Source organism: Hibiscus syriacus, unplaced genomic scaffold (genome assembly GCF_006381635.1).
Source record: "Hibiscus syriacus cultivar Baekdansim isolate YM2019G1 unplaced genomic scaffold, ASM638163v2 tig00112285_pilon, whole genome shotgun sequence".
NCBI lineage: Eukaryota > Viridiplantae > Streptophyta > Magnoliopsida > Malvales > Malvaceae > Hibiscus > Hibiscus syriacus.
In genome coordinates, this window is record NW_024063293.1 from 4,395,880 (window position 1) to 4,453,177 (window position 57,298).

General features: G+C 35.3%; 4 protein-coding genes, 2 non-coding genes and 1 pseudogene across 6 annotated transcripts; 1 reads left to right on the top strand and 6 right to left on the bottom strand.

Moving 5' to 3' along the window:
* Positions 1-29,190: 29,190 nt before the first annotated feature.
* On the bottom strand, positions 29,191-30,787 carry LOC120177376 (annotated as a pseudogene).
* A 1,941-nt stretch (positions 30,788-32,728) lies between these two features.
* Positions 32,729-35,635, bottom strand: LOC120177248 (pectinesterase-like). Its single transcript, XM_039183465.1, has 3 exons — positions 34,803-35,635; positions 33,746-34,059; positions 32,729-33,669 (listed from the first exon to the last, which is right to left on the bottom strand). Exons 1-3 carry the CDS (start codon positions 35,594-35,596, stop codon positions 32,921-32,923), a joined length of 1,857 nt encoding a protein of 618 aa, XP_039039396.1. The 5' UTR covers positions 35,597-35,635; the 3' UTR covers positions 32,729-32,920.
* Positions 35,636-37,289: 1,654 nt separating this feature from the next.
* LOC120177383 lies at positions 37,290-37,391 on the bottom strand. Its single transcript, XR_005521405.1, has one exon. It is a non-coding gene; the product is annotated as a small nucleolar RNA Z103 (small nucleolar RNA).
* A 71-nt stretch (positions 37,392-37,462) lies between these two features.
* LOC120177384 lies at positions 37,463-37,564 on the bottom strand. Its single transcript, XR_005521406.1, has one exon. It is a non-coding gene; the product is annotated as a small nucleolar RNA Z103 (small nucleolar RNA).
* A 1,211-nt stretch (positions 37,565-38,775) lies between these two features.
* LOC120177377 lies at positions 38,776-39,992 on the top strand. The gene is made up of 2 exons (XM_039183553.1): positions 38,776-39,097; positions 39,179-39,992. The coding sequence occupies exons 1-2, from the start codon at positions 38,985-38,987 to the stop codon at positions 39,990-39,992; spliced, it is 927 nt and encodes a 308-aa protein (XP_039039484.1). The 5' UTR covers positions 38,776-38,984.
* Positions 39,993-40,232: 240 nt separating this feature from the next.
* LOC120177186 (glyceraldehyde-3-phosphate dehydrogenase GAPCP1, chloroplastic-like) lies at positions 40,233-44,549 on the bottom strand. Its single transcript, XM_039183409.1, has 14 exons — positions 44,386-44,549; positions 43,830-43,906; positions 43,672-43,739; positions 43,493-43,531; positions 42,789-42,889; positions 42,542-42,654; positions 42,261-42,360; positions 42,010-42,156; positions 41,696-41,756; positions 41,517-41,614; positions 41,272-41,414; positions 41,038-41,121; positions 40,738-40,827; positions 40,233-40,607 (listed from the first exon to the last, which is right to left on the bottom strand). Exons 1-14 carry the CDS (start codon positions 44,485-44,487, stop codon positions 40,550-40,552), a joined length of 1,281 nt encoding a protein of 426 aa, XP_039039340.1. The 5' UTR covers positions 44,488-44,549; the 3' UTR covers positions 40,233-40,549.
* Positions 44,550-49,315: 4,766 nt separating this feature from the next.
* LOC120177378 (pectinesterase inhibitor-like) lies at positions 49,316-49,861 on the bottom strand. Its single transcript, XM_039183555.1, has one exon. The coding sequence runs from the start codon at positions 49,859-49,861 to the stop codon at positions 49,316-49,318; it is 546 nt and encodes a 181-aa protein (XP_039039486.1).
* Positions 49,862-57,298: the final 7,437 nt, after the last annotated feature.

Consider the following 57,298-nt stretch of genomic DNA (forward strand, 5'->3'; position numbering starts at 1 on the left):
ATGATAAATTTACTGGTAATTTCAATATATATAGATTAACCATTTCACTGAGATTGCATTCAATACTGCTAAACTGTTTAGTCTTTAACCCTGTGAAGTTAGTATTTGTCTTTGTTTTGTCTTTTGTTGAAGAAATGCAATTCATTCAAGTTTCAATTTGCAGAAGAATAATTATTGAAACTTAATTCGCAACACGAAAATGAAAATCGCAACACCAAATCGCAACGCGAAAATCGCAATGCGATTTTAGTTTCGCGTTGCGAATTTAAGTTTCAGAAACTACTCTTATTCTGCAAATTGAAACTTGAATGAATTGCATTACTTCAACCAAAAAACAAAGACAAATACTAACTTCACAGTGTTGCTAATTTAAGTTTCAAGAATAAACTACTACTATTTATGTTGTCCTTGAACCTGCACTAAACCTATATGTTGTTCTTTTAAATGTTTATATAAGTGCTTACTTCTGGAATGTTATCTGATGCATTTTGTGAACTATGATGGAATAATGACTTGGGTGAATACCGTGCTAGTTTGAAACATATTGGCTCTGTTTTCACTGTTTAATATCATGTCTATTATAGTGTATAACTTGTAGTTTCTGGTATATCTAACTTGGTATGTTTATTGTTTTTGTAGAAAAAATTTTCGGCTCAATTGACCTTAAGGAATAAATTAAGCCTAACCACTAAAATTGCGTCGACGCTTACACCTCTACAAAGAAAATTGTTTGAGGATACTTGCTTCGGGACATGGCTGAAAGTACAACATCCGAGTGGAGATGCTATGTTGACACATTTGTTTCTTCAGACCATGACTAACGATCTACCCAAGAGGATACAACGTGGTGATGAAGAGATATGGTTTCATTTTCCTCTGACGTATACTTGTTTTGGGCGGGAGGAGTTTTGCTTAATCACTGGTCTACGCTTCGGACACGATGAAGTAACCCGGTACACTAGTCATATCTCCCACCCATCATGGTTATATCGGGTTTTTCTTAAGCTGTCAAAGTCGAAGCCGAGTTTACACGTCGATGACTTGAAGAGATTATTTGTTAAAGATGGTTTTACTCGGATGGATGACCTTGATGTTGTCCGAGTATGCCATTTATTACTTTTGCATGTCGACTTTTTAGGCAAAGAGGGCAGACAACCTATTTCTGAGGACCTAATATTATTGGTAGAGGACCTAAATGCATGGAACATGTTTCCGTGGGGTTCATATCTATGGAAAGTTACATGGAAGAAGTTGTCGTCTGCCTTTGAGGACCGAAAAAGTTTGCGGGGCGATGGTTCTAAATACACTTTGGCAAGCTTTATTTGGGCCTTTAAGGTTAGAATTTCTATATAATGTTTCCAAATTTATAATTAATTATTTAATAATTACTGATGTTTTTGTATTATATTGTTTGTAGATTTGGATATTTGAGGCTTTTCCCAGCATGCAGACATATGCGATAAAAAATTCAAATGATATTTCTAGGGCTATTACCTGGAAGAGGATCCGCATGTTGGATTGGGAAGAGTATATTAGTTATAATACTGATATAGATCTATGTGTGATTATGTAGATACTAAAAGTAAGCTTATTCCGGAACGATCAAAGGATTAGAATCGAATCAAAGCAAAGCTAAGGTGAGTGCATACTATATGTATATTATAATGGAATAAGACTTGTGATAAGTCTAATCCCTATGTTGATTTTTATAATACAGTAGTTGTGAACATGCATACATGATAATTATTGTGATACATGCATAAGATATATATATATATATGTTCATGTGATATGACCTGTGATATGAGAACATAATATGAAGTGATATGAGATACATGATCACAAGAGACATGATATGAGTACATGAACATATGAAATATAAGAATAATGCCCATAGTATACGAAATGAGAATTATAGGTGTAATTGGCATGCCAAGAGTCGAGGGTATAATAGTCCTTCGGGACGTAGTCCTTCGGGACGTAGTCCTTCGGGATGTAGGAGTCCTACGGGATGAATAATGAACTAAGGTTCGGTGCCCCATGAGGGAATAGATACGAGCTGTGGTGACAGCATTAGTGCACAACCTCAATGCACTCATATACCTCTAATCTCAATAATATACATGGTCTATGCAATTGAAATACCGATTTACAGTGAAAGTGATACAATAAGGTAAGTTTCGTATGTGCATTATATGTTATCGTGCGATAGATACATGCATATTGAAATGTCATGATCCAATTGTAAGTATGAACATTCATAAGTTTATTGTTGCATATTCATTTATTGCCTCACTAAGTCTATGACTTAGCGTGTAAGTTATTTACACGTAGGTACCAAGAATCAGGAAAAGTGGAAATAGAAGTAGCACAGACAACAATACTACTAAGAGATCATATCAGAAGTAATTGACAAAGTATGTACTTGGTTATGTATAGAGTGTTGGCATGTAATAAGTGTTAATTACGAATACTCTGATCGATTTTGTATTTTATGGTCTTATGTAAATTAAAGTATTTCGTTTTAATGAAAGTTTTAAAAATTCCCGGAATTTTCTATAAGAGTCAAGGTTTTGAAAAGTCAATGTGACACCTCAGACTTGTATTCGGGTCGGATATAAGTTAAGGGTGTTACATTTAATGGTATCAGAGCTACGGTTTAGTCGATTCTCGGCATAAACCGAAGTCTAGAGTATCTTATAAGGTATACATGCCAACAAAATAGTGGAAACTTCTGATCTGATGGAATAGTAAGTATGTTGTTTTGCTAATAGAACTATATGGTTGTATTTTTATAGATGTCCGGATAAAGTAGATCTAGAAATGAAGCGGGAGACGATAGACCCGCTGAAAGCAGTAATTCACCTGCCCTGGCCAGGCAGAGTGAAGAACAGACATCCTCTGGAATGCCTGTCAATGATCAAGATATATTCTTTAGAACGTTAGACGCGGTATTGACGCGTTTCCAACCTCCTGTTACTTCAACTCCAAAAATGAATGTTGCGAAAGAGTTGAAGGGATTAGGAGCTCTAGAGTTTAAAGGGGAAGCCAATGAAGGTCCTGTTACTACGGACCTTTGGCTTAATGACATGAAAGTCATGCTTACGGGACTTCATTGTTCCGATGCTGAGAAACTGGATGGAGTAATTTCCTTGTTGAGAGGACAAGCAAGGATCTGGTGGACCAATGTTACATTGAGGATATCTAATGCCCGAGTAACTTGGTCATTATTTTTAGAAGAATTCAAGCATAAGTACATTGGAGATCAATTTGTTCGTCAAATGAAGCAAGAGTTCATGAATTTGAAGCAATGGAATCACACTGTATATGAGTACGAGTGTGAATTCAATAAATTGAGCCGCTTTGCTGCCGAGCTAATTCTTACTGAAAAGGATGCTTGTGAGTGGTTCGTAGAGGGTTTACGTCCTCGATTAAAGGAAATGTTGATTGTCTTGAATTTATCATCGTTTCAAGAAGTAGTTAACCGTGCCAAGGCTCTGGAAAGAGCTCAGAATGAGAAGTTTGAAAATTCAATAGCTCAGACAGTCAAAAGAACGGGTGTTTCTTCGAGTTCTGCACCATCAAAAAGGGATAAAGATGCTGGTTTTCGACCCCAGGTTGGATCAGAATCAGTGTCATCCTCCGCTAGAGGATCAAATCAAATGAGAGGTAGACAAACTCAGTCAGTGGAATCTGGAGCTGGGAGAACTACTCAGAGTCAAGCCAGACAATGCCCGCATTGTGGAAAGAATCATTTAGGGGTATGTCGAATGATTTCTGGAGTCTGCTTTAGATGTGGAGACGCCGGACATTTCATTCGAGATTGTCCAATGTCAACCAGTGAATCTGTACAGCCAGAGAGGTATGTTTCTGTAGCCCAGAGGGGAAGAGGTAGAGGCAGAGGAAGAAGTCAGTCAGAGTCCTCTGCTCAACAGGAGATACACTCCACTGCTCGAGTGTACAACCTCAAGACCAATGAGGATTTTGATGACCCAGATATTATAACAGGTACCTTTCTATTGTTTGACAAAGGTGTTATTGTATTGATTGATCCGGGATCTACATATTCATATATTACTAGTATGTTAGTAAGAGAATTGAACATTCCTTTAGAAACTACTAGTAATGAAGTAATAGTGACGAAACCACTAGGGCACAGTGCTCAGGTAAATATGGTGAGCCGAGGGTGTCCCATACGGATTCAGGGAATTGAATTTCCTGTTAATCTGATGGAATTACCTTTTGACGAATTCGAAGTGTTACTGGGGATGGATTGGTTATATCGTTATTACGCTAATGTCGATTGTAGATTGAAAAGAGTGATGTTGAGAAGTTCTGAAAGAATAGAAGTTATTGTATTTAGTGAAAGATAGAATCCATTAGCAAGTGTGATTTCAGTGATGACTGCAAAGAAGTTACTACTACAGGGATGTCAAGGGTTTATTGCTAATGTACTGGATGTTAGAACCAAGGAGAAAGGGATTGAAGAGATTCCTATAGTCAGAGAGTTTCTCGATGTATTTCCTGCAGAGTTGCCAGGTTTACCTCCTGACATAGAGGTAAAATTCCATATTGAGATAATATCAGGAACAACGCCCATTGTAATGGCACCATACAGAATGGCTCCAAAGGAATTACAAGAATTAAAGATTCAATTAAAGGAGTTATTGGACAAAGGGTTTATTAGACCAAGTGTATCACCTTGGGGAGCTCCAGTTCTATTTGTTAAGAAGAAAGATGGATCAATGCGTCTTTGTATCGATTACAGACAACTCAATAAAGTGACCATCAAGAACAAGTATCCACTTCCCCGAATCGACGATTTATTTGATCAATTAAAGGAAGCTTCAGTGTTCTCAAAAATTGATCTACGTTCGGGTTATCATCAATTAAAGATTCCAGAAAAAGACATTTCGAAAACGACGTTTAGAACAAGATATGGTCATTATGAATTTATCGTGATGCCGTTTGGAGTCACGAATGCACCAGCTACTTTTATGGATTTAATGAACAGAATTTTCCAACCGTATTTGAATCAGTTTGTTGTGGTGTTTATTGATGATATTTTAATATATTCAAAGTCAGAAGAAGAGCATAGTTCACACTTACAGATTGTTTTACAGATTTTACGAGACAAGAAGCTTTATGCTAAATTCTCTAAATGTGAATTCTGGTTGAATGAAGTGGCATTCCTTGGACATGTAATTTCTGCAGAAGGAGTTCGAGTGGATCCCCAAAAGATTAAAGCTATTCTGGAGTGGAAAGTTCCAAAGAATGTATCGGAAGTTAGAAGTTTTCTGGGGTTAGCTGGTTATTATCGAAGGTTTGTTAAAAACTTTTCGATTATAGCATTACCCATGACTAAACTGTTGAAAAAGGAAGTAAAATTTGTTTGGACTCAAGAATGTCAAGAGAGTTTTGAAAAGTTAAAGAAGATTCTTACAGAATCTCCAGTGTTAGTTCAACCCGAGTCTGGAAAGAACTTTATAGTGTATAGTGATGCGTCTCACAGTGGTTTGGGATGCGTATTAATGCAAGAAGGCAAAGTGGTAGCCTATGCTTCGAGACAACTAAAACCGTACGAGAAAAATTATCCAACACACGACCTAGAGATGGCAGCAGTAATGTTTGCTTTAAAGATCTGGCGTCACTACTTGTATGGTGAAAAGTGCTACTTGTATACGGATCATAAGAGCTTAAAATACTTGATGACTCAGAAAGAGTTGAATTTAAGACAAAGAAGATGGGTGGAATTTCTCAAGGATTATGATGTGGTGATTGATTTCCATCCTGGAAAGGCAAATGTGGTAGCTGATGCCTTGAGTCGAAAGACGTTTGCAGCTTTGCAAACTCTTGATGCTAGATTATCGTTAAGAGAAGATGGTGCAATTTATGCAGAATTGACAGTCAAGCCCGTTTGGCTAAATCGAATTAAAGATGAAAAGTGTTTAAAGATGAAAAGTGTTTAAAGAGGATACAACATATAAAGAATGGAGAGGGTACAGATTATGAGATTAAGTCTGATGAGAACTTGTATTATCAAGAAAGATTAGTAATTCCGGATGATGATGAATTAAAGAATGATTTGTTAACGGAAGCTCATTGTAGTCCATTGACAATGCATCCGGGAGGAAACAAAATGTATATGGATCTTAAGAGTCGATATTGGTGGTCGGGAATGAAGAAAGACATTTCGAAATTTGTATCAAAGTGTTTGACTTGTCAACAAGTCAAAGCTGAACATCAAGTTCCGTCAGGATTGTTACAACCAATTTCAATTCCTCAATGGAAATGGGAAAACATAACGATGGATTTTGTGACGGGTTTGCCTTTAACTCTGAACAAAAAGGATTCAATCTGGGTAATCGTAGATAGATTGACTAAGTCAGCCCATTTTATTCCAGTACGAATTGATTTCTCCATGGATAGGTATATTGAATTGTATATTAGAGAGATTATACGGTTGCATGGTGTACCTATTTCTATAGTTTCTGATCGGGATCCTAGATTCACATCACGATTTTGGAAGTCATTACATAGAGCATTGGGAACTTGGTTAAACTTCAGTACAGCGTTTCATCCTCAAACCGATGGTCAATCCGAGAAAACTATTCAAATTCTGGAGGATATGCTAAGATCTTGTGTTATTGAATACAAAGGATCGTGGGAAAGGTATTTACCACTTGATGAATTTGCGTACAACAATAGTTATCAGTCAAGCATCAAAATGGCTCCCTATGAAGCTCTATACGGAAGAAGATGTCGTACGCCCTTGAACTGGTATGAACTTAAGGATCGAGAAGTTATTGGTCCTGAGTTGATTCAGAATACAGAAGAGAAAGTTCAAGTAATTCAAAATAATCTGAAAGCTGCAGCTGATAGATAGAAATCGTATACTGATTTAAAAAGGAAAGAAATTGAATTTCAAGTCGGAGATAAAGTGTTCTTGAAAGTGTCTCCGTGGAATAAAATATTGAGGTTTGGACGTAAAGGAAAGTTGAGTCCTTGGTTCATTGGACCTTATGAGATTACTAAGAGGGTAGGATCAGTAGCATATTAGTTATTTTTGCCACCTAAAATGGAAAAGATACACAATGTTTTTCATGTCTCAATGCTTAGGAAATATAGATCTGATCCATCTCACATTGTGACTCCTGAAGAAATTGAAGACCGACCAGATTTAACTTATGAGGAAGAACCTGTTCAAATATTAGCTCACGAAGTTAAACAACTAAGGAACAAGACTATTCCATTGGTTAAGGTCTTGTGGAGGAATCACAAAGTAGAGGAAGCAACATGGGAACGTGAAGAGGACATGAGGATTAAGTACCCCTACCTCTTTGCATAATGAAAATTCGAGGATGAATTTTCTTAAGGGGGAGAGTTGTAACATCCTCAATACCGGGTTAGTGACTAAATTGGAAAGTTTTAGATTTTGGTGATTAAAATAGAATGAATGAATGGTATAAAGATTTATATGTAAATGATTGTGCAGGATTGAATTGAAAGGAAGAAGGAATGGAAGGGCAAAAGAGCCATTTGCAAGGAAAATTAATTAAAGAAGGGATAAGGATATATATGAGTACAAGTGGGATGAAAAGAAGAGAACACCAAAGCCTTCCAGAGTTATCTTCTTCTTCTTTCTTCCTTGTACGTGTGAACCAAAGCAAAGGTAAGAATTCTGATTATTGAGTTTCTTGTTAAATTTAATATTGGGTTTTGATTATTAGATGATAACTAAGCTTAAGGAAAGCTTAAGTTATCTTAACATCAAAGGATGATTGAGTTAGGAGAGATTTAAGATTTGAAGTTCTTAAATGAAATCTTGGAATAGAGTTCATAACTAGAATTGAAAGTTATATTTGACTTGTCATCAATCTAGTTAAGATATACGAAGTGTTAAAAACGGAATTCAAACATGTTGATTTATTAATGTAATTCTTGAATTACATATGAAGGATAGGATTTGAAGGTTTAAGATGAAATAAATGAGTATAAATTGGTTTAAGGATGTGTACTAGAGTTAAGAATGAAAAAGGGGATTAAACATGAAGGATTTAATCCAAATGAATGAACTTTCGGGTTCAAAAAGAGGATTCTGGGCAGAGTGCACCGATGCACATTCATGGTGCATCGATACATCAAGGTTAAAACCCAGAAATTGTATGAATGTGCATCGATGCATTGGTAGTACATCGATGCACTCTTTTAAAATAAAAACATCGAATGCAATTGGTGCATCGATGCATAAGGAGTGCATCGATGCATCCCAGCAATAATACTACATCGAATACCTTTTATGCACCGATGCATCAGTAGTGCATCGATGAATACCTTCATTAAAAGATGAAATTGACTTTTCTCTTAGTCTAAAGAGTGAACCATTAGAGTATATTAGTTATAATACTGATATAGATCCATGTGTGATTATGTAGATACTAAAAGTAAGCTTATTCCGGAACGATCAAAGGATTAGAATCGAATCAAAGCAAAGCTAAGGTGAGTGCATACTATATGTATATTATAATGGAATAAGACTTGTGATAAGTCTAATCCCTATGTTGATTTTTATAATACAGTAGTTGTGAACAAGCATACATGATAATTATTGTGATGCATGCATAAGATATATATATGTTCATGTGATATGATATGTGATATGACCTGTGATATGAGAACATGATATGAAGTGATATGAGATACATGATTACAAGAGAAATGATATGAGTACATGAACATATGAAATATAAGAATAATGCCCATAGTATACGATATGAGAATTATAGGTGTAATTGGCATGCCAAGAGTCGAGGGTATAATAGTCCTTCGGGACGTAGTCCTTCGGGACGTAGTCCTTCGGGATGTAGGAGTCCTACGGGATGAATACTGAACTAAGGTTCGGTCCCCCATGAGGGAATAGATACGAGCTGTGGTGACAGCATTAGTGCACAACCTCAATGCACTCATATACCTCTAATATCAATAATATACATGGGCTATGCAATTGAAATACCGATTTACAGTGAAAGTGATACAAGAAGGTAAGTTTCGTATGTGCATTATATGTTATCGTGCGATAGATACATGTATATTGAAATGTCATGATCCAATTATAAGTATGAACATTCATAAGTTTATTGTTGCATATTCATTTATTGCCTCACTAAGTATATGACTTAGCGTGTAAGTGATTTACACGTAGGTACCAAGAATCAGGAAAAGTGGAAATAGAAGTAGCACGGACAACAATACTACTAAGAGATTAGTTCAGAAGTAATTGACAAAGTATGTACTTGGTTATCTATAGAGTGTTGGCATGTAATAAGTGTTAATTACGAATACTCTGATCGATTTTGTATTTTATGGTCTTATGTAAATTAAAGTATTTCGTTTTAATGAAAGTTTTAAAAATTCTCGGGATTTTCTATAAGAGTCAAGGTTTTGAAAAGTCAATGTGACACCTCAGACTTGTATTCGGGTCGGATATGAGTTAAGGGTGTTACAGAGAATTTTTGAAATTTGGTGATAAAAGTAAAATAGTTTAATAGTTTAATGACTTATTGGAAATATAGTTGAAGGTTGTTTGGTAATTATTGAATGAATTAAAGGGAAAATTGGTCATTTGATAAGAAAGATATTTTTTCCCCTTTTATAAGAATAAATCACGTGGGGGAAAAGAAAGAGTTATCTGGGAAACTCTCTTCTTCTTCTTCCTCCCGTATCTTCAAGCTCAAAGGTAAGTTTGTGATTTCTTGATTATTTGTTGATTTAAAGGTTGGGTTATGATCACTAGATGATAATTAAGCTTAAGGAAAGTTTAATTTGTTCTTAAACAACAAGATGAAAGATATATGAGAGATTAAAGATTTTGAGTTCTTGAATGAAATCTTGGAATAGAGTTCATTACTCATATTGGAAGACAAATTTGACTTGTCATCCACTTGATTAAGGGATATGAAGTGATAGAATTGAATTTAGAACAAGTAGAAAATTTAGTATGATTCTTGGATTTCATATGGAAGATAGAATTTTGAGTTTAAAAAAGTGATTATAGAGTAGAAGTGAGTTTAAGTATGTATATGAAAGTTAGGAATATTAAAGGAGGTGAAAGATGAAGAATTAAGTTGAAAGAGAGTGAATTCGTGTTTAAAATGTAAATTTTGGGTTGTGTGCATCGATGCATCTTCAATGTGCATCGATGCACTCTCAAATAAATGAACATCGAATGCAATCAGTGCATCGATGCATAAGGAGCGCATCGATGCACCTGCTTAAAATACAAACATTGAATAGAATTTATACACCAATGAATGGATAGTGCATCGATGCACCTGTCAAGGGATGCATCGATGCATGGTGTAGTGCATCGATGCATGCCTTCATTAAAAGATAAAAATAGCTTTCTTATTAGCCTAAGGAATTATAGTTTAGAATATATCAATTAGTATACTGATATGTATCAATGTATTAATATGTATATTTAGAACGTGATCTCGTTCTGGAATAATTGAAGGATTAGAATCGAGTTATGCAAGGCTAAGGTGAGTACATATTAGAAGCATGGTACAATGGAATAAGACCTGTGATAAGTCTAATTTCTATGTTGATTTTCATAGCACAATAGTTATGAACATGCATACATGATAATTATTATGATACATGCATAAAGTATAGATGTTCATATGATTTGATCAATGATATATGTGAAAAGACCCAAATATACATGTGATATGATAAGTGTTGAAACATTTTGATATTTCGATATAACAAATTAAGTTAAATGGATTTTAAGATTTTCCAAATGATTTTCTAAGTATATTCGATATAACTATTCGAATATCAAAACATTACTCCAAATATTTCAAAAATCATTTTTAATCCTTACTTAAGTGTAAAATTAAGTTTTAATCATAAAACAATTTCAAAATAATTTTACAAAGTATTTCGAACCAATTCAAAGCCAAAAATTCCAGATTGCTCAGAGGGAACCAATTCCCCCCCATAGGAGGAACCGATTCCCCCTTAATGGTTTGGCTCCGAGATTTCCAGAATGCTCGGAGGGAACCGATTCCCCCATAGGAGGAACCGATTCCCCCCTAAACAGTTTTGTTCCGAGAATTCCAGTATGCTCGGAGGGAACCGATCCCCCCCCAAGGGGGTACCGATTCCCCCCTTGTACAACGGTCGAAATATTTGAATTTTACACTTAGGAACCGATTCCCTTCAAGGGGGAACCGATTCCCCCCACGCTCCAAGTTGTTTTATTAAATGTTTTCACACTAAAACGGCTATAATATCTTCTCTAATCATCCCCAACGTTCAGATGTGATCCAAGGTGTATTTAAGCAAGCTTAGAAGCCATTTATCAATGATAAGAAACATCAAGCAACTAGAATCAAGAGAGAATCAAAGAGAAAGCATCAAACCTCAAGTTTGAGCATTTCAATCCTATTTTCATTCAATATTCATTTTGCTTTCAAGAACACTTTTTGTGCTCAATTGTATTCATCTTTGAGTGTTCTTTTCTTTGTTCTAGAATTGTGCAAACATCTTACCTTGCGAGGTTTTCTTGTAAGTTTGTAAATTTGTAATCTTCTCTTTGAGAAAAGAGTGTTCTCAAGAGTTGGGGTATACTCTTGAGGGAATTGTAAGGTTATCTCTTTGGCCTCAAAAGAAAGAACAAATTAGTGAATTTGTTGGAAAATCCTTAGTGTGGATAGCTAAGGTAGTGGACGTAGACTTTGTTTGAGAAAGTCGAACCACTGTAAATCGTTGTGCAATTACTTTCAATTTTCTGCAAAAGCTTCCACAAAATTTTTATTGCCAATTCACCCCCCTCTTGGCCAATTTCGTCATTCGATTAACTCAACAATTGGCATCAGAGCCTAACTCATTTGAAGGTTTAATCGCCTCTTGAGTCGATCCGGGAAGAGTTACATCGATTACCAAGTCATCAATGGCCTCCACTTCAAATTACGACTCCGGTCTCGATTCGATGCCCGTCAACAAGCCTCCTTTCTTCAATGGAGCTAACTACGCCTATTGGAAGAATAGAATGATGTACTTCATTCAAGCAAGTGACATGGGAGCATGGAATGCCGTAGAAGAAGGATACATTAAGCCTATCACTCATCCAAGGTTGTGGAGTGAAGGAGATACAAAAATGTTCCAGCTCAACTCCAAAGCCATCCATATTATCTTTTGTGCTCTTGGACCAGATGAATACGGAAGAGTTTCATCGTGTACAACCGCCAAAGAAATATGGAACAAGCTTCAAGTCACACATGAAGGTACCGATGAGGTAAAGAAATCAAAAATTAGTATTCTAACGCATAGCTATGAAAATTTCAGGATGAAACCAAATGAAGACATCAAAGTTATGACAGATAGATTTTCAACGATTGTCAATGGTCTCAAATCATATGGAGAGATCATCTCAAATGAAAAGCTTGTGAGGAAGTTAGTCTACTCCCTCCCAAAATCATGGCAATCAAAGAAGACGGCAATCATCGAGTCTAAGGACCTATCGTCCTTAACTCTTGAAGAACTTATCGGTTCACTCCTCACTCATGAGATGATGCTTGAAGATGAGGTGGACCTTGATAAAGTTGAAGAGACACCAAAGGAGAATGAGAAGAAGAAAAACATTGGAGTTGCTCTCAAATCCACAAAAGATGAGAGTGATTCTAATGATGATGATGATGACGAGGAAATGACATTGTTTGCCAAACGGTTCAGAAAAATGATGAGACCTTACCGAGGAAGAAAATTCAAACGAAATGAAGGCCTCAAAGATGAACCAAAAGAGAAGGACCCGATCATTTGCTATGAATGCAAAAAACCAGGGCATGTCAAATATGATTGCCCACAATTGAATAAGAAGGGTCAATCAAAGAATAAGCACAAGGCTCATGTGGCTACATGGAGCGATAAAGAAGGTTCCGATGAAGAAGAACAAGAAGTAGCAAACTTGTGCTTAATGGCATTTGGGGAAGATTCTAAGGTAACCTCTAACTCATCTGATTTTGATGATTTATCTTATGATGAGCTATTAGAGGAATATAATGGGTTGGCTTCGGATTATGAGAAATTATTTTTAAAATATAAAAATGATGTTTCAAAGTTGAAAAATGAAAATAAACTCATATCCAAAACCAACAATGATCTTGAAAGTAAAATCAAAGATTTACAAATCAAACTAGAAGAGTTTGAAAAGAAAAATTTAGATTTGCAAAATTTACTTTCAAAGGTCAATGATGATCATCAAAAGAAAATTGATGATCTTAAAACTTTTTCTTTGATAAAGTTGGAACAAAACATTTTGAAAAAGGAGAAAATTCAAAATCCAACTTTGTTAGAAAAGATTTTAGAAACTACAATCATAGAAATCCTCAACGAACCTTAAATGGTAAAATCTTTAGAAGTATATGGGTTCCTAAAGGACTCATTACTACTAAAGATAAAGATATCCTACACAAATGGATACCTAAGGGAACTAGGATTTTGGAAACTAATGAATATGGACCCAAAAGAATTTGGGTACCAAAAATCAAAATTAATCTATGTTTGTAGGGAAAGGAGCATTGCTACAAGGCACTGGAAACAAATTCAATTCATGGTACCTTGATAGTGGATGCTCAAGACACATGACCGGAGACAAAAGCCGGTTCATAGAGCTTAACGTCAAAAATGGAGGAGAAGTGACTTTTGGTGATAATTCAAAAGGTCACATTGAAGGTATTGGTACAATAGGTAATACCTCTTCCATACAAATTAAAAATGTTTTATATGTGAATGGATTAAAGCATAATCTATTGAGTATTAGTCAATTATGCGATAAGGGATTCAATGTCTTGTTTGAAATTAATGGTTGTAAAGTTATTGACATTGCATCTAATCGGATTATGCTTGTTGGTCATAGAATAGGAAACATTTACATGGTGCATTTAGATTCTATTGATATGACTAATTTGTGCCTAGTTGCTAAGGATGAACATGATAGTTGGTTATGGCATAGGAGACTAGGACATGCTAGTATGAGTGTTTTGCAACGGTTAATTCAAGGTGATTTAGTTCGAGGGTTGCCTAAGCTTAAATTTGATAATGATAAAATCTGTGATGCTTGTGCTAAAGGAAAACAAAAGCGCGTTTCTTTTAAATCCATTAATGACGTATCAACTAGTAGAGTATTACAATTGATCCATGTAGATCTTTTGGGCCAACTAGGACTACTAGCTTGGGTGGAAAACAATATGCATTGTCTTGGTAGATGACTATTCTAGATATACTTGGGTTCTATTTTTAAGTACTAAAGATGAAGCATTAGAACAGTTCATCACATTTTCAAAATAATCCAAAATGAAAAAGGTTACTCTATAACTAGTGTTAGGAGTGATCATGGCACTGAATTTGAAAATCTTGGATTTATTGATTTTTGTAATTCTAATGGTATTAGCCACAATTTTTCAGCACCTAGAACCCCTCAACAAAATGGAGTTGTTGAGAGGAAAAATCGAACTTTAGAAGAAATGGCTAGAACCATGCTTTGTGAAAATAATTTGCCAAAATATTTTTGGGCGGAAGCCACAAATACTGCTTGTTATGTTGTAAATCGAGTAATGATTAGGTCGATTTTAAAGAAAACTCCATATGAAATTCTCAAAAATAAAAAGCCTAACATTAGTTATTTTCATCCTTTTGGATGTAAATGTTTTGTTTTAAACAACGGTAAAGAAAACCTTGGAAAATTTGATGCTAAAAGTGATGAAGGAATTTTTCTGGGTTATTCCTTAAATTCTAAAGCTTATCGAGTATTTAATAAAAGAACTTTAGTTGTAGAAGAGTCTATACATGTTGTTTTCGATGATAATCCCCTTCCGAGGAAGGATTCTTGTGTGAATGATGATGTAGGTGTTATAAATTCAAATGACGCTAGACATAAAGTTGGAGAACCATCATCAAAGGAAGAAACGAAAAATGAGGAAACTCATGATCCTCTTGAGAATCCAACCATTGAAGAAAGGGAAGTATCTTATCCAAGAGAGTACAACTATGTCAAGGGTGGTGAGATTATAGGTGATCCATCCAAAGGGGTAACAACTCGATCTTCTCTTAGAAATATTTGTGATTATGTTGCATTTATTTCATGCATAGAGCCTAAGAATATTAAAGAAGCATTAAATGATGAACATTGGATTATGGCTATGCAAGAAGAATTAAATCAATTTGAGAGAAGTAAAGTATGGACATTAGTTGAAAGGCCTTGTAATAAATCTACTGTAGGTACTAGATGGGTGTTTAGGAATAAGCTTGATGAAAGTGTAATATAGTGAGAACAAGGCTAGACTTGTTGCTCAAGGGTATACTCAAGAAGAGGGCATAGACTACGATGAAACATACGCTCCCGTAGCTAGGATGGAAGCAATTAGAATGTTATTAGCATTTGCATGTTTTCATGAATTTAAATTATATCAAATGGATGTTAAAAGTGCATTTTTAAATGGTTTTATAAAAGAAGAAGTGTATGTGGAACAACCTCCAGGTTTTGAAGATTCAATTTTTTCGAATTATGTTTTTAAATTGACAAAAGCTCTTTATGGTTTAAAACAAGCTCCTAGAGCTTGGTATGAAAGATTGTCAAACTTTTTAATTGAAAAAGGGTTTTCAAAAGGAAAGGTTGACACTACATTATTTTTAAAGCATAAAGGTAAAGATTTATTAGTAGTACAAATTTATGTTGATGATATAATATTGGTTCTACTAATGATGTTCTTTGCCAAGAATTTTCTAAGCTAATGCAAAGTGAGTTCGAGATGAGCATGATGGGGGAGCTCTCATATTTCTTGGGGCTCCAAATCAAGCAAAGAAAAGATGGCATCTTCATCAATCAAGCTAAGTACGTCAAAGATATGCTCAAGAAATTTGGACTGGAAAATGGGAAACCTTATAACACTCCAATGAGCTCTTCAACAAAGCTTGACTTAGATGAAGGAGGTAAATGTGTAGATGTTAAATTATATAGGTCAATGATTGGCTCTTTGCTTTATCTAACTGCAAGTAGACCGGACATTATGTTTAGTGTTTGCTTATGTGCTAGATTTCAATCATGTCCTAAGGAATCACATTTACTAGCTATTAAGAGAATCTTTAGATACCTTAAGGATACTCCTAGTTTAGGACTTTGGTATCCTAGAGACTCTAGCTTTAGCTTGCATGCTTTTTCTGATGCGGATTATGGAGGATGCAAATTAGATAGGAAAAGCACCTCCGGTACTTGCCAATTCCTTGGAAATATGCTGATTTCTTGGTTTTCAAAGAAACAAAATTGTGTTGCATTATCTACCACTGAAGCCGAATACATTTCAGCTGGTAGTTGTTGTGCACAAGTTTTATGGATGAAACAACAACTTTTTGATTATGGAATTGAAGTAGGTACCATTCCTATCAAGTGTGACAATACTAGTGCTATTTGTCTCACTAAAAATCCCATCCAACACTCTAGAACTAAGCACATTGAAATAAGACATCACTTCATTAGAGACCATGTCACTAAGGAAGATGTAGTTCTAGAATTTGTTGATACTTTGCACCAATTAGCGGATATCTTTACAAAACCCTTAGACAAGGAAAGATTTTGGACACTTAGGAGAGAATTAGGTTGACCAACCTATCTTCACTTAGTGTTTAAAATAATTTTAGCACTTTTAATAATCTTGAAAAATGCTTATAATAATAATTTTGATTGCATTCTTGCTATTAGTTAGGGGGAGTTTGTGATTCTTAGTGAAAATTAATTTTATGTTCAAAAATCGATTAAAGATTAATTAAATTGTTTGAACATAATTAATTTCTGATATATGAGTTGTCAATACCACTAGAAAAGATTAATTTAGCATTTTGTGCTTAAAAATCGGATTTTAGCATTTTGGTGCAGAGGGAATCGATCCCCCCCTGAGGGAACCGATTCCCCCTTTGAATGGGAACCGATTCCCCCCACAGGGGAATCGATACCCCCCTGGGGTTCTGTTAAAATCGGGCAGAACACCCAAACACGCAAAAACCCTCATTTCCTCTCTTCTTTCGCCGTTCCTCTCCTCTAGATAACCCAAATCTCCATTTTTGTCTCAAATCAACTATATTAATCGGAATTTGCTTCAAATATCATCTTCTAAACCTGTTGAAATCATTAAAATCGTGCAAACAACATTTAAATCCCCTCAATCTTCATCTTTCAAGGTAATTTTTCTAAACTCTCTATTTCATTATTTTTGAACATAGGATTAGTTGTAATTAGTTCTAGGTTGAAATAGTAATCGGGCATTGATTGTTTAGTGATTAGAAACTAGATGTTACAACTAATTTCATCAAAAACACAAGAATTTTCCAAAAATTATTAATTTTCGAAATATAAAAAAAATTTGTGTTTTGATTAAATTATGTTGTTGTTATAAAAACTATACATATATTATTTCTCAAAACCATATTTTTCAAAAGTTTTTCAAAAACTTTGCCCATTAGGATTGATTTAGAGAACCTTGAAATATTGAGGACTCAATTGAGTTTGGGATTAATTGAATTGCATACATTTGTTTTAAAATTGCAGGTTATTCGATATATTCCGATTTCCTTCACCATGTCCAATCCTAAACGTCCTAGGTCTTCATCTAGTCGTTCTAGTCGTCAACCAAATCCTCCTCCAAATCCTCCTTCTATTCCAATTTCTAATCCCAATCCCTCTGATCCTAACTTGACTATTCAAAATTCGTGTTTCAATCATCCTGGGTCTAGAAATCACGATTTTGGTATTATCAATATTTCGATTCTTACAAAATCCGGGAAGAACGTATTCCTTCTCGTCAAGCTATGTTAGCTATCGATTTTAAATATCTTCCCATTTTACAAGAATGGAAATTTGATAAACTATTTGATCTTGAACCCATCGTTTACCATCAACTTGTTCGTATATTCTACTCTAATGCCGTTTGTGTTAAAAATCAAGATGAAACCGAAACCATAGGAATTCGTTCCTACCTCCTAGGACAATTCTTATATATTGACCCGGCATATATAGCCAATACATTTGGATTAGATAATGATGGTATTTCGAATGAAAAACAAATTTTAGGTTCTCGTTATAAAAGAAGAGATAGTGCGAGTGTCTTAGACCTACATGAGCGTTTTCTTTATCTAATGATTTCTTGGTGGTTTCGACCATCCGGAGGTCGTTATTCTACTCTTAGAGCTTTGGATCTTTGGTGGTTACATTGTTTCGAAAACCGTATTAAAATTAACCTACCTCAGATTATTTTTGCTGAAATTGTTGAAACCGTAAATCTTGTTCCTAACAAGAAACTCTGTTCATCTCTAGTTTACGGTTGCTTTTTGAGTAATATGTTTTCCAAAGCTGGGCTTAGAGTCGGTCTAGATGCCGTTTTTCCTCTTAAGAAACAAATCAATCTTCTTTCCTTAACGAGAGCTGGATGAGTAAAGAACAAAGAAACCGGTGAATGGGTTCGATCTTCTACACATACTCCGGGAGCTAGTTCTTCACAAGCTCCACCTGAAACTGACGAAGATCCCGAGCTTGAGCAATTAATGCAAGATATCGATGAAGCCGAAGATGAGCCTGATCAGCTCGAAGAGCAGGCCGAGGAGCAAGCACAACAAACGCATCAAATGCCTCCATATTTTCAATCCTTTATGGAGACATTCGAATTCTGATACGCTACCATGGACTCGCGCTTTTCCTCTATAGAGTCTTATTTATCCACAATGGGAGCTCAACAATTAGAGATTCTTCAGGAGATGCGTGCAAACAATGAATCAACCAACGCTCGTATCAATGAACTCACTCACGAAATGGCCGTTATGCGAGCCCGTTTTCCTCCTCCCGATCCGGGTGTTTGATTATGTGTTTAGTTTAAACCTTTATTGTTTCAACATTATATTTTGGATTGTTTGATTTTGTGGATTGTTGGATTTTGGATTTATGGATGTTGTGAACTTATATGTGTTTTATTCATTATTGCATCATCATTAGCAATATGACCAATTTTGCCATATCACATTATTTATGAATATTGATTTATGAAACTAATGGTTAACCTCTCTTTTGATTGTGATCTTAGCAGCTTAAGCTTATAATTAATAAATCAATTGGCTAAATGTTTTCAAAACCTTGTTTTACAATGTCTTTTTGATTTAACAAAAAGGGGGAGAAGAATAGGTGTTAAATGTTTTACATGATAAATTGAAGAAGTGTTAAAGTAAGGGGGAGTAATTTCAAAACTTAATTTCAAAAATCTTAAAATTACTAAAATGTTTTGTTATATCAAAAAGGGGGAGATTGTTGAAACATTTTGATATTTCGATATAACAAATTAAGTTAAATGGATTTTAAGATTTTCCAAATGATTTTCTAAGTATATTCGATATAACTATTCGAATATCAAAACATTACTCCAAATATTTCAAAAATCATTTTTAATCCTTACTTAAGTGTAAAATTAAGTTTTAATCATAAAACAATTTCAAAATAATTTTACAAAGTATTTCGAACCAATTCAAAGCCAAAAATTCTAGATTGCTCAGAGGGAACTGATTCCCCCCCATAGGAGGAACCGATTCCCCCTTAATGGTTTGGCTCCGAGATTTCCAGAATGCTCGGAGGGAACCGATTCCCCCATAGGAGGAACCGATTCCCCCCTAAACAGTTTTGTTCCGAGAATTCCAGTATGCTCGGAGGGAACCGATCCCCCCCAAGGGGGTACCGATTCCCCCTTGTACAACGGTCGAAATATTTGAATTTTACACTTAGGAACCGATTCCCTTCAAGGGGGAACCGATTCCCCCCACGCTCCAAGCTGTTTTATTAAATGTTTTCACACTAAAACGGCTATAATATCTTCTCTAATCATCCCCAACGTTCAGATGTGATCCAAGGTGTATTTAAGCAAGCTTAGAAGCCATTGATCAATGATAAGAAACATCAAGCAACTAGAATCAAGAGAGAATCAAAGAGAAAGCATCAAACCTCAAGTTTGAGCATTTCAAGCCTATTTTCATTCAATATTCATTTTGCTTTCAAGAACACTTTTTGTGCTCAATTGTATTCATCTTTGAGTGTTCTTTTCTTTGTTCTAGAATTGTGCAAACATCTTACCTTGCGAGGTTTTCTTGTAAGTTTGCAAATTTGTAATCTTCTCTTTGAGAAAAGAGTGTTCTCAAGAGTTGGGGTATACTCTTGAGGGAATTGTAAGGTTATCTATTTGGCCTCAAAAGAAAGAACAAATTAGTGAATTTGTTGGAAAATCCTTAGTGTGGATAGCTAAGGTAGTGGACGTAGACTTTGTTTGAGAAAGTCGAACCACTGTAAATCGCTGTGCAATTACTTTCAATTTTCTGCAAAAGCTTCCACAAAATTTTTATTGCCAATTCACCCCCCTCTTGGCCAATTTCGTCATTCGATTAACTCAACAATAAGTGATATGAACTATGTGATCACAAGAGAAATGACATGAACACATGAAATATAAGAATAATGTCCATGGTATACGATATGAGAGCTACAGGTATAGTTGGCATGCCAAGAGTCGAGGGTTTTACGTGGTCCTTCGGGACATATATGTATCCTTTGGACCATTTATAGTGTCTTTTGAGATAGATCTGATCCACTGGAATATGTATATGGTTCTTAAAGAGTGGTCCTTCGGGACAAATACATTACATAGGTCATTCGGGACAAATTTCATAGCCCCTACTGGGACCCATACGAGCTGTGGTGATAGCATAGTGCACAACCTCAATGTACTCGAATATCTTGAGTTCTCAAAAATGTACATGGGCCTATAAAAAAGGTTATCAAAGGTAATTATATTTTTATAGTTATATGTTATCATATTATTATTGTTTACATTGAATTGTATACGACAGGATTGAATGGATAGATTGCATGTTCATATTCATACTGAATGCATTATTGTTATATTTATATATCTCACTAAGTCTATGACTTAGCGTGTAAGTGATTTACACGTAGGTACCAAGAATTAGGAAGAGTGGAAATAGGGTTGCAAGAACAGCAGCACTGCTAGAAGATCATATCAGAAGTAACGGATAAAGTATGTATTTTGTCATGTATATGGTTGGCATGTAAGAAAAGTGTCTGTTACAAATGATTTGATCAATTTTGTCTTGTTTTGGTTAACTTGTGTAAAGTAACAATGTTATTTTAATGAAAGTTTTAAATTTCCTTGATTTTTCGTCAACAGTCAAAGTTTGAAAAGTCAATGTGACACCTCGGACTCGTATCCGGGTCAGGTACGGGTTGAGGGTGTTACATTTAACGGTATCAGAGCTACGGTTTAGTCGATTCTTGGCATAAACCGGAGTCTAGAGTGTCTTATAAAGTATTCATGCCAACAAAATAGTGAAAACTTCTGATATGATATAATAGTAAGTATGTTGTTTTGCTAATAGAACGATATGGTTATGTTCTTATAGATGTCGGGACATGGTAGCTCTAGAAGTGAAGCGGGAGATGATAGGCCCGCTGAAAGTAGTAATTCACATGCCCTGGCCAGGCAAGGTGAAAAATAGGCACCTTCTGGAGTGCGTGTAACTGATCAAGATGTGTTTTTTTAGAACATTAGATGCAGTATTGACACGTTTCCAACCTCCTGCTACTTCAACTCCGAGAATGAATGTTGCAAAGGAGTTGAAGGGTTTAGGAGCTCCAGAGTTTAAAGGCGAAGCTGAGGAAGTTCCTGTTGTTGCGGACCTTTGGATTAATGATGTAAAAGTTATGTTAGATGGTCTCTACTGTTCTAATGTAGAGAAGTTAGATGGAGTGATCTCCTTGCTTCATGGGCAAGCGAGAGTCTGGTGGACAAACGTCACTCTGAGAATGACAAATGATGAAGTACCTGGTCCTTGTTCTTAAAAGAGTTCAAAAATAAATATACATGAGACCAGTTTATCAGGCAAATGAAACAAGAATTTTTGAACTTGAAGCAATTGGACCACACTGTATATGAGTATGAGTGCGAATTTAATAAATTAAGTCACTTTACAGCAGAGTTAGTACCTACAGAGAAAGATGCTTGCGAGTGGTTTGTTGAGGGCTTACGCCTAAGTTTAAAAGAGATGCTGACAGTGTTGAACTTATCCTCATTTCAAGAGGTAGTAAATCGTGCTAAAGCCTTAGAGAGAGCTCAAAATGAAAGGTTTGGGAATCAAAGAACCCAACCATCTAAAAGAACTGGGGCTTCATCAAGTTTTGCACCACCTAAGAGAAGTAGAGATTTTGATTTCCGATCTCAAGCACAATCAGAGTCGATGGCATTTGTTGCAAGGGAATCAAATCATATGAGAACTAGACAGACTCCATCTATAAGGTCTGGTGATGGACGAGCACAACAGAGTCAAATTAGACAATGTGAAATTTGTGGAAGAAGCCATAGCGAAACGTGTAGGGTAGTTACTGGAGCTTGTTTCCGATGTGGTAAAGTGGGACATTTCATAAGAGATTGTCCATTGGGGACAGGAGAACCAGTACAGTCGGAGCGATCTACTTCGATGTCTCAAAGGAGAAGAGGTAGAGGAAGAGGTAGAAGTCAACCTGAATCCTCTACTCAACAGGAAATACGCTCCACTTCTTGAGTGTATAATATGAATACTAATGAAGATTTTGATGATCCAAAGATTATAACATGTACTTTTTTATTATGTAATAGATATGTTATGATATTGATTGATTTGGACTTGCATATTTATATATTAGTAGAGTATTAATATGAGAATTGAGAATTCAATTAGAAGTTATTTATAGTGATGTGGAAGTGACAAATTTATTAGGGTACAATGTTGGGATAAATAAGATATGTTGAGAATGTTCCATTAGAATTTAGAGAATTCAATTCCCTGTTAAATTGATGGAATTACTATTCAAATGATTTGAAGTAAGATTGGAACTTTAGAATTAGAGGATCTTTATCGTTCTGAAATAAAGTAGTTTTTTTACTTCAGTGACAAGATAAGGTAGAAGGAATGGGTGTTATTAGGGGAATATTAAAAGAATAAGGGATGTATACTATTATTTTGGGAGAATTGGAAAATATGTGCATCAGTAATCAGTTTAAAAGACAAAGGTAAATGGAATGTTTGAATGCAAACCAAGGAAATTGTATTATGGATAAGTGAGAATGAAGGTTTGATAAGTTAAGGAAATGGAGGATGAATTATTTTTGATTGGGAAGAATGTATAGTATATGAATGGTTTGATGGTGGGGTATGTTTTATTGGAAGAAAGGAGTTGAATAATAAAGTGGTATGATAGTGATTTATAAAGGAGTAATTGATAGGGAAATAAAATGAAAAGGGTGTAAAGTGTGAATTATAAGTGGATATTAAAGTAAGGAAAGGGTAGACGGTGTTATGAAAAGATTGTTTGATTATGTAAAATGTATGTTTAATCAAATTTGAAGAAGAGTTAAGGTTGTGTTTTGGTCAAATGATGATGAAATAAGAGTTTGAGTTATTGTTATAAGGTAATTATAGATTAATGAAGAAATAGATTGATTTAGGATATAAAGTGATGAGAATGGAGGCAAAAGTAAGTCATTGGTTGGAAATTTATTTTCAACGGTCAAAAGTAGGTGTATAACCAAAGAAGAGAAAAGATCGAAATGGATTGAGTTACTTGGAAATTGAAGGCAAATCATTAGTTGCAATTGCGTAAGGAATAAAGTGGAGACGGTAGCACGAGAACATTAAAAGATATATTCTTATTAATATGTTCAGTGAAAATTCGAGGACGAATTTTCTTTAAAGGATGGGAGATTTGTAACATCCCGAAATCCGAGTCAGTGACTAAAATGAGAATTTTTGAAATTTGGTGATAAAAGTAAAATAGTTTAATAGTTTAATGACTTATTGGAAATATAGTTGAAGGTTGTTTGGTAATTATTGAATGAATTAAAGGGCAAATTGGTTATTTGATAAGAAATATATTTTCCCCTTTTATAAGAATGAATCACGTGGGGGGAAAGAAAGAGTTTTCTGGGAAACTCTCTTCTTCTTCTTTCTCTCATATCTTCAAGCTCAAAGGTAAGTTTGTGATTTCTTGATTATTTGTTGATTTAAAGGTTGGGTTATGATCACTAGATGATAATTAAGCTTAAGGAAAGTTTAATTTGTTCTTAAACAACAAGATGAAAGATATATGAGAGATTAAAGATTTTGAGTTCTTGAATGAAATCTTGAAATAAAGTTCATTACTCATATTGGAAGACAAATTTGATTTTTCATCCACTTAATTAAGGGATATGAAGTGATAGAATTGAATTTAGAACAAGTAGAAAATTTAGTATGATTCTTGGATTTCATATGGAAGATAGTATTTTGAGTTTAAAGAAGTGATTATGGAGTAGAAGTGAGTTTAAGTATGTATATGAAAGTTAGGAATATTAAAGGAGGTGAAAGATGAAGAATTAAGTTGAAAGAGAGTGAATTCGTGTTTAAAATGTAAATTATGGGTTGTGTGCATCGATGCATCTTTAATGTGCATCGATGCACTCTCAAATAAATGAACATCGAATGCAATCAGTGCATCGATGCATAAGGAGCGCATCGATGCACCTGCTTAAAATACAAACATCGAATAGAATTTATACACCGATGAATGTATAGTGCATCGATGTACCTGTCAAGGGATGCATTGATGCATGGTGTAGTGTATTGATGCATGCCTTCATTAAAAGATAAAAATAGCTTTCTTATTAGCCTAAGGAATTATAGTTTAGAATATATCAATTAGTATAATGATATGTATCAATGTATTAATATGTATATTTAGAACGTGATCTCGTTCCGGAATAATTGAAGGATTAGAATCGAGTCAAGCATGGCTAAGGTGAGTACATATTAGAAGTATGGTACAATGGAATAAGACTTGTGATAAGTCTAATTCCTATGTTGATTTTCATAGCACAATAGTTATGAACATGCATATATGATAATTATTATGATACATGCATAAAGTATATATGTTCATATGATTTGATAAATGATATATGTGAAAAGACCCAAATGCACATGTGATATGATAAGTGATATGAGCTATGTGATCACAAGAGAAATGACATGAACACATGAAATATAAGAATAATGCCCATGGTATACGATATGAGAGCTACAGGTATAGTTGGCATGCCAAGAGTCGAGGGTTCTACGTGGTCCTTCGGGGCATATATGTATCCTTTGGAACATTTACAGTGTCTTTTGAGACAGATCTGATCTACTGGAATATGTATATGGTTCTTAAGGGGTGGTCTTTTGGGACAAATACAGTACATAAGTCCTTCGGGACAAATTTCATAGCCCTTAGTGGGACCCATACGAGCTGTGGTGACAACATAGTGCACAACCTCAATGTACTCGAATACCTTGAGTTCTCAAAAATGTACATGGGCCTATAAAAAAGGTTATCAAAGGTAATTACATTGTTATAGTTATATGTTATTATATTATTATTGTTTACATTGAATTGTATACGATAGGATTGAATGGATAGATTGCATGTTCATATTCATACTGAATGCATTATTGTTATATTTATATGTCTCACTAAGTCTATGACTTAGCGTGTAAGTGATTTACATGTAGGTACCAAGAATCAGGAAGAGTGGAAATAGGGTTGCAAGAACAGTAGCACTGCTAGAAGATCAGATCAGAAGTAACGGATAAAGTATGTATTTTGTCGTGTATATGGTTGGCATGTAAGAAAAGTGCATGTTACAAATGCTCTGATCAGTTTTGTCTTGTTTTGGTTAACTTGTGTAAAGTAACAATGTTATTTTAATGAAAGTTTTAAATTTCCTTGATTTTTCGTCAATAGTCAAAGTTTGAAAAGTCAATGTGACACCTCGGACTCGTATCCGGGTCGGGTACGGGTTAAGAGTGTTACAGGGGTATAGTTGGCATGCCAAGAGTCGAGGGTCTACGTGGTCCTTCGGGACATATAGGTATCCTATGGAACATCTATGAGGTCTTTTGCGACACATATTTGGTCCTTAGCATATGTATATGATTCTTAAGGAATTTTCTATGTGGTCCTTCGGGACGTATATGTATTCTTTGGAGCATGTATGAGGTCTTTTGAGACACTTACTTGATCCTTGGTATATGTATATGGTTCTTAAGAAATTTATATGTGCTCCTTATGGACAATCTTATATGGCACTACGGTGCAAATTCTACGCGGCACTATGGTGCAAATTCTACGCGGTACTTCAGTGCAATTATACGAGCTGTGGTAACAGCATTAGTGCACAACCTCTATACACTCACATACCTATAGTTCTCACATATGTCCATGGGCTAATCAGGAGATAATAACAAATATATGTTTGTGATATGATAAATGTTGTAGAAATGATATGATGTTGTGTGTGTGTGTATATTGTTTGATTCAAGGGTTTAAGTATAAAAGTATGTGATTAAAAGATAAACTGTTGATGATGTTTTATGTGTATGTAGATATATTTTGTTAAGTAATCTGATATGATTTTGTATGCTATGATGAAATAAGGTGATTTAGTATAGCATGATAGAATGAGACATGCATGCATTGTTAAATGTTATTAAGTGCATTATAATTTTTATTTGCCTCACTAAGTCATCGACTTAGCGTGTGAGTGTTTCACACGTAGGTTCCGGAAAGCTAGAAGAAAAGCTAAGAGAGCAAGACAGGTCAGCATCTCCCTTACAAATTTCAGATTAGAAAATAGATGATTTAAATGATTTTGGTTATTTTGAATATAATTGGCATGTACTAAAGGATTGAGTTAATATGCTCTGATTAATTTTAATTATTGTGGTCAAGTTATGTAAATAAACTGCTTTTACTTTAATTAAAGTTTTAAATTTTCTTTGAATTTTGTCAAGAGTCAAAGTTTGAAAAGTCAATGTGACACCTCGGACTCGTATCAGAGTCGGGTACGGGTTGGGGGTATTACAGGAAATGATAGTATGAACAAAGCAACTTCAATAGTTAAGTAATGATTGTTATTTTTTAAGTTCCAGATTCGAGTATGAAGTTTGCAAGGGTGTATAAACGCTTATTGTATGAAGTTTGCAAGGGTGTATGAATGCTTATTTTTAAATGAATGAACATTTTTCAAGCATGTATTACCTTGTAATCACCGAAATTAATCTAAAGATATATAATAAAAAATTGATAGTGACAAGAACATTTATTTACATTCAACTTCCACCAAAATCCTTGTGCGTCATTAATATTTTTAAAAAATTAATATTAATTTGAATAAAAGGTATAATTTTACTATATATGATTTCAAATAATACATTGAAAGAGTATTATTATATTTCACTAATTTAACAACACATTAAATACTTCCTTCTTGGTTTTTTTTCCTTTGGTTATTTAATAGAGTTTGATTTGATTGTCTCTTCAGTTGACGTTATTTTGTTGGTCTATTTTTATTTTCGATTAGTTATCTTTTATTATAGTTGATCGTAAGTACCAAAGATAAATTACAATTAAGTTATAATAAAATTTAATTTATAATTGTGTTATCATTATTATATATATTTATGTTCGTATCGATGGTGTTTATCTTTTATAGGTGACAGTACTGTCTATTATTTTTCTTAAGTTGTTTTGTTGAGTTTTAATCCTCATATTGTATGATCTTATATATATTTATCAAATCTCTGCGTTCATTGCGGCTATGAATATTCAAAACTGTTTACCGCGTGGAATTGACCAAAAACACACAAATATCATATGATTTATTTGATTTTTGGAGATGAAGGTAACCCAATAAATACCCCCTTTTCTCTTTCAAAACATCAGATCAAAGCTGGCATTGGGAAGTAAATTTTCTCAGCAGCCAAACATGGGTTGTAAGATAAACCTTATGCTTTATGTACTTGTTCTACTCTTATCAATTTCGCTGCTCTTGCCTCCCTCTTCATGCAGAAACCCAAACTTCGGTAAGTTCTGCTAAAACCATGTGAGTTACTTGCATATACCAATCTATATAAAAACCTTTTATTTTTATAGGAAAGAAGGTGAAGGAGCAGATTGAGAGAAATCTAATAGATGTAAAACCAACACCAAAGCATGGTGGTGCTGGTCATTAAACATCTCCTAATAGCAATTTTACTGGCGCGATCAGAACCCAGGATCATAATTAATTCTCAGCGAGTCTAATAATTACTGTATTTATAGCAAAATCATCTTCTTCTCATATATTTTTTCTTTGTATCACATTTTAATTGGCTTTTTAATATAATTATATAATATAATATGTAAAAATTATTAGTTCTATATGTGGCATCTTAAATCTAGCAGCGAAAATTTAATCAAATTCGAAATATTATATTAGTCATCAAAGTGGCCATACACAAACATCAATTTTATTGCATGCAACTAATTGTATAAGAACTCTATATTTTCTCTGGTATCATCCTAGAAGTTCAAAAATAAAGAAATTTACAAGAGTAACATATATAATATGAATGAACTCCTGTACGTAAAAAATAGTATCAAAGTTCAATTAAGTAATCGAGACATAACAAATAAGTCTTAAACATTACACAGTCATGCAACAATTTAGACATAGTATTCATCTGATCAATTTATGGTAATACATGGCATTACTTGTATACAAAGATTATGATCGAAGCAAAATATTTATTTGTATTTCATTAAGTTTAGCTTGATCGGTTTATTAGCAATCTATGAATGTTCGGATCTCAATTTCTCATCATGTGTCGATACGGTATTCAGTCGGAACACATAATCTTAATAATAAATACCCCTTCGTCTCTTCAAGAATGAAGTCATTAAATAACTCGTATATAATAGCAATAAACCTTACGGCAAATCAGTAATTCAGTCAATATTGAAATACCATTCCTGAGACTGATATTTATAATTTAGCCTATAATTAACCCACCGATGAACATTTGACTCCCCGGGGTATTCAAAAATTAAAAAATGATTCCTAATAAAACCAGCAAAAGAAAATATAAGGCAGATTAAAAAAAACAAAAAATCCATTTGGTGTACGAGAAACCAAGGTATGGCTTTTCGATCGAGCTCGTTGGAATTTCGTATTTGCGTAGAATGGCAACATCCCCGGAAACTGCTCAGTTCATGGCGCATCAGGTTGTTCCGATCTTCTGTGGCTGTTGAACATAGATGCAACAAAGTTAATGATACATTTGCATTGCATTGCATAGGCAAGGACTTGGACCTGATACTATTGCTTGGGTATTCATAGGGGTCTAATAATCCTAAATTGAGTTCGAGTTGTAAGAAATCCGATCTCGACTCAAAATTTATGTTCAAACACAATTCGAGTTTAGCTTGAATTCAGTTAGCTTGAGCTCAACTCAAATATAATATAAGTAGCTTGCGAATAAGACGTCTCGTTTATACTCGTAAGTGTGCGTACCTTCTTTAAATTGGCCTTGTTGCTTGGCACTGCCGGTTTCAATATCTCGAACGAACACAGAAGAGTTTCATCAATACTCAATAGAGCACCAGCATTGTCAAAATCTCCACCATAGTTTGGAGCTGAAAATATTGTTACTAATTTCCTATTAGCAAAAAACTCGTACCCATCCTCCACAACCTGCAATTCAAAACTTTAGATTAATCCGAACCCGAACAAATCTGATGATATAAACTTTGATTTTGACAAATATGAACACTAGTAGTATTCATGTTTAAGATTCGAATTTCAGTATCTACAATCCCTTCCTTTATTCAAATGCATAAAGAAACTAGCTTACTTGATCCATAAGCTAACTTGCACCTATTTGATGCTGAAATTCAATAGTCAAGAAAATAAATCGACTCACTTGATGACCTCGGCAAATGAGATCGAGGTCGTTCTTCTCCAAAAAAGAAGCAACAATATCGGCACCGAAAGTGCATGAGATGCCTCGATCGCTATCCCCCCAACCCTCGATGTTCGGATTAGGGTCGGACCAAAGTAGGTCACATAGAAGACCGCCGTCGGGGACTTCCGTCGGCCTCTCGATTTCCTTGATTTGATCCAAATTTTCCAAATCCGGCGACAACCCGCCGTGCATACAAAGTACCTTGTCATCAATGAGTGCAGCCACAGGCAAATTGTTGAAGCAATTGGTGAATAGTTTCCAAAGACTAACGTTGAATCTCCTTTTACACTCGTCATAAAACCCATAAATCCGGTTCACCTTGGCGTCTTCATGGTTTCCTCTTAAGAGAAAAATGCGGTCTGGGTATCTAATTTTATAGGCCAAAAGCAAGCATATTGTCTCCAAGCTTTGCTTGCCCGGTCTACGTAATCCCCAAGGAACAAATAGTTTGCATCCGGTGGATACCCACCGAATTCGAATACCCTCAACAGATCTTGGTATTGTCCATGAATATCACCTATAATATTAATATATCCCAGTAATTACAACTAAAATCAACATTATAAAATGTAATCCAAATACATCTGGCAATCAAAAAAGGGGAAGAAAAGAAAGCTAACCACAGATTCTAATGGGAGCACCGATCTGAAGAAGATTAGGCTGAGAGATGAAGATTTGTTTAGCATTAATACAAAGCTGACGAATCTCTCCTTCAGAAAGTTTAACCTGTTTCCCTCCTTTCCCTTCCAACAACCTTCGTATTATATCATCCAACACCGCCGTGTCCATCATTCCCTCTATTGTCATCATCACCCCTTCCTCTTCAAATACCAAATTTCCTCTGCAAATTATACCTGATTTTTTCTCGATTTCCACGAGGAATGGATGATAAAAAAATGGGTACTTGATGATATATCAAAGGGACTTGAAAGTATTTAGATCAAGAGAAAAGAAAATCAAAAGAGATGATGGAAGACATTTAGAGTAATTCATGGAAAGTTTGTTGTTGTTAGTTTTTTTCTCTCTCAATTTTTTTATTATTTATTTTAGTAAATCTTTTATCTGTATCTCATATATAAGGATTTTTCTTTATTTTATCTACATGCCAAGAAAAGATTGAAAATGGCCAATACCATTAGTTTGAAACCTTCAAACTTTATGTGTAAATATTATGGATAGATTTCTAATTCAGATTATGTTTGAATTAAGGCTTGCTTTTGTCCAGCGTTATTTGTTTATATGTTTGTGTATTGTAATGATCGATTATATTTATAGTTATATAAATATATGTTTATTATAATTATACTTCTATTTATATATTGTATTGGATGATTCTAACTATATTCTACAATTAGTTAATTGAGTGACATTTATATGACTAGGGTTCAATGGATCGATGAAGGACACAAGAAATAACCATTTGAATCATACAATGGCCATGCAAAGAAAAGGTTGAAACTCCATTAAAAACTCGAACAAAAGATAGATACGAATAAATCTCATTGCATGGCAAACAAAACCACAAAAGGGGATGAAACTATTGAAAGACCACCGATAAATCACAATTAGATTCGAGCGACATGAAAAAACTATTCATAAACGTAAACCGCGTATCAATATCCGATCTGATGGTCCAAAGTAAGGGAAATCAGCATGATAATAAATACGCATCACTTTGATCAGTCGATGCAATTTCAATCTAACCCATAAAAAAATAAACAAAAATAACGGTTAAAAGATTGATAACATGCAAAAGACAGAAGAAACATGTCATAAATATATAAAAATGTGTTATAAAAACTGATTTATTAAAAAACTGATATTTAAAAGAGAGAGATAAATCTCAACTATTGAGATTAGATTTACATAGAAACGCTCTATTGAATGTATTGAATCAATCGTCGTATCAAATTATATAATATGAACAAGTTGGATAGATTAGTGAACAATTTGAACGCAAATAATTTCATCTCATTCAGTGACGACGAAATCCCTCCCAATGGGTCACCCATGATTGCCATGAATGTGTCCATGATGTCTAGAGTTATGGTGGATAAGATGCACATGAAGCCTTCTCACACTACATCGAGAGCATTTGACGGAACCAAACGAGATGTTATACACATGAAGTTTTAAAATTTTAGAAATAGATAAACTTATAAAATTTTAGAGAAGTGAAAACAGAATTTCAATAAAAAAAAATCTAAAATATATAGTAATTTAAAATCTCCATGTAGATGACTACCTACACCTGCCTCTCCCTCTGTTCATCCTCAATTATGGAGAAGATTGATGTTCTACTTTTGATTGGACCATACACGTAAGATGAGTTCATAGTTAAGACATCACACCGGTCTATAATTAACTATTGGGAAAGCCTTGGATTCATTCTCCTGGAGCAGTACCTTCAACACTCCACTAAAAGTTAAAATTCGTAATGAACGGACGCCTGATGAATATAGGCATTAAAAAAAGATGTTATCATCTAGTTTGTGAAATTACTTTTTGTCGAACGTTAAGAGCATATTTCAACATTATATCGCAAAGAAATTATTATAATAAATAGTGTTCATGATGATCAAAAAATTATATTTGTAGTTAATGCGATACTTATGTGTATTTTCATGACCATGAACTTGAATTTTTATTTTGTAAATATTCAATTAAGATCATTTTATTTAACAAATAATACAGTAAAATAAGTTTACACATTTAAAATAAAATTACAAATTAAAATAGTAAAAAGAAGGCTAAAACATTCAACTCTGTTTGAACACCCCAAAAAATCCACAAACTATGTACGAACATAACTGATGTCTTAGACAGATAAAACATAACAAAAATCAATGATGTCTTCAAATGTTGCAAGAATCTAACTTAAGAATCTGATTATATGTTTTGTTTGAAAGTGATTAAATTGTCCCTTCTTTAGAATCTCTTGAAAACTCGGGGCCGTTTGGCATCCGAGAAAATATTCATCAGAATGTCAATTATCAGCCGCCAAAACAGATGGAACTTCCATGTTTAACTTTCTTGTTTGCCTCTCGGAAAACCCAGATGTATAAGGCACTCCTTTAGCCTTTATCCAGTCGTCCCCAAGGAAGAACTTTCCCGGAGTGAAACCATGTGCCGTGGTCGGCGAAAGTTTCTTTATCGCCGGCCACGATACACGGCCAGTCGTGCTTGAACCAGGCCCACGGTTGTTGTATTCGGAAAAGTGACTAGTTTCTAAGCCACGATGATCATCCCCAACTGTCCATCCTTCTGGCTTAATGAAGTCGTCGATGAACGTCTCCATTATGATTGTCCTTGAGAAGTTCCCTAACGGTCGACCGAGGAACGTCGGGTATCGGTTTTTTAAATGAACTAAATCATCGTCGGCAATGATCGTCGAGTTTTGAATGACGATACCGGTCGGTTGACGTTCATCAGATCGACCTTGTGCGGTGACCACGTTTTTTTGCCCTTCCAAAGGCTTCCGGACCACGAATTTGCAGTTCTGGAAGACGGAAGCCGCGTCTCCGAAGATGAAATCAATCGTCCCCGAGACAGTGCAATCGCGATAGAATTGACGTTTGCTGTGAACGTAAAGTGTGTTTTGGTGGCCATTGATGGAGCAATTATACACGACGGCGAAATCGGATATCACCATTAAAGCAACGGCTTGGTGTTTGGCAGCACCGGCGGTGTTTTCGATCCCGATGTTTTTAGCATAGAAGAAGTCGCCATGAACGGCTGCATTGATTGAACAATATACATGAATGAACAAAAAAAGAAACAACTACATTTGAATGGTTGTATTTTATCATACCGACGGTGGCCGTGTTAAAGGTATTGAGACCGTCGTCATAGTTAAGACGACCAGTGATTCGAGTTTTCTCTTTACCGTCTCCGATTAGTGCGATGTTAGTCATGTTGTAATTGAATATGATATTCTCCTCATAAATTCCTTTCTTGATGTATATGACAAAAGGCTCTTGAGCATTATGGGGGATGAGAGTTATTGCATCCTCAATGGTTTTGAAGTCTCCACTCCCATCCTCAGCCACAACAACATGAGGCTTCAATTTGGATGGATCATTCTCTATGATTCGACGTTTTCGAGGATCATTTTCTTGGAGTAAACTACGTTTATCTAGTACGGAAATATAATCGTCATGTCCATCAATAAAATCGTAATGTCCGTCAATACTGGATTCTTTTTCTTGAAGTAGACGACGTTTATCTAACACGGTAATATAATCATCATGCCCGTCAACAAAATCATAATGCCCATTACCTTGAGGTTCTTTTTCTTGAAGTAGACGACGTTTATCTAGTATGGTAGAATAATCGTCATGTCCGTCAACACTAACATAAGGCCTACCACGGGGTTGTACTTCTTGGACTAGAGGGCGTTTATCTAGCATAGTAGCATAATCATCATGTCCATCAATAAAATCGTAATGCCCATCCATATTGAGTTCTTTTTCTTGGAGTAGACGGCGTTTATCTAGCATGGTACCATAATCGTCATGTCCGTCAACACTAACAAATGGCCTATTACGGGGCTTTATTTCTTGGAGTAGAGGGTGATTATCTAGCATGGTAGTGGAATCGTCATGTCCATCAATAAAATCGTAATATCCGTCAATATTGGGTTCTTTTTCTTGGAGTAGACGACGTTTATCTAACACGGTAATATAATCATCATGTCCGTCAACAAAATCATAATGCCCATTACCTTGGGGTTCTTTTCTTGAAGTAAACGACGTTTCCATTGGTTACTTTCATCTAACAATGAAGAGAAATCCCCATGACCATGAATAAGGCGTTCTTCCTTTGTGACCGAACTGCGTTTCGAAGGATTCTTATCCATCATGGAAGACGAATCCATATGGCCAATTACATGAGGCTCCTTTTCTTGAAGCAACCGACGCTCCCGAGGACTCTCATCCAACAAGGATGACCAATCCGCATGGCCGAGAAGTCCACGACTTACACCTTGAAACTGCAATTGATTAAGCGTATCGGACAACTCGCAAGTTATTGCAAGCCCGATCTTACTGAGTCTCATTGACATATTCAACGCATCCTTCATATGTCCTCTGAAAATCGTCGTCGTCGTATTGTGGAATCCGTCTAAACATGTTTGTCGATTGGTAATTGTAGCACTCAACAAAATCTTCAAATCCTCCAAAACCCTATCAATATTCCCCACATCCAACTCATCCACCTTGCTAATTGACTTGTGGAGTTCAAATATCGAATACGTCAACAATTGTTTACAATTCTCCAACGCCAACAGAGCCCTCGGATCCTTCGTGCGTTCTCTCAACGCGGTCGAATTCTCCACGGCATGCGTCGCGAATTTCACCCCGGCCTTGAACGCCGCTTCAACGAGCTCTTTGACACCCGCCGAATTTCGGGCCTCTATAAGAAGTTCTTCTTCACATGTTTGCTTGAAATCCGTTGGCCGGCAGATGGACTTGACTGCTTTAACCGAATCGGATACTTGGAAACCGTCGTCGTCGTCGTCGTCTTCATTGTCGCGATAGGGTTCACCTTTGGGGCTGTTCGTGGTAAACCCAATCACCACAGCAATCACTATGCCCACAAAGATCAAACTACACACTGCGATAATTGCAATTCTCGTCGTTTGTCCATTATCTGTAAGTGCCATTTTCAATACGCATACATGTATGGATGAGCTTCTCGATATATTTCAAGGCAAAGTAATAAGAAAATTACAAAACAAAACAAAACAACATAAAATACCCAAAATTTTTAGTTAATTTAAGTTAAATTAAAAGCAAAATTTGATTGGTTTATGGTTATTTTTAGTTACTAAGATGAGGCTTAAGAAAAAGACTAAAATAAAAAGGAAATGAGAGGTAGCAAATTGCAAAGCTTAATTTTAACACTCATAATTTAGCTAATTGTCACCATTCACAAGCTATTTTTGTGAAATGATTTTAGTGTATATAGATTGTGTGAGCACCCAATTATCTAAATAAATAAAAAAGAATCAAAAAATTAGGGAAAGAAAAATCTACGGGGAAGAATTGATAAGAAAAGATAGGAAAAAAAAGAGAGAAATTTTTTTTTAACCCGGCCTGATCAATCTTTAGAGAAAAGATATAGAAGAATTTTGTAGAGATAACAAAGGAGAAGAAAAAATATATAATGTGGTATTTAAACTCTTATAAACCAGTATTATTTTGAGAGAATTATTCAAACCCCAAAACGATATCATTTTGGATTTCAAAATCAGTATTCGATAATCACCCGACCTGAATCCACTTGTTTTGGAGACTTTTGGTACATTTCATTTTCAATTCGTCGTCATTATATGTATTGTAATTTAATCCATTTTTCTGATGATTTAATTTTGTTTTAACTATTAATTCTTATTTTCATTTAGTTTAGTCCTTTTTCACAAATTAATTGCCTTTGAACACTTGTAAGTTATATATTTTTAAAGCTTAGTTGTAATGAATTAATATATTTATTAAACTATTTTTAGTATTATTTATTTACCTATTTTAGACATTATAGTCTATTATTAACATTTTTCATTTATTTTATAAATCAAGACAACATTAAACTCTTTCCAAGGTATTAATATTGGGTATTGTAAGAGTGTTCTAATCTTATTCACGTATAACCTACCCTCAAATTCAATTTTGATCCTAATGTTACATACAAATTAAATTTGAAGGTATTAAATTGTGCATAGACCAAAACGATCGATGATAATTCTATCTTTTGACAAACTTTTCAAAGACTCGTGATTTTTCTCAAATCATTACAGAAATGTTTTCAACAATTTGGATTTTGGAGACTAATGTTTGATTTCAATTATAATTTTATTTTAGTTTCATTATTAGTTTTAGAATTTTATTAATTTAAGTATAATTTCAATTATGACTTTTTTCTAGAATTAAATTATTGTGTAATACAAATAGTTTTAAAATAAAGATTGATTGCCTACTCTCAATCCAAATTTTTCACCAAGACGATTGCATTTTATTAAGAAATGACTAAACATCTTATATTTTAGGTATAACTATTCCTATAAATGTGGAAGTAAATAAAAATTTTGTATAGTTTAATCAGTTTGCTTTGACGTTGAATTATTCTTCGGTAATACTATCAATTTGTACACAAAATTATTCTACATTACATCAAAGTTTAAACATAATCAAGTAACAAATTTGTTATGAAATGATAATAATAATGATTTTTCATTTATGAGGTTTAGCCTACATTAAACAGAATTCCAATTCACTATTCATACGTTATCGTCACCAAAGATTCAACCTAATATATGGTTTGAATTCTTAAAAAGGCAAAAGATGAGTTAAATTATTAACATGGATCAGATTTCTGGCTTGGAAATCTCATGAAAATGAGAATTCAAAAATCGCACAGTACGTTCAGCTTCGATCATCTGGGGAAATCATCGTCACTTCCATGTTAACAAATAAACGAATTCTGGAAGAAAAATACATACTTTTAAAAAGTGGATTAAAATAAATAATTGGAGACGGATCAGAGTTCTGGCTTGGAATCTCTAAAGAATTGGAGATTAAAAATTCGCACAGTTCGTTCAGCTTCGATCATCTGGGGAAATAATCATCACTTCCATCTCTTTCTAAATCATTAAAAATTTGAAATAGAAAACGTAGGGGAATCTGAATGCATATAAATTACAGGAAAGACTCAAAATGCCAGAATCTCAGCCCCAAGAAAATTCATATCGGCAACTTACAGCGCTGAGGTCGCTATTTAAATCGAAGCGCAACAGTGACTAATTTATTGCCTTTCATCTCTGCATTTATATTGATTTTCTAATGTAGAAATGCTTGGAAAGAAGATAAAACGAACAGAAAATTTGAAACAGCGGCAAATAACAGAGAGGCGGGCGAATTGGCGGATGAGCAAAGCTGAGGAGCAAGTGGATTATATATAGGGGGAAATGTAGAGGAGAAACCCTAATTTGGCGTTTCAAACAGAGATGAAATTACCTTAGTGGCCAATTTGGATACATAAACTACGAGAGTATCCTTACTGAAGCCCGAGGAATAATGGGCCATGTAACTAAAACCATGGCTTTCAGCTTAAAAATTAGAGTTTATTATAATTATGACTTTTTTTGCTACAATCAAAATTGTAGTTAAAATATATTTTTGTAAATATTTTATAAAAATACAATTATAATTTATAACCGATATGTTCATATAGTAATGACATGAATATAGACTAAAATAAAATTTGAACTAAAATTCATATATATATATATATATATATATATATTACACGTGGTCAAACTCCGACTTGAACATTCAAGATTTTGTAATCTCAATCTTTAATTAACACAATTGGAACTTTTATGTTAGTTCGATCGATCAATTGAAATATGTCAAGAGAAGTGAGTTAGTTCTTAAAGAAATTATGGTGAAAGCAATCACAGATGATTTAGAGTGATTTGGTTTTATGTAAACTCGATCGATTAGTTTACATCTACTACCTTAGTTATCCGTGTAAGATATATATCTTATTTTATTTTTATTATTAGTAAGATGACTAAATCGATTCATTTAATAATAGAGGGACTAATTCAATCGGATCACTGTAATAGAAGGACATATTATGTACTTTCACCACAATATGTCCTGTTTCGCTTGTCTGGTTAACCCAACAACGCTGTCTCTCATATGAAAATGTTGAATATATAAAGGTAAAGCCAATTACTTGAATAAAAATATTTGGTGTCATCCCTTTGTCACCAGATGATAATTTGTTCAATATATACATAGAATTATTGGCAAAGTTCAGTAAGCAGCAATTGGGAAGGTAGGGAAAGCATGTATGTAACAACGACTCTTTCGAATTTTAGGAGGAATCCGAGTACTGCAGCTCTACTAGGGCCGCCGCACTCGGGTTTAATGGTGTTGAGAGGACGAGAAGGGGCTGATGGAGAAGGGGCTGATTGAGAAGGGAGAGGGTTTTTCCGAGACGGGTATTCGAAAGGGTTGTTTAAGACACTCCCACTGCCTTCGAACGTTATGCTTCTCAACACGGACTCGGATTTCGGAGAGTATTTCGTGTTCATCCCTGTCCTTCAACCTTTGTTTTCAAATCGTTACTATGTTATACATGCTGATGGGAAGTACAAAGGGTTCTCACAATCTTTTTCTTTTTGTTTTATGATTGGAATTATCAATGGCTTCAACATTTGATGAGAAAAGCTTAAAAACAGGCTAGCAAGCAAGTGTTCGACTGAAGACGATGTGAGTTATTGTTGCTCAAGAAGAATCATACAAGACGTTGAACCGAGACCCTTTGATCATAGAGATGAATTACAACAGTTTGAGATCTGCAGCGATGGCGATGCTGGTTTTCATGCGAAATCCGTTGTTCCTAGCAGTTTTCCTCCCGCTTTCCTGAGGGTCAAATTCTTCCTCTTTGAGGAAAACAAGAGGGTTTATCAGTTCCATGATGATGCTAAAGGGCTCGATAACTCGATCCGGTCACGACTTCCTAAATTCGATTCTTCAACGACGAATATGGTCGTCGGGAAATGGTATACGCCATTTGTGTTTGTTAAAGAGGGATCTTTGAATGTTCAAATGAAGAAGTCATTGTTTTACACGGTGATGTTGGAGAGACTGTGGGAGAAGATATATTCATTGGAGAATGATGGGAGGGAAAGTAAAGTAGCACTGAATGTTGAGATGAGAAGAGAGGTTGATTTCTTGTTTGGGGTTGAAGTGTTGAGACGTAACAATGGTGATAATGGAGGGTTTATTTGGTTCAAATCGGGTGGCGGGAAACTCGGGTTGAGTTTGGCAGTTTGGGAGGGGATGAGGTGGTTGGAGGAGTCGATAGGGTGGGTCAATGGGGTTGAGAGGGTAGAAAGAGTGATGGAGATTGGTGATGGCGCAGCCGGTAGTGGGTGGAGGAGATTTGATTGTTATGTGTTGGTGAAAAAATTTGCTTTGGGAATGGATGGTACTTTAGTGCTCAATTGTGATTTCAGGCACACCCATGAGATCAGAACTATATGGGAATAGAAGACCCATAAATTTAATGTCCAACTATGTACCTTAAAGAACTTCATTTTTCTAGTTTTTATTTTTATTTATTCAACCATTTCTGACGTTCAATTCACTACGATGGATAACTGGGACATCGAGCAGGTCTATTTCTGAACCATGTTCATCGTTCAAAGATAAATTCACACATATCGGACACTCAAAGGAATCCAAATATTCGGATACTCCACAAGGACCACAACCAATACAACGAATAAATTGACATAAAACCAGATTATGCATGGACTTGTAAAAATTAGATATTGTTCAACAATTTTTTTTCTCACAAGACAATGCTCCTACTTTTTGTCCATAGAAAAAAGCAGTCTTAATGTACCCATACAGAGCTTGAATTTTCATTATTTTTATAATTGCGTTATTGGATACCCCCAACTCTTCAGTGGATATGCAAATCCAAGTCAAAAAGAAAAACACATCGGAAGTCCCAAGTACGATCTAATTTATGCCTACTCTCTGAAACAAACTTGAATAAAATTGGGGTGTCACCCGGTCGTAATAGCATACCTCTAGAACATTTAGTTGCGATTTGCTCCTACCAGTGCAATGTGCTCGATTAAGTCGAGTACTCGGTTGCTGTAAAGGAATTTCAGGAAAGAACCATGAGACTGTATTTCAAAGTAGCCGGTGTCTCAGTCAAGTATGAGCGTGTGAGAGAAAGGGAGGGAGAGAGGAGGAAGCGAGCTAGAGAGTGCTTAAAACATACCTGTATCCCCATTCGTTGTCGTACCACGAAACAAGCTTCATGAAAGAATTACTTAACCCTATTCCGGCTTTGGAATCAAAAATGCTTGATCTGGATGGGAAAAAAACAAGTCCATTTTAGAACATCTAACGCCACAAATCAAGAAATTACTGAATACAGCAAAAGACACACTCTCTATAAGTGGGGAACACTTCATGCCTAAATTATACTCGAAATGCTTGTAAACCTCTACGCCTGGAATGAAGTAGACAATGTATCATGTAACAACAAAAGGCATGTTGGAGAAAGAAAGATGGTTACCTTGAATCACCAACAAAATCGTTAGAGACAACATCCTCGTCTGTGTATCCAAGAATGCCTTTGAGTGGCCCCTCAGCAGCATACCTTCATTTAAAAGTTAATTTAGAGTCTCAGTAAATGTGAAATACACGGGATTAATAAGGGCAAAAAAAAAGGAAAAAACAAAAACAGGAATGAATGATGAAGAGAGAGGAGGGAACGCAGAGCATACTAAGCCAAAATTAGAAAACTCACTTCACGGCTGCTTTGACGTCTTCATAGGAGGCACTCTTCTGAAGTCGACAAGTTAAATCCACAACAGAAACATTGGATGTGGGAACACGGAATGCCATTCCGGTAAGCTTTCCGTTAAGTTCAGGAAGAACTTTTCCAACAGCCTATAAGAAAAACAGAGAAATCGTAATTTAATTTTAATTACAACCATAGATCTGTATCTTAAAAACTGAGATGGAATAAATTTGGCTATTTATCTCTCATACCTTTGCCGCACCAGTTGAACTAGGGATGATATTTTGGCCAGCTCCTCGACCCCCTCGCCAATCCTTCATTGAAGGGCCATCGACGGTCTTTTGAGTCGCTGGATGTTAAAAACCACATTAACATAAAATGCAATATCATGTGCAACAACAAAAATTACAGTCAGATAAAGACCAGATACCTGTAGTTGCATGGACAGTAGTCATTAAACCCTCAATGAAACCAAATTCCTCATGGACAACCTGCAAAATGTTACACCACAAAAACTGAGAAAACCTGCCAAAAAATGAAGAAACGCAAACCAGATGCTTCATGAGGAAATGGCCAGATTAATTGCCATCTGCTACTAGCTCAAACATACAAAAGAAAAATCTTAGAAAGTGAAAATCCTACTGGCCGGTACACCTCAATAAAACAATGGGAGAGAAGATTTTAGTTTAAATGCCATTTTAGTGATGAGATAAGCATGCTTAAAATCAGAGGATGCAACTGGACCTTCGCAAGTGGAGCTAGACAATTGGTAGTGCAACTAGCATTAGAAACTATGTCCATGCTTGGCTCGTAGGCCTTCTCATTCACTCCCACCACAAACATTGGTGCATCAGCTGAAGGGGCTGATATTACTACTTTCTTGGCACCACCCTGCAAAACACATTCATGAAAGTTCAATAGGAGATTTTTTTCATATTGCATGCACCAAAAGGTGTGCTTCTGCTATGTGATGACAGGAAACCTATATAACTAACCTTCATGTGTGCTGAAGCCTTAGCTAATGTGGTGAAAACGCCAGATGACTCAACAACAAACTCAGCGCCATAATCACCCCAAGGGATCTCTGCAGGGTCCCTGGTGGACATTATTTATATGTTATTCCAAGCTGAGATAGTTTACTATCAACTTTCAATCAAACCAAATAACAGAAATTTTATGCTGTAATTTGTATATTTTTATTCCATGAGAATAACACATTCCAGAAAAGCTAGTTGAAATCCCAATAAAACATTCAAGGAAAAAATCTCCAGAATACCTTTTGCTCACAACATGTACTTGCTTGCCATTGATTTCCAAGGTGGACTCATCCACGACTTCGATGGTTCCCTTGAAGGGTCCATGTGTTGAATCATATTTGAACATATAAGCCTGGATAAAAAAAACAGAATTAAGATACTGCATATGTTCAAAATTGTTGACATCTCTGAGAAACAAGGCCAAACAGGATGAATAGAAGCACAAGGCTAAAGACCAAATCTAAATGCTTAAATGGACATGCTCACCATGTACTTAGCATCGATAAAAGGATCATTGACTGCTACCACATCAATATCATCCCTTGAGGTTGCTATTCGTAAAACCAACCTTCCAATCCGACCAAAACCTGCAAAGTTTCATACGTAAATCAATGTGAATCAACTTGGTTTAGCAATTCATGACTTAAAAACAATTACCTTAACAGGATTCTAATTCTCTCCCGTGTTAGTTCACATGCTTACTAGGCCGATCTAGCAATATCCCATACAATGTTTTTAACTCCGCCTACCTCAAAATACATGATAGTCCAACAACTGAACTAAAGGTCCAAAGCTCACTTAACATTAAGGACAATGTAAGTATCGATCCAAGTTCCAGTTTAACATGTATGGCTTCTGAAACTTTTCAACCATGTATCGTCCAATAGGATATATGAAGTATGAACAGTAGTTCTTCCCAAGTTTTTGTCTCCTAGTAAAGATTGGGTACCTCAAGCCTATGATACCTACCCACACTTCGAACCACAGTTCCACACTTACAACATGTGATAAGCATGGGATGCTAGTTCTTCACTATTTTGCAAGCATACTTGCAGCAACTCAAATGCACACTATAACTGAATAGAAATAATTTTTATGTAGATCAAAGAAACGACGGGACAAATATGCGTAATTGCATATAACCATCAAATAAAGCTGAGAAAACCTTTAATCAAGTAAAGTGAACATACCATTGATTCCGATCTTTGTCTTCCCACTGCTCCGTGACCCTAAACAAATTAGGAAACAAGACAAGAGCAGAACATCAGTTCATACAATTTCAGAACTAAGATCAAAAGAATTAAACAAGTCTTTTTTCACGCTTATGAGTTGTGACCCTTCCCGTAAAATAAAAAAATTCAATTCTTACTTGGGATTGTAGGAGGAATTTCAGTAGCAGTGGCTTTGATGGGTTTGATACTCTTTGAGTTGCATTTCCTAAATTTTTAAAACACAACAGTATAAGAGGAAAAAACCAAAATTTTGCACAATAAACAAAAACTGAACAACCAACAGTGATAGCTCAACTGTAAGGAAGAAGATATAGTTGAAACTGCAGCGCCAAAAAAGGAGATGAAGTTCCCACCAAAATCAATGCTTGAAACCTAAATAATATCGCATTAACATCCAGATTGTCAATAAAAAGTGCATTTAGATTTCCAACTAACAATAAAATAAAAATAAACAAAAAATAAATTTTAAGTTTAATAAAAAAAATTACACGAGTATTCAGAATTTCATAAATTCATCAACATAACGAAAACGACTTATCAAAGAAGGCTCAGTCGCCAATCAAACAAAATGAAACGTAACAAAAAAAATCAATATCTACACTAAAAAATTAAAAATGGATGAAAATTGAAATGTTTATAGAAATCATTAACACTCCGTTTGGTTATCGATAAAACGTCTTAGAAAAATAACAATAACACAAATTTCAATCATTCAGCTTATGATTAGCTCAGTTCAGCTCTTAGTATTTGTTTTCCTTTAAAACCGGGAAAAAAAAAAGCAAATACAATAAAATATCGTTTCACTTATTTTGAAAGCTATATACGGTGTTGATCGGATCAAAGTTGATCACCTTGAGACGATCGGATGTGGAGAGAGAGATGTCAGAGCGAGAGCAGACGGATACGGTGGTGGCGGCGGCGGCGGCGGATCTAATGAGAGAAGAAAAAGCCATTGCAAAAGCTTTCGGAGAGAGAATAAAATAAAATTTAAAAAACCCTAACGGAAACTGTGAGGAGAACGAAGAAGAGAAGCTTTTGGCTTTTGAGAGGAAGGACGAGAGAACAAATGAGAAATATATATAATAATAGGATTGTGAAAGTGATGTTTTATAAAACCAAATCAAAAGTACACACTCGACAAGTTTTATATGGTAAAATTATTCATTTCATCATTTAACTTTATTTTTATTTTGAGTACTACAGTTTAAAATTTTTTAATTTAATCATTCCATTTTTAAATTATTTTTGTTTCAATCCCTAAATAGTTCAAACATAAAAGGTATGATGATATATTTTATTTTATTAATCTTTTATATGATAACTTGTTTATTAAAATTTTACTATAATATAATTTATTTTACTAATATTATATCATATAAATTTTAGAGTGAAAAAATTAGAATATTTCTCCCAACTCCACCATTTTTGTTCACAACTACGAGCATATGTTTAACGATGGATAGAAAGGAGTGTTTCGGAGTGCGATTGTACCCCTGAAAATTTAAATTTCATATATAACTTATGTATTTTTTGTATTTTTATTGATTATCTAAATTTGTATATGTTGAAGTTTTGTATTTTAGCACTCTTAATTTTTTTATATAATTTCTTAATATCACACAACTGACATAAAATTACATGTTTATCCCTCACTGTTAACATGCATCAGATTCAAACGAATATAAGAGAACAATAAATAAAAGTTTACGACGTTAGATTTGTTAAATTCAAGGTGTTTCTTATTAAATGGATATTAAATCCGTGTTTATGAGGACGAAACGAATTTATTAAAAAAAAATAGGATTCATTTGACGACAATCGACTGTAGTTAATCTTGACAAACAGTAGTCGAATACTCGAATTTTAAATAATTAAAATTTTATTAATGAATTAAATTCAATAATAATAATAATAATATAGACCAATTTAAGTCTGAAGTCGAACTTTATAACGGAACATCTTTGAAGCTCTTTGAGTAACCTGAAAAGCCATAATCTGGGGGCGAAAACAACTCTTTCTTTCGCCCGTTGGTTATCTCTCATTTGAGGTTTGACTTTGACTGCTCTCTTTTTTATAAATAATTAAAAACGGCTCACTACTATTTTCAAGCGTCACGTGACAGATACGTGAACACCTGAGTGTGGCAAAAACACAATCTTACCCCCTTCAAATTACACGGTGTTTTACAATGAAAACTACAAAATAAGGTAAGGTGTAAAATAATTTATGTTTTTTACTATTTATCATAACAATCATTAGTTAATTAAATTTTAAAAATTTGTCAAAAACATTTTTTTATTTTATTTGATACGACTCGAATTAAAGTTCAAATATAATTATTACTTTAATATTATTTAAATAAAAATATAAATAATAATAATAATAAAATTAGATTAACAAATCAGATCAAATATTAATTTATGAACGTGACATTAAAAAGCTGGAAATGTATGGTATTTCCTAAGAAAAATTGAAATATTAGATGAAGACAAGTTGGTGACCGTGTGGATCACGTGGGAGAGGTTGTCGAGTAGCCGAGGAAAATGAAACCTCCTCAAAATAACTCGGCGGAGTCCCCAAGAACCAAGGTGTCTCCAATTTTACTATTTATATTTAAAATTAAATATTATCTTTTTAATAATATTATTCTTAAATTTTAAATATTAAAACATTTTTTATGATTTAAATATAGGATAAAGTATAAAAATAGTCTCTTAACTATAAGGTGATGTTTTGTTTAGTCCCTCTACTATTAAAAGTTACAAAATGATCATTCAATTATAAGGTGTTGCTTAGTTGAGTCTCTCGACTATTAAAAGTTACAAAATGGTTAACCGACTATTTAGTATGTTCCAAACTCATCATCTTCAATTAAAAAAATTGACAACAATCTGAGCTAGATGTTAACTTGTTGATTAAGATATGATAGTTTTTTTTAGATTATAGGATCAAGTTTTATCATATCTCAATCATTAGGTTAACATTCGGCTTAGACTACCATCAATTTTTTAATCAAAAATGACGAGTTTGGAATATACTAAATAGTTTGGTGACCATTTTATAACTTTTAATAGTTGGGAGACTTAACAAAGCAACATGCTATAGTTGAATGACCATTTTGTAACTTTTAATAATCGAGTGACTGAACAAAGCATTACCCTATAATTGGGGGACCATTTATATACTTCACCCTTAAATATATTGAATTTTTAAAAGTTTATCACATGATCAAAGTCATCACGAATCGTTTTGAACTATATATGGTTAGAAATATTTTAAATTTGATTTACGTCTAACATCAAAAATCCTAATTGAGTTCAAAAACTTATTATGTATAAAGAAGATTTAAACACTTTCTACAAAAAGAAGAAGAAGAAGATTTAAGCACCTCACACTAAAATTAATAATTATATAGTCAATAGTAAAAAAATAAAAAAAATATTAAAATAAATCTGAATAAAACCCGAAACTTAAATCAAACTAGGTTTAAACTCAAACCAAAAAATAGTATGTATAATATATATTGATGAGTTGTTGGGTGGTGGCGGGTAGGTAAGGTTAGTTGTCTCTACTTCTTTGCTAGTGACCACCCCGTTCAACTTGCACAGTTCACCAAACCAAATATAATTATTAATTCTATAAAAGAATTACACAATATTTTTTAAAAATATGTTTGAATTTAATGCACCATTAATATATAAAAGTGAAAATGTTCACTATTTTAATTTATTTCACCAAAACAGTTTATGTTAGCTTTCTGGACTATTATTTTTAGGTTTAATATAAAAATAAGTGTCTAAATTATATTATTTTTTTAAAGTGGTGCATGAACATTTATTCGGTTAATCCAGGTGTCTAATGATACAAATGTTATCACTTTAAATGTCTCGATCATAACGGCCGTTAAAAAATCTTGTTAAGTGACACATGTCATATTTTGGTAATTTTAAAAAAATTATTTAAAAAAAACTTGAAAATTTATTATATTTATAAAAAACATAATTTATCTAAAATTAAAAAAACAAAGCCATGAAAACTCCAAATCCCTAACTCTAACACTAATCTTACCTCCCTTATCGACCACTATCGTCGTCGCCAACACCGTCTTTGCCATCCCCTAGTTGGACGACGTCGACTTTGCTGTAGATTTGGTCGTTGAGGTGTCGTGGAGCCGCGAATTAGGGCAATGGACATTCATAATTTAGTCGCGATTTAGTTCTCATGGAGTTGAGATGGTTGTCCTTGTTGGCAGGTAATTGGTCGTCGATGGAGGTGCAGTCGGGTGGAGGTTTGATCAACGATAATGGTGGTGGTCAGCGTGGGTATAAGGATTAGGTGTAGATTTTTCAAAGTTTGGGGGAAGTTTTTAAAATTTACAAAAAATTTAGGTTTTTTATTAAAAATTATAATTTTAAGTTTTTTATTTTAAATAAAAATTTATATTACCACAACGTGTCACTTAAAGGTGAACTTTAATGCATGTTACATACGAGACACCTTAGATTGATTGAAAAAAATTTAAACACCACTTAAAAATGATATAGTTTGGGCACTTATTTTTATATATTAAATCTTATTTTTATTTATTTTATTTTGATCATGAAGAATTACCCGTCCGACTCAGTTGGTAGAGCACAAATCTCTTAACCTTGTGGTCGTGGGATCGAGTCCCATGGTGGGCAATTCATAATTGTCGGAGGTCTTCTACGGAAGTTGCTCTCAACCTAGCGTTAGGGGCAGCCTACTACCTTATCTCCCCTTTACCCCATTACATATGGGAATAGGGTCAGCTAATTTTTATTTTGATCATGAACATTGTAAATATTGGAATATGAATGAACGTTTGACTAGATTTCGACAAGTTCTGACCCACCTAATTTTATAGGATCTAGTTTTTTTTAAAGAATATTGAATTTAGTTTTATCGTGAACAAAATTCGATCTAACACGAAATTAATAATATAAATGATTGTATATATAAGAATAATTACTATTATACTCCTATTTCTATATATATATATATATATATTTTCAATTAGATCTTTGTTTTACTTGATAAGATATTATGTATATGTATGTGTGTTGAGTGGGTACTAAATTTTGCCCCAGAAAGCAGACTTAGTTTCAAGTCAAATTGAGTTTCTCCAAATTCAAATCGGGTCAAATGCAGGGGCGGATCTCCATGGTGCTCGGGGGTATCCCGGGCAACCCCTCATTCAGGGTCGGACCTCCATGATGCTCGTGTATTCCAGACAACCTCTCCACAAGTGTCACCCCTAATACAAGTGTCACCTCTCAAAAGTGTCACCCTGAGGCTCTTGCAACCCCTGAATTTTTATCCTGGGTCCGCCTCTAGTCAAATGACAGGTGGATGAGTGTTATACTCGAGTCATATTTGGGTGGGCCAAAACTCGATACCATCCGACCCAAGATCATCCTTACATTAGAAGCTTTGCTTAAAGTTTATACTTTACTAATAAAGACGCGTCCTGTAAAATGTATCTTTTGAAAAGCACAATATATGTGACACGTATTTATCAAAAGGGTAATATTTTCTTAAATAAACTTTTTTAGATATTATCTACGTAAATAATAAAAGAAATGGTATTATTGTATAAATTCACCTAGTTGATCCGTCATCCGTGTTCAATATTTGATGAATAATAATAATAAGATATAGTATTAAAGATAATTTGGAACAAAATTATCCTTTTCTTCTTATTTTATTATTTTCTTCATTTTCAGCCCGCAAAGCCGTAACAACAAGTGAAAGGATAGACTGCTAAAACCTATCAATAATTCTCAATACTGCATCCGAGAGTTCTAAATAAACCCTCATATCATAAACCACACCATAAGGAACCGTCACATTATACGCCTTCGCATTTTGCTTGCAGTCCACCTCTCTTCCCAGCGCCGCAACCACCATCTCGTTCGTCCCGTCGTACTCTTTCGCCTCCAACATGCTCGTCGCGTTGCCGAGATGGGTTGTCGCCACGGAAAAGCATTTCTCGCAACTTTGTAACACCGATTTCGCTTTCTTGTCGTGCATGGCCGAGGCTAAAGCCGACATGTTGCTCGACAACATCCCGACTTTGTTGCTTAGACATGTTATGACAATGGCGGCTATTCCTGCCTTATTGGCTGACTGGCTCCGGGGGTCGGATTTCACGCATTGGATGCACGTTGAGGGGACGTCCACGTTGTTGCATTGGAGTTGAATTATGTTGTCGTCGGCAGAAACAAGATTCCAATGGTCGGCATAGTTGAAGGAGGTTGAAAGAAGAAGGAGAAGACCGAGATGGGAAAGAGGTAAAGCGATTCCCATGGATGCTTTTTTCAAGTTCATATGAAGCTCTTCAAGGTAATGTGTGTATATATACACAATGAAGCTTGAAAAAAATATAATTTATTAGGTTCAAAAGGTTACTATATAATTATTATTGTATGCAAAAATAATGAAATAATAATAATTTTCAAAAGTAGAATTATAATGTTGTGCTTGTGTTGTGTTATTCCTTTAACTGCTTTTTGGCTTACATATTGGATGTCAAATTCAGACAATAAGATTTGCCAACGAGCCAATCTTCCAGATAAAGCATGTACACCCATTAGATATTTCAGAGGATCAAGTTTAGATATCAGCCAAGTAGTGTGATACAACATATACTGCCTGAGCCTTCGGGTTGTCCAAACTAGAGCACAACACAACTTTTCTATTGGTGAGTACTTTGCCTCGCAATCAGTGAACTTTTTGCTGAGATAATAGATTGCTCTTTCTCTCTTCTCAATTTAGTCATGTTGCCCTAATACGCACCCCATTGAATTCTCAAAGATTGATAAGTAGAGGATTAATGGTTTGCCTGATATTGGTGGAATTAAGACTGGAGCATTCGACAAATATCCTTTTATTGCTTCAAAAGCTCCTTGACAATCAGCGTTCCATACCCCTGGGTTATTTTTACGAAGAATGCGAAAAATAGGAACGCACTTCTCAGTTAGTTGCGAAATAAATCGGGAAATATAGTTTAATCTTCCCATGAATCCTCGAACTTCTTTCTGTGTTTGTGGGGGTGGTAAATCCTTAATAGCTTTGACCTTGTCAGTATCTACTTCAATCTCTTTTTTGCTTACTACAAACCCCAAGAGTTTTCTCGATGTTACCCCGAATGTACACTTGCTTGTATTGAGTTTTAATTAGCATTTCCTTAATCTTTGAAAGAGTTTCCTCAGATTCTCGATGTGTTCTTCCTCCGTTTTAGATTTAACAATCATATCATCGACTTAGACCTCTATCTCCTTATGCATCATGTCGTGGAATAGTGTTACCATGACCCTTTGATAGGTTGCCTCTATATTCTTTAGCCCAAACGGCATCACTTTGTAACAGAACGTGCCCCACATGGTGACAAACGTAGTCTTTTCCATATCATCTGGATGCATCTTTATTTGATTGTAACCTGAGAACCCATCCATAAACGAAAATAGAAAGTTTCCGGCCATATTGTCTACCAGAGAGTCTATATGTGGCAGAGGGAAATTATCTTTCGGGCTGGCCCAATTAAGATCTCTGTAGTCGACGCACATGCAAACTTTCCCATCCTTCTTTGGTACTAGAACAACGTTTGCTACCCATTCTGGATACTTGGCTACTTTTAGGAACCCAACATCGAATTGCTTCTTTAGTTCTTCTTTAATTTTAAGTAACATTTCGGGTCGCATCCTTCTGAGTTTTTGTTGTACCGATTTACACTCGGGCTTTATTGGCAACTTATGTACCACGAACTTAGTGTCTAACCCTGGCATATCCTCATACGACCAAGCAAAAGCATCTTTGTATTCTCAAAGCAGCTCAATCAGACTTTGTCGTCCCTTAGCAGATATCATGGTGCAAATTTTTATCTCATTTTTGTCTTTCTCTGATACCAGATTCAAAATCTCAATGGGCTCTTCATGAGGCAGAATTTGTTTATCTTCTATCTCTACCATTTTTAGTAGTTCAGAAGGTAAGTCGTTTCCCTCATCACTATCATAACCTCCAACTTCCCCTTGACATATGGGCATCTCGAAATCTATCTTCGGGTCAGAGTCATCAGCATTCATACTATTGATATCGGAGGTCCTGAAAGAATAAAGAACGAGAGGATATATATATATGTATACAAATACATGAGAATCTATCCCATATCAAAATAGAATGAATAAATAAAGAAATAAAAAATATGCAATGGATGATGTTTGCCATTTTGTGAATAAACAGGAATGCATCATTTATTGAAATAAAAAAACAAATAGATTAACCCCTTATAAATGATCATCTATTGTCCCGGGATTTAGACAATAGGGAAAGTTTTTGTGCATTACTCTGAAACAGTTTTGTAAACTACAGGTAATTCTTCTGCAATCCAATTGTTTAGCACAAAGCCCAGTGGTGCGGGATAGATGCCCATAGCCTTTCCGTCTTCGATTCCTTCCTCTGATATCATATTTATACCCAAATCCCTCAGGGCATTTTTAATAACAGGCTCTTTAGATGATCTGGCCCCCTGAAACATGTGGCCCCTAGATATGAAGGTGTCACGTAGCGGTGGGAAAATCATGGGCTCCCACTTAATATCCTCCCCGGCTAACCTGGCTTTCCTCATTTCCTGGCTCTTTTGAACATTTTTCAACTTTTCTTTTAAGGTCAGAAAATATCCCAGACCAAAACGATCTCGCTTAATACTGGGAAAAACTGGACTAATATTCCCTTGTAAGCGACTCCCTAGCCCTCTTCCAACCTCAGCTCCTCTTCCCAGAGTCATTTTCAGTCCCATTCTAGTACAATTGGACAACCTAGGCTTCAGAATTTTCTTTCTCTCAGCAATAAAGGTGGCATTAACGAATTCTAGGGCTCTGAAAGAACACTCGACCGCATCTTCATCTACTTCGATATATGGAGCGGTAATATATATGGAAGCAATGATGCCTTCCTCGGCATTAAGGCATATAAGTCTCCCCTCTATTACAAATTTGAGTTTCTGATGCAGAGTGGATGGTACAGCTCCTGCCTGGTGGATCCAATGCCTTCCCAACAAATAGTTATAAGAGGGCATTATATCAATTACAAGGAATTCGACCTCGTAGGTTGATGGGCCTATAGTTAAGGGAATATCGATCTTCCCCAATACCTCATTCTTCGTTCCGTCGAAAGCTCGAACGATGCTTTTGCAATTTTTCATGTGTGTACTATCGACCGGCAGTTTCTTCAAGGTTACTAATGGCATCACATTCAGGGCAGCGCCGTTGTCGATTAGTACTCGTGATAATACATGTCCCTTGCACCTGATAGTAATGTGCAAGGCTTTGGGATTGCCCATAATTTCGGACGGGATATCGTTATCAGAGAAAAAGATGAAGTTATTCTCCTGAATATTCACAACCAATTGGTCTATCTTTTCCACTGGTACATATTTCTGTACGAAAGTCTGATTCAAGACTTTTAACAAGGCATCTCCATGTGCCTCAGAGTTTAATAGTAGAGCCAGGATCGAGATGCGAGCTGGCAACTTGTGTAGTTGTTCGACGATGTTGTACTCGCTATGCTTCATAAATTTTAAAAACTCCACAGCCTCGTTCTCCGTTACCGGCTCATTAATTGTCGGCTTATCATCTTTCAGTAGTATTTTGACCTTTTTCCCTTTATCAGGGGCCACTCTTTTCTCGGGTTCACTGGTCTAGTTGGGAGAATAACATCTCCCACTTCTGGTGAAATGGCCTACCTCATCCACCTCTTCCTTAGTAGTCTTTAAACTCTCAACATTTTCTAGTTGGCATCCATACCTCCAAGAGACCTGTTTGTTGTCCTTATAAGGAAATGACGACAGAGGTGTGATCACCACTTTTGGGATTAACTTTTCAGTAGTATGGGCTTTCAGTGTGATGACTAAAGGGCGGTTAGTATTGTAAACTCCCATGAATGCGCCTTCGGAAGCGCAAATCTCCATCTCTTTCTCTTTCGTAGCTTCATGGTAAAATTCCATGGCATTACTATCTATCCGCCTTTGAACCAAGGCCTTAAACTCATCACAGTTTTGAATGACATGATCTCCGTAGCAGTGGTAGGGACAAGCGTGCTTATTCCCATCAGCACTAAAGGTCAACCAACCTGCTTTGACCATTTGCCCCCATACCCAATACATGGGTGACTTCACTTGATTGACTTTGGATATGACTATGTTCCCTCTTTCTTCAATAATAGTATTAACCCCTGTCCCTATATGGTTCGACAGAGGGTTCTGAGCTACATTGGGCTGCTCACTGTCACCGAAGTTGATGACATTTCTTTTTCTTAATCTCTGCACCAACTTTTTAAAGACAAGACAGTTTTCAATTGAATGCCCCGACGCCCCCGCATGATACTCACATTGAGCATTGATGGCAAACCATTTTGGGTAAGGAGGTTGCATTGGAGAAGTGGGGTAAGGTGACACCACATGTTTGTCATACAAGATCCGGAATAGTTCTTTATACGTCAAATTGAACCTTTTCCCTTTCCTGTTTTGGTTCTTTCGTCCCTTACTTAACAGGACTTAGTGCAGATGACGTGGTGGCTTGAGGTCGGGATACTGTAATGTTATTAGAATCATATTTCTTTACATTACTGACCTCATTATCCTTTCTTCTCGCTGGAGGTTTTCGGCTAGATTCTCCCTCGTCTAGCTTACCGCTTTTGATTGTAATCTCGATCATTTCCCCTGCATTAACTATATCAGCAAAATTCTTGGACGGATTTCTAATGAGATGTCAAAAGAATGGGGCCCTTAAAGTATTCACAAAAAACATATTAGTTTCTTCCTCCTCTAACGGTGGATGAACTTGTACAGCCACATCTCTCCACCTTTGGGCATATTGTCTGAAGCTCTCGTTGGATCTTTTTTCCATACTCAATAACAGAAGTCGGTTCGGCCTCACATCTTTTACATGTTTATATTGCTCAAGGAAAGCCTTAGCCAAATCCTTTCATGATTTAATCTGAGCCCGACTTAGCTGATTGTACCAACTGATTGCTGAGCCTGCTAGGCTTTCTTGAATGCAATTAATCAATAGCTGATCGTTTTCCACATAGCCTGTCATTTTTCTGCAAAACATGGTAATGTGTGCAGAAGGACAACTGGTGTCATCAAATTTCTCGAAGTCTGGAACTTTGAACTTTGGTGACAGTACTAAATCAGGGACCAGACTTAGCTCTCTGGCTTCGATTCCATATAGGCTAGCATTTTCTTTCATAGCTCGGAATTCATGCTTCATTTGTTCCCATTCTTTTTTAATCTCTTTATCATGTTCTTTTTTATCTTCCTTATCCAAATCAGGGACATCTTCAATTGGTTGTGGCTCGTATAAGAGCCATATAGGTTCACTTGTATTTTTCTCGGTTGGACAGTCGTGGTTTATTGTGCATGGACATGAAGTGGTGTGAAGCCAAGGGGATATAACGGTTCATCGGCAGCAGGACTGATAACTAGAGTCTCTTCTCGAACTATGCCTTTTCCTTGTAGTAAACCAACCAGTTTTTCCATCAAGTCGTTTTGAGCCTTCATCATCTGTTCACGCATATCCTCTTTCGCTTTCTTTAAATTCTCTTGCATTTCAGTTTGAACCTTCTCTATTTGGGCAATTTTGTCATCCATTGGCTTTTTTCGTGCGTTGTACGGATGCTTGTAAGTGTCCAGTATTTTTCCATACAATATTTTTATTAATATTGGTGTTTTATTAACGGGGTGTGAAAAATGTGATTAAAATGTTATTCGTAGAAATAAATGCGATGTATATGCAATATGAATGCAATGCAAGGTGTTGACTCCAGGATGATTCCTTATAACAACTTTTTATATAGGAAACGAAGCTCGATTACAATGATTAAACATATCACAGATACAACTGAGCTATTTCTCCTAAATTTTGGATGTGTCACAGTAATTCCACAATCTTCTGGTTTTCTTCTGCCTTCGAATCCAGTTCTTCGTTAACATTATCAGCTTCTTGTGACAGGTCAACCAAGTACTGAGCCACTCCTTGAGCTTACTGTAGGTATCTTGCGATGAGATCATTCATTTGCCTAACTCTCCACTGAGCCTGCTCCCAACGATAACGCCATTGTATAAGTCCTTCATAAGTGACCAATGGAAGTTCAGTTGCTCTTCTTTGCAAATCTTAAACTAAGGCCTCGAGTACATTCAATCGCTTTGTCAATCTTTCTACTTCAGGACGGTTTGAACTACTTTCTCGACTTAGATATTGTCACACAACAGTCTCTAAGCTCAAGACTTTACTCTTCAACTTCTCATTCTGGGTCTTATTCTCTTGCAGTTGTTGTTCAAGGGCATTTTTATCTCTCGAGAGTAGTTTTGCCTGATGTATGCTATGTTTGAGTTCTTCGTTGCTTTCCCCAATTTCTCTTTTCAATCCTACCACTTCTTGTCTCCATTCAGCAGAAGACTTACTTGAGCTAGCAGCTGCTTGATCCTTGACCATTCCCTAGTATGATGATTGGAGATTATTGAAATCTAATCTGAGTTGTTTCTCCATTTTTCCAATCCGGTCAGCTTGGCTCTTTTGGATTGATCTCCAGTCCTTTCTGATACACTTTATCTTCTAGCTTTTGCAAAGTTGTTTTCCATTGTTTCCTTTCCACCTCAAAATCAAGTCTGGCTTGCTCGAGCGGAGACGGGATCACCCTGAGTTATTCTTCTATAGGTTGGGTATTCTCGTGATTTTCTATCAGAATATTATCATTGACTCGGCTGCTTCTTCATTCCTCATACCCTTGAGATAGCCTAAAGTAAAGAGATTTACCTGATAGGTGATTCTCCAAGCATCGGTGACCTCTTTAACTTTATTCTTATATTGTTCTCCCCTGAATGCAAACTCATACTTAGATAACTCACTTGTTGCTGGAATAAACTACCTTGACCCAAATTATCGAGAAACCAATAACGAGGCATACCCTACATATCCCCAAATACCTGGTAATAGAACCCAATCTCTATCTCCATATCGATACAATATATATGATGAGACATTCCATGAGGTACGCCACATAATATCATTGTCTCTGATGCCTTTGAAGATTACCATCCATTTTTCCTCAGTGAAACCCCCAGGCCACTCCCGAGAAATGAAATCCTTCAACGGCGAAAAATCATCTGAGAAGTCTCGACCAGGTGCTCTCTCGATATGTTTGAAATGACTAAGGATCAGGTTAGCAACAGTGGTGCACAACCTATTAAGCGTCCTTCCCCTTCTCGTCGGCAAGAGCTCAGGGAATGGAATGTTTCTGCCAGGATAACTGGAACATGATCCACATGTCTATCCAGTGTTTCGAACATGTCAACCACTGATACATCAATATACCCAAGAACTCTCAGGAAAATGACCAATCCGTAGATACCTAGAGCAAAGAATTCAATATTTTTTCTTCTTTCATGATGACGGTCAATTAATTCTCTCAGAAGGGTCCAAGTAATGCATTCGCGGTCTCCTTTCTTTTTTATGCCTCTCATAACCCATTCTTCACTCATGCTAGTCATCAGAATAAGTTTCTTCTTAAAGGAATGAGTATTCGACAGTTTGGTGTATACTTTGTCTACCTGAAACCTCGAACAGCGAATCAAGGCACGATACTCCTCTATAGTAGGCGTCATGTCTACTCGGCCAAATGTAAAATAGCTATACGCGGGATTCCAAAACTGAGCCAGAGCTCTAAATAGATTTCGATCAATCGGGA

Excerpts from the sequence above, each read along its gene's own strand:
- LOC120177248 (XM_039183465.1), bottom strand. The coding sequence starts at position 35,596 with ATGGCACTTACAGATAATGGACAAACGACGAGAATTGCAATTATCGCA. Across the intron at positions 34,060-34,802 it reads GTAATTGGCCATATGGATTC|TTTACTCCAAGAAAATGATC; the intron begins GTCTTCCATGAT and ends AGATAAACGTAG. Across the intron at positions 33,670-33,745 it reads CTTTAACACGGCCACCGTCG|CCGTTCATGGCGACTTCTTC; the intron begins GTATGATAAAAT and ends CAATCAATGCAG.
- LOC120177377 (XM_039183553.1), top strand. The coding sequence starts at position 38,985 with ATGCTTCTCAACACGGACTCGGATTTCGGAGAGTATTTCGTGTTCATC. Across the intron at positions 39,098-39,178 it reads GCTGATGGGAAGTACAAAGG|GCTAGCAAGCAAGTGTTCGA; the intron begins GTTCTCACAATC and ends GCTTAAAAACAG.
- LOC120177186 (XM_039183409.1), bottom strand. The coding sequence starts at position 44,487 with ATGGCTTTTTCTTCTCTCATTAGATCCGCCGCCGCCGCCGCCACCACC. Across the intron at positions 42,890-43,492 it reads GACAAAGATCGGAATCAATG|GTTTTGGTCGGATTGGAAGG; the intron begins GTATGTTCACTT and ends GAAACTTTGCAG. Across the intron at positions 42,655-42,788 it reads TTATCGATGCTAAGTACATG|GCTTATATGTTCAAATATGA; the intron begins GTGAGCATGTCC and ends TTTTTTATCCAG.
- LOC120177378 (XM_039183555.1), bottom strand. The coding sequence starts at position 49,861 with ATGGGAATCGCTTTACCTCTTTCCCATCTCGGTCTTCTCCTTCTTCTT.